The following is a 71,420-nucleotide window of genomic DNA, read 5'->3' as shown; positions in this document are numbered from 1 at the left end:
TTCTTACTCCCACCACCACTCTCCTCCCATGGAGCCTATTCATTTCCCATCTCACTCTTTCGTTACCGGTTAAGAATTACCACCATCCATCGTTGCTAGTCATGGTCCATGGCCACGACTATAATATAAGGCAAGATACTCATCAAAGCATGGAGTGACTAATATATAGACAATTAATTTCGAGACTGAGAGATTGAGCTAACCATAATCATATTCTTTTTCTGTGCAAATGTAGCTAAGTGTCTTCCTCTATTGGTCATAGTTTCTTACTGTTTCAGCCGATGCTTGTTTCCGCACGAGTGAACTGTGACATCCCCATTTTTACGGACAGAAAAGACCGATTTTGTTTATGATTTATTTGAAAATCAGAGTAACATTTTAAATAAAAATGTTGTGGAATTTGTCCCAAAACAAAATATGATAAAGATTTATCAAAAGTATTTTCATAGAAATGTATTTCATTAAAAAGACTCGGGATGTCATGTTCAATACAGCTCATAAGCATAAACAATACAACATAGGCCTTACTACATTATTCCGTATTTACAGGCCTAAAATCCCTTAATCTCTCATCCCAAGACATCACATATATGTTCATGCGCCACTACCTATAATACAAGAAACTGAGTAGGTCGGACTTGAGAGCCTGGTGAGCACACATAGGGTTTTCAACCCACAATAAATAAGTTTATTAATTTCATCAATCAACAATAACCCGGTTACCCATTCCCGTTATCCTCTCATTACGTCCCTAAACACCTATCATAAGGGACATAGCCTAAGGATCATCATCGGGATAGACACTACTGCTAAGGGGATTCCTCAGCAATAAATGTCCTTAAGGCAACCATATGGGTGATGAAGTACACCTGGTGAGCACACAGTTCAAATAAACACGCAGTTCAAATAAACACCTATAGGTTGCGAGTCTGTTAGCGTTCCACTGGACTCTCTAGAATAGTCTGTGGTCGTCATCTATACTCTGTCAGATGTCTGGATCATCAATAACATCTATAATGAGGCCTCTCATTATTTTATTTTGCCACACAACAACTATTACATCTACCCATGTTTTACCCAACACATTTTGTAGATATAAAATACATATACAATTTGGTTTTAGGGTTTAGTGGGAATGGAGGTTGGATGAGAGGATGTCCAAGGGGGCATAATGTAATTAAATATGGGCAACAACCCTAAAATTTAGGGTTTAGGAACTGTACGAGTATGCCTGGCGTAATCACATGTACACCCAACGTACTCCTTCCTCCACCCTGTCTCATTCGATGACTTACGTCCGACGTACAAGGCTAGTACGCCCAAAGTAAGTGGCCAAACCGCAATTAAAACAACATTCAGGGATGAAAAAAAGTACCTGACAACGGGTGTTACACTCATTTTCCTCACCTTAATTTAATACTAGGAGGTAATATGAATCGACTCTCAGGTTAGAAAGATATTATTTTGAAAGCGATGGCTAAACTTTCCAAATACAAAGTTAAAACCCTTCATGTGACTGGTAGATTGATTTTGATTAAGTTAGTGTTGGGTTCTCTTCCTACTTTTTCTATGTGTTTATATAATGCTCTTATTAGTATCTTAAACACTTATGCGTAACAAATTCTTCCTTGGTGTTGAGTTGGAAGAATAAAATATGGATTGGACTAGTTGGAAAAATTTCTTAGCTTAGAAAAAACATAGAGGTTTGGGTGTTAGTAATATTTTTGTTTTAAATAGAGATCTTCTGTTCATGTGGGTTTGGCGGCTTTTACTAATCCTTTTTCTCTTTGGGCAGAAGTTGTTAAGCCTATTAATGGTGATAAGGCGTATATTGATAGTCTTTTGCCCTCGAGGAGGAGTTATATTTGGATTGATATTTTGAGATCTGTGTTTCGGTTGAGAGATAAAGGCTTTAATTTGTTATAGTTTTGTAATAAGAAGATTGGAAATGGCTCCTTAACTTCTTTATGGGACGACATTTTGGATATGATGGTCTTCTTTAAAAAGTCAATTCCCAAGACTTTTTAATCTACAGTTGGACAGACAGGTGGCAATTCAAGCTAACATGGAGCAAGGGTCTTTGCTTGATTCTTTTTCATGAGTCTCTTTGGTGTAATGCTAGGCCTAAAAAAGCTGGATTGAGTGATTTTAAAACCTCTTAGATATTATTTGATGTCTATTTGTTTTGGCTAGTTTCTTGCTATTCTTCTTCTTCTTCTTCTTCTTCTTCTTTTTCTTCTTCTTCTTCTTCTTATTATTATTATTAGGGATAATAGTTATAATACACTCAAAGGATAACATAGTTTAGATTGTGTACATATATAGTCATTTATGTTTATTTTTGTATATATTTAGTCATTTATGTTTTTATATATGTTTAGCCACTTGTATTTTTTATCTTTGTACACATATGATCATCAAACTTAATGCTCATATATGTACAAAATAAAAAACATAAGTGATTAAATGTGTATACAATTTAAACTATGTTACCATTGGACTGCATTATCCATTTTTAATAAAAAATTATCATTCAAAAAAAAAAAAAAGACAATAACTAATGATCAATAGAAATAATTCAAATACTTTGAAATTATCTATAAAAAATATATATTTAATAATGCAAGTTGAATTCAAGCTCCATCAACAGATGCATGTATAGTGTTTGAAAAAAAGAATAAGAATCCAAGGCAGCTTTTTTTAAGTTAGAACTCGATTCGATTCATTACAGGTTTCTCATATTTGTACACAAACTCAAACTTAATAATTAAGATAAAAAATTAATTACTCGATTACAGTTGGGACTCCGACTAGAGCTCAAAAAGGAAAGTAATGTTATATAATTATATTATCTAAATTTAATTAAGAATATCGATAGGCCATTTAATTTTCAAAACCATAATATAAGTTTTTAAAGGTAGATTTGTTTTCGTTATGATAAATATTCATTTTACTTAGCCCTAAAAAGGCTAAAATTAATGTCTCTTTATCATTATTATTTTTGTTTCTCATATGCATGGAAATGGACGGCGACTATTGACTCCAAAATAATCCACTAGTCAAGCTATGCTATGGGTCCTTTCTCTACAAATACGAATGCTGTGTTAGTTAGTTGTTAGCTCTATCGTCAATGGCGACCATGATCGGCAATCTCAGTCCCTCCGCCGGCAGATCGCCGATCTTCATCGACGCACCGACAATCCGGTCAGTTCTCCCCTACCGATCCCTAATTAACCACCTCCAAACATCTCTCGCTGCTGCCTCCTCCGTAATCCAATCCCCGATTCGCCATTCGCACCAAACGTCCTCGTCATCCACCCTCCTCCTCATGCCCTCATGGTCTCTCTCCTCAACGACCCTCCCTTACATCGGCGTCAAACTCGTCACAACCCATCCCAACAACTCCGCCCTAAACCTACCTGGAGTCCATGCCAGTTACGTCCTCTTCAACTCTGTCACCGGCGAAACCCTAGCATCAATGGACGGAACCGAACTCACTCTCCGCCGTACAGCATGTGTCTCCGCCGTCGCCTCACACTATCTCTCCAACAAAAACTCTCGAGTTTTGCTATCAGTCGGCGCCGGATCGTTAGCTCCGCACTTGATCAAAGCTCACCTAACAACGCGCCCGAGCATCAATCATGTCATGATCTGGAACCGAACTTCACAAAAATCAAAAAAACTGGCGGAAGAAATCGGGAATGAAAGCGGAATGGAAGGCGTACGGTTTGAAGTTTGTGAAGATATAGCTCCGGCGGCGGCAATGGCGGATATAGTGAGCTGTGCGACGAATTCCGAGACGCCGCTGGTTTTGGGGAAGTGGTTGAAGGCGGGGGCGCATTTGGATCTGGTTGGGTCGTATAAGCCGTCGATGATGGAATGTGATGATGTAGCCGTGAAGAGAAGTAGGGTTTTTGTGGACAATGAAGCGGCGTTGGTGGAGGCCGGAGAGTTGGTGGGGGCGTTTGAGAGAGGCGTGATGAAGGAAGATGAAGTTGCAGGTGATCTGGTAGGGTTGATCAAAGGGGAGAAGTTTGGGAGAAAAGAGGAAAACGAGAATACTGTGTTTGTATCAGTTGGGTCAGCCGTTGTAGATCTGTTGAGTGCTCAATTAGTATACGAGACCATAACAACCAAATAAATTATGACATGATACAACAACAACAATGCAATAAAATTAGATGATTGTTAAAGTGTTGGCTTACAATCTAATCTTGTAGATTATAAAGAATGATGAAAACAAGCAGCAAAAAATGGCTTGCTATGTACACAATAAGCACAAAGGTTTGCCTACAATTTTTATTAGAGTTCTGTTTGATGTGCTTCTTTCTGCTTCTGTTGCTTGCCTGGGATTCTTGGAAATAGTAGATTATTCAACTGTCTCTCTGCACTGTACTCCGAAGAGGCCTACATAACCCAAAAAGTGATGTTGTTACATGTCTTCACCAATAATAGCAATGAATTTTTTTGCAACATATATTTAGAAAACATTTAGTTCTATTTTATAACTTAAATTTAGGAGAAGTTGGTAATTTACCTTCTTTTTAAATGCAAAGCGCAATGTTTGAACTTGTCTTCCAGAACAAACTCTTACATCGAATCCCAAACTGTCAACGCCAATAACAGCTACCTCCTGTCATTAGTTGCAATATAACTCACATTATCATCTTCCTCACACACAACAATGGAGTATAATAAAGAATCTTCTAGAATGTTTAAAGATGAAGCAAGTATGCGTTACCTCCACTTGAATACCCTTACATCGCCAACACAACGATTTAAGGGCTATTGTTGTCTTTTCTCCACCAGATTTGAGACGAGATATGATTTTTGCAGCTGAATGCGCAATAGCATCCGGTCGAGCCCTTCTAAAATCTTCCACTTCAACAAAAGTCTGTGAAACATATTTTATATTAAATGTATATATCAATATTATGTACATTTTTGGCTCTAAGTATAGCTGGTTTTTGCAGTTTTGGTCCTTATTGAGGTTCTCTTATAATGTTTTTGGTCACTGTTTCAAGTTATTTGGAGATTTTTGGTCACCGAATTTTTGCAGATTGTCATCTTACTTGGAATAGGGACTAAAAATGTCATAAAAACCTCAAATAAGGACCAACATTGCAAGACAACTTTAAGTGACGAAAACTGAAAAATAAAAACATCCATACTCAAGGACCAAATATGTAATATCAATATCCCAAAATACCTGATTCCCATGTGCTGAGATCAAATGGATTTTGACCATCTCTAGCTTATAGTATGAAGTCCCATTTCCTGAGACTTGATCTTTCTGTAATTCCTCTTCTGCATTCAAATCATCTTGAGATGAATGCCTATGGCCATTCACAACACCTAAATCATCATCATCATCATCTTCTTCTTCTTCTTCTTCTTCTTCTGAGATTTGATTTTCTTCTTCATTGTTAGATTGGTCATCAAAAATCTGTTTGTTGATGACAGAATTATCTTCAACAAATGCAGATCTTAGAAGGCCTTGAATCGCAAGACCAGCTGGAGGCTGGTCCATGTAGTCAACCGGATCATCGGATACAAACTGCGAAAGGAATTTCCCCCAAAACATCAAATTTTGTTAAATATAACTGTTCAGATTAAGTGCTTAACCCATAAAGCCTTTTAAAGTACAAACAAAACAACTCCTTCTTACCTCTGCCATCTGTTTGGCAAAATGCATAGGATGGGAAGACCGCATGGTTTCCAATTTTGCCCAGTCACCAAGGGATCCATCAGAATCCTCATCATCTTCCTCATCTTCTAGAAGCGAAACCCATTCCTATGAAATGTAGGCATGATAAATAACGATTATAGTAACCGTTTTTTATGTGAGAGAAAAACAAATAAAGAAATGAAACCATCACATTTTCATATCCACCACTGTCATCGTCTTCATCCTCATCATTGTCATCATCATCATCATCATCAGATCCACTATCTTCATCATCAATTTCCTCCATATCGAAATCAGACTCTAATTGACCTATCAACTCCATCTCACTCACCATTTCAGTTGTATCTAAGCCTATTATGACTTGCTGCATTGAGTTTGATTCGTTAATTAACTTGAAATTGGATTCAATTCTACGGTCTTAACTGAAATCTAAACCCTTAAATTCAAGTTCCTTACTACAAGGGTATCCTCGGAAGTAAGAGTTTGAAGAATGTCTTCATCATTTTTCACTCGGAAATATATATCTGAGAGGCATTTATAACAGGTAATTTAGTACAAAGATGGTTTAACACTTGACATTATCAAGTATGATAGGGGGATATTGACAGTGTAACTTACTCCCATGTTCATCAGTTACATAAGGCAAATCTGGCCAGAAGATATTCTCATGGCCTCCATCACCTATCAGACCTGAGAACATAAGCATTGCTTTGCTGTTTACCTGACAAAATGACATGTTTGCAATCAATATCATACGTTCATATGTGATGGGATATCTTCAGTGCAGGGAATGGGATGATCAAAAAAATGTTCTATTTTACAAGTTACCACACATGTTTCTAGATGGAGGCGGATGGGATTTTTGATCCTAACATTTGAGTTTCTCTAATAAAGATCTAACTACAATGAGATACATATGCTTCCAAATTAAGCTGCTTTTCAAATTTCAACAAAATATTGGTAGAATTACCTCAATAACAGTCCTGCTAGTTTCAGCAGGTCCAAGTATGGCGTCTCCATTCTCATCCGATTCTTCAGAATCCGAAATGTCCTCAGACGGATGGTACCGTTGTGGCTTCGCTTGTTTCACTGGACCTGAAAGCTCCTCCGCCGAAGCTCTAATTATGTTCTTTGTAAAATTGTTCCTTCTCGTAATCTTGTTGCTGACAAAAAAACCAATGCAAAACACACTTTTCAATACTGTTATCCCCAAAATCCTCTAGCTTTCGTTAATTTAGTAAGCTCGTTCATTTATGAGCTCAAGCTAAGCTCATGTTCAACATTTACCAGCTGATAACAGAAATCAGATAGATTTAAAAGCTTATAAGAGACAATAAAATAATTTACTTCCAGCAAAAGATAAAGCGAAAAAACTTAATTTGTACGAAATCGATACCAAGGAATGACGAAGCTGCGGGAGTGAGAGAGGAGGCGGCAATCACGAGCAAAACGGCCGGCAGGGATACGGAAGGAGATTGCCGGTTCAATTGCCAGCATTTCCGTGTTCGATTGGAGATCGGTGAAAGAAAGATTCCGTAATCGTCGTTGTCGACGAGAGAGTTCTTTTATTGTGGTTCAGTTTTATCCGATTATATATAAAAAAGAGTTCTTTTTCCGTAAGGAGGATGGGTGTCTTTTGTTTACGAATATTCTATTTGGGGATGCAAAAAGACCATAAAACCTACCGCGACACAGGAAGAATGGAAATTTAAAAAGGAAGCGCAAAAATCAAATAATTTCTAAAAGCTAATGGTTTGAAATTTTATACAACTTCTTAATTATAACTTTTGAATTTTGTGAGAGTATATATTTCTAACAATTATGATTATATCTACCGACTTCTCATTTGATTTTATAACGGCTATAAGACACAACCTTAATCACATTCTTAAATCTAAACATTTGTCCACAATCCTTATCATTTTCTTAAATCTAAACATCTGTCCATCATAGGAGTTTCACCTCCGCCTTTTTGGTTTAACAACACTTTTCTAATAGATCTGATACTACTATGCCAAAAACTTCATCTACATTGAACCCTTAATCATCACAAACAAAAGCTAAATCTCATAGATTTCCGATCCATCATGTTCAATTCTCCATTTTACTCTTCCAACTCATTGTCTTAGTTGCATGTCTTTAATTATGGATTGCCTGCATCGATCAATCAATCGGCTGACGACTCAACGATTTCAGCTTCAACTTGTGGTTTCTTTGCTAGAACTAAGAGGGTGTTTGGATAAATTAGTTTATAGTTTATTTAGCTTATCCCCACAACAATAAGCTGATTTTTAATGTTTCCTATCAAATCACTTACACTTAACTTATAGTAGTAGGGATAAACAATAAACTATAAACTCTTTTTTTTTCTATCCAAACAAGCTCTAAATAAAAGTTTTTGTAGGCTTTGCCTTTACCTCATTTTTTTTTTTGCTAGTATGAACTTGAAGTTCTTTTTATATTTAAAAAACTCATAATCTTTACTATATTATTAAGGATATTGCCCATTTCTTGAAAAATAAGAGGTACAACATATATTACCTCATGTACAATAATATTAAGCATATAAACGACATACGAATTATAGTACACGGATGATATACATATTATAGTACAAGACCTTACCTAATCTCCTAAACAACTGCCATCTAACCTAACTCACATTGACACCACCAAAGACTTCCCCTTTCCAACTTCATCCGATGCTTCGAGGGAAACCTCTGCTTTGGTGAATGCTCGTGTGGAGTGGAAAGAAACCCCAGAGGCTCACGTAGATCAGGGCAAGATTTTTTAGATCTGTAACGGAGCCCGGAGGCGCACATAGATCAGGGCAAGATTTTTTAGATCTGTAACGGAGGCGGTGATGAACCGATCTGTGCGTCAGGCGAATTTTAGATTGATGGAGACAATGATTGATTATCTGTCGACGAAGATCAGAAAGTACAAGCACAATCAATCCCTCTTCTTTCCGTCTCCATCCTAATCACCTCCACCGTCGGTGACACGTTGTCCATTCACCTGCCAAGCTTGCTTTCCGCCTGATTTCTCTGGAATCGAAGATGTTTCGTTGATTTCCATCAGAGAGATTTATGCAGCAAAATGGACCTTGCGATCGGCTCAAGATCTGTTTCAACAGTTGAAGAAGATTTCTCTCCAATCGGAAAGGTATACTATACACCTTTAAAGCTTGATTCTATTTTGTATTCTACAGATCGTCATGTCAGTTTTACAATGTTTGCAACTAATAACACTGGGTCGGTTTTTGATTTCAACTAATAACACTAGGTCGGCATTTGATTCCCGAACCAAGTCCTTGTTTACATTTGCCCTAAATCACAAAGAGAATCGTAAAATACTAGTCGTTGCAGGAGGATTTGGATGCTCCTACTGGGCAACGTTATAAAATGAAAGTTGTCCCCTTTAGTAAGAATCAAGAGGCTCACCATTGGATGCTCCTCCTGGGCAGAGTTGTTTTGTAGGAACTTCAATTGTTGGTGTTTGTTTTTCACTCTGGGACAGCCTCTGAGATGGAATCTTTTCAATCAAATCAGATGTATTTAGCTTCGGTGTTGTTATGTTAGAGATTGTGAGTGGGAAGAAAAACTGACGATTCTTTCATAAAGAATACACCCACAATCTTATCAGATATGTTAGTTTTTGTTTCAACTTTCAATTGAATTAACCACTGTTCGTCATCTTCAATGTGTTATGGGTTTTTTTCAGGCATGGGGATTACATAAAGAAGGGAAATCTTTGGAACTGGTTGAAGAATGTATTAATATTAAATCGATGAATTTATCAGAAGTGATGAGATCAATCCATGTGTGGTTGTTGTGTGTGCAACAGAGACCTGAAGACAGAATTTGCACTTAATTACTATTTAACCATTTGTTCTTTTGTTGTTCGATTTGCTCTAATCATAATCGGTTTTGCATTGTTCTTGATGAAAAGAGGAGGACAAGATTTGTATGATGAATCGATCTTCATTCTCGAGATTATAGATACTTTTTTACTTGATTTCGTTCTTTCTTAATAAAATCCAAGGTATTATGTTTAAATTCTATAAATTTCAAGGGTATTATGTTTAAGTTCTGTAAATTTTAATTTTTTTTTTATGTTGAATCTAATTGGGTTTCATCAAAATTTGATTAATTAATGTTTTTTTGGTTTAATTTTACTTTTGATGTTCAGGTCGGTATCACCCCCGTGCACCCTTTACCTAATTTTTGGTCTACAACAGATTTCAGGAGAAACATCTCATAAAAGTGATGAAATTTTGGATTCACAGTAGCTACACTAACACACTAACAAAAATAACCCATTTGTTTGTTTATTTTACCAGTTCTTTGTTTTCTCTCTTTCCATGTAAGTCTAAAGTTGGTTTAGAAAGGTAAAGTGATTATTTTGAGATGAAAAAAGGCTTTTGGAGGTTAAATCAAATGTACATGTCAAGGATATATGTTATAGGGAGAATGGACTATTTTACCCTTGGTTCTATTCTTATCTCTTTGTGCTTAATTTATGTTTGAAATATTCGTAATGTGATTTTTCTCTTCTTGACTGATTTATATGGAGTGCTTGAGTATACTGACCTAATATTTGGAAAATGACCAATTTTGTAGCACCTGGTTTCCGGTATGTGAATTTTATTTGAGCATTGCCCTAATTTAACCTTGGACTCGGCGAGTCATAGGGTCCGACTCGCCGAGTAGAGACGAGACTCAGGACACGTTTTAAGTAGGCGGCTCGGCGAGTCCACATCCTGGACTCGGCGAGTCACCGCTGCTGGATGAAACCCTAAGTTTCAAGGGTTTGCACCCTATTTAAACTCTCATTCCGCCCCAACTCGTCCCCATTCACCCCCGGAACTCCCCCTACATCGTTTTCCCTTGTTTCCTTGAGAGTTTGAGGTGTTCTTGGTGTGTTCTTGAAGGTTTTGAGGAGTAGATCAAGAAGAGGAGAAGGAGATCAGCCATCTTTGTGTTATTTCAACATTTCCTTTGAGGTATAACCCGTTTTCCCCTTGATTCTATGCTTAAAACTTCATTTGGGTCCTTCTTGGTCAATTCCCCAAGCTAGTATGTGCATTATATGTCGTAATAAGGCGTTTGGCCTTTGGATCTATACAAGATTGAGCTCCAGGAGCTCAGATCTGTTAGCTTTTTGGCCCCATGAGGCTTGTTAGCCCTAGATCTACCCTTTTGAGACATTTTGAGCCCTATAATCCATTTTGGTGAATATCCACACGTAAAGTTGGAAACTTTACGTGTGATTCGTGTCCTAGAAGTCCAGATCTATGAATGGCATGGACTGGAATCGAGCAAATCGGTATATTTAAGGAGTGCATGGCGACGACTCGGCGAGTCGCATAGGTGACTCGGCGAGTCTGGTCGCGAGTCACCGATTTGGTCCTTTCTTCATGTGTCGAGTTGAGCCATGAGTCACAGGGGGTGACTCGGTGAGTTGGGAGCTGAACTCACCCATGTTAGGACTCGGCGAGTCAATGCCCTGACTCGGCGAGTCCAAGGCAATCTTCATAGATCAAGAACAGACTCGGCGAGTTGTTCATACAACTCGGCGAGTCTTAGCATAAAGTGTTCATCGGATGAAGATGAACTCGACGAGTTGTTCATACAACTCGGCGAGTAGGATGAAGGAGTTTTATGACAGTTAGAAGGTGAACTCGTCGAGTCATAGCCTGACTCGACGAGTAGAACCAGGGACCCAGGACATTGGTTTGCTAGGGACTCGGCGAGTGGTGATCCACTCGGCGAGTCGGGTCAACTGAAAGTTGACCCTAGCATTGGCTTAGGGCTAAACCAGGGGTAAAATGGTCATTTTACCTAAAGGACAGTTAGCAGTGTTTGATTGAGTATGTTGTGGGAATTGCAGCCGGAGGACTCCCGGAGCAGCAGCAGTCAGTTAGTTCCCGATCAGTTCAGCAGCTACTTTGAGGTGAGTTACCTTCCAGTAGCAGTGGGTCTAAGGCCACAATGCCGACCCACCAGTAGGGGATGTATGATAGATGATTGTCTTTGTGATATCATCTAAGTTTGCTATTACCTGACATGTTATATGCTAGCATGATATGCTGTATGTGATAGTAGTAGAGTTTGGTTGTTAGGACCGAAGGGTAGTCAGACACCCCAGATACGTCTGACAGTACGTGATGATATGTATGCATGCTGGCTTGTTATGTTATATGTGATCGTAGTAGTAGGGGGTGAAATAGTCCCCGAGGATCGGTTGTTAGGACCGATGGGTAGTCAGCACCCCAGAATGGCTTGACACGGGTAAGACGGCACCCCAGAATGGCCGTATGGGTAGGTCGGCACCCCAGAATGGCCGTACCGGGTAGTCAGGCACCCCAGAATAGCCTGGCAGTACGTATGTTATGTGTTTGTATGGTATGCGGTACGTTGGGGGAACTCACTAAGCTTTGTGCTTACGTTTACAGTTTTGTTTTCAGGTACCTCTGCACCGAAGGGGAAGGAGCCGGCGCGGTAGCGGCACGTCATACACACACTCTTCGGTTTCCGCATTTATGAGATTTACTGGGATTGTACTCTGATATTTTGATGGGATGTATGGTTTGACTTTTTAGAACATGGTTGCGATGTGTTATGGTGTGAACAAACAATGTTTTTATTTATTAACGTTTTCTAAAGTAATACCTTAAAAATGAAATTTTCGGACGTAAAAAAAATTGGGTCGTTACAAGTTGGTATCAGAGCCCTGGTTTGAGGGATTCGGACACGCCTTCGGGAGTGTTTGGACTCAAATCGAGGGATTGAAAGATTTTTCCAAGAGAAATTGTTCTTTAAAACCCGGAAAAGAGTCACAAGGAAGAGTAAAGTGTGTGATGTGCGCGACCGGCCGAGCTCAAGTAAGTATTCCCCATAGTACCCATACAAGTTTATGTTATGATTATCAGCTTTATGAATATTGCATGCTAGAATAGGCTAAGGATCTAGGAGTGATGCCTTATGTGCCTGTTTATTTGCTACAACTTATAGAATATTGCATGCTAGAATTGAGTAGACAGCAGTAGGATAGCCTGTTTAGGTTATGCCTGATAGTATGAGCTTAGCATCCTATGTTAAGTGTCGTTTCTTGTTCTAAGAACAGTTTTGGCTTGAGTCTGTTTTTCCTTATCTGAATGCTGCTTGCTTCGTGCTTGGTGGGATTCTGAGTAATGGGAGTGAGCCACTAGGTAAACACGTCACACCACATGTAATCAGGGTTGAATAATCCCAAAGTGTTGGAACTGGCCCTATTGCGCAGCTCTTGTTTGAGTCCAACCGTCGTAGGGACGGATCTTTTACTTGAAGGATTATCTAATCCTCATCACATGTGATGGTGTTTAGGTGGTGGCTAACTGGCATTATGAGGAGACCTACAGCAGCTGAGGACCAGTTGTGTTGAACTTGAGTTTTCCCTAGGGCAAGCCTAGGATGAGAATAACAGAGAGTAGCAGTAGTAGAGGGGAGTTGGTGGAGTCGAGGAATCCCTCGGAGAAGGTACGGATAGATGTGGAAGGTAGTATGGGCCCGTACTACTGAAAGCAGAGGATCCGTACCCGAGCCGAGGAAGGCCAAGACGAGACCAAGGAACCTGTAAGTAGTTGAGATCCCTCAGAAAGTAGCAGTACCACTAATGATTATTATGATGTTTTGCAGAATGGTGGTACTTCGACCGAGACCGACAGATGGCGGGTCAGGAGAGGGGTCAGGTTCGGGATCTGGCACCGAGCCGATTGAGGAGAGGCTACGTGAGTTCATCACGTCGGAGATCACTAGGGGCATCCTTGAGTCGACCCCCATCATCTTATGGTCGATCAAGGAAGGGATCATGGAGTTGATGGAGGATCGCCTACGGGCATTCAGGAGCGACTTGGCCTCTAGCCAGTCAGGATCTCGCACACTGTCCTTCAAGGACTTCAGGGGCAGTGGTGCGCCGGATTTCCATGGGGTGAAGGACCCCATTGTCGCCAGGCGGTGGATTGCGGATATTGAGTCCGCCCAGTTGACTAGCTTCTGCCCCGAGGGGTCGAAGGTGAGGTACGCAGCAGGGTGTTTGCGGGACCGGGCCCGAGATTGGTGGGAGTCAGTGGGTGACTCGTTGGGAGCCTCGGCTATCGAGGCAATGACCTGGTCGAACTTTGTGGCTAGGTTCAGGGCAGAGTTTGCGCCAGCAGTCGAGCTTCAGCAGCTGGCCAGGGAGTTTCTAGACTTGAGGCAGACGACAGAGACCGTGGCGGAGATCACCGCCAAGTTTTGGGAGAGGGCTTTATTGGTGCCCCAGTATGCAGGCGACGAGGATATGAGGAGGACTCGTTACCATGATATGCTACGAGTTGATATTCGGGAGCATGTCAGCTTTTCGGCTAGCCCTACCCTGGACTCCATGATTGCCAGGGCTAGGGAGAGAGAGATAGATTTGGATCACATCCGGAAACGGAAACTTGAGGATGGTCAGGCATCAGGGGCTTCGGGGAAGAAGCCCAAGGGATCAGATGGGAGGCCAAAAGGCCAGTCGGGACCGAGCCGCTGCAGGAGGTGCGGCAGGCCGCACGAGGGGGCGTGCAGGATGGGATCGTCAGGCTGCTACAAGTGCGGCAAGTTTGGGCATATCAGCAGGGATTGCACTGCTCCTGCGACAGTTATTCAGACATCGGAGTTGTTGTGTTTCCACTGCAACCAGAGGGGCCACAAGAAGGCCAATTGCCCCATGTTGACAGCTTCAGCGCCAGTGAAGGCGCCAGCTCCAGCGACCCTGCGGATCACGGATGGCCGTCAGGGCAAGGCAGAGGCTCCAGTGGTGAGGAGTCGGGCATTTCAGTTGACTGCCGAGGAGGCACGCACCGCGCCCGATGTGGTGACGGGTATGATTCCTTCCTTCTATCTTTTATTTTACGTTGTTATGATATTGATATGTGCTCCGTGTGTATACATGTGTATTAGGATCGTTCCATGTGAACGGCATCCCGGTTCAGGTATTGTTCGACTCGGGTGCATCCCGATCGTTCGTTTCTCTTGCTCTTAGCAAGAGATTTCATGAGACTTCTGCGACAGTTATTCAGACATCGGAGTTGTTGTGTTTCCACTGCAACCAGAGGGGCCACAAGAAGGCCAATTGCCCCATGTTGACAGCTTCAGTGCCAGTGAAGGCGCCAGCTCCAGCGACCCTGCGGATCACGGATGGCCGTCAGGGCAAGGCAGAGGCTCCAGTGGTGAGGAGTAGGGCATTTCAGTTGACTGCCGAGGAGGCACGCGCCGCGCCCGATGTGGTGACGGGTACGATTCCTTCCTTCTATCTTTTATTTTACGTTGTTATGATATTGATATGTGCTCCGTGTATATACATGTGTATTAGGATCGTTCCATGTGAACGGCATCCCGGTTCAGGTATTGTTCGACTCGGGTGCATCCCGATCGTTCGTTTCTCTTGCTCTTAGCAAGAGATTTCATGAGACTTCAGGCGAGTTAGATTGCCCGTTAGAGGTAGAGATTGCTGACGATCGATCGGTGCGAGCATCGATGGTGTTTCGAGATTGTGTTCTGCGACTGTTTGAGGAGTGTTACCTGGTAGACTTGGTTCCCATTCCATTGCGTGGGAACAAGGTGATTATTGGTATGGATTGGTTGAGCCCTAATGGGGCAGTGATAGATTGCGCACAGCAGCTAGTGCGAGTCAGGACCCCAAGCGGGGGAGAGTTAGTGATTCACGGAGAGCGGCCGCAGTGTGGACCCACTGTATGTTCAGCAGCGAGGGCTAGGCGCTACCTTCAGCAGGGATGCGCGGGTTATGTCGCGTATGTGATGGATACCCGAAAGGCGGGTAATGCATCGATGAGCGAGGTTCCGGTGGTTCGGGACTTTGTAGACGTCTTCCCAGAGGAGCTTCCTGGGATACCTCCGGAGCGACAGGTGGAGTTCAGGGTCGACCTTGTTCCTGGTGCGGCCCCGATAGCCAAGGCGCCGTATCGGTTGGCTCCTCCCGAGATGCAGGAGTTGTCTACGCAGCTGCAGGAGCTGCTAGACAAGGGGTTCATTCGTCCGAGCAGTTCGCCCTGGGGAGCCCCGATTCTGTTTGTGAAGAAGAAGGATGGGTCGCATCGGATGTGTATAGATTATCGGGAGCTGAACAAGGTAACGGTGAAGAACCGTTACCCGCTTCCGAAGATTGATGACCTCTTTGACCAGCTTCAGGGCGCATCTTGGTTCTCCAAGATTGATTTGCGTTCGGGTTATCATCAGATGAGGGTCAGGGAGGAGGATATGCAGAAGACCGCGTTTCGGACGCGCTATGGCCATTACGAGTTCGTGGTGATGCCGTTTGGGCTCACCAATGCTCCTGCCGCGTTCATGGACCTCATGAACCGTGTATGCAGACCGATGCTGGACCGGTCTGTGATAGTCTTTATCGATGATATCTTGGTTTATTCCAAGACCCGGGAGGAACATGAGGAGCATTTGAGAGAGGTGTTAGAGACCCTGAGGAGGGAGAGCTTGTATGCCAAGTTCTCCAAGTGTGAGTTTTGGTTGCGCGATGTGCAATTTCTGGGACACCTCGTCAACCAGAACGGGATTCTGTTCGATCCGGCCAAGGTCGAGGCCGTGATGAGATGGGAGGTTCCGAAGTCTCCATCTGAGATTCGGAGCTTCCTAGGATTGGCAGGCTACTATCGGAGATTTATCCAGGATTTCTCCAAGATAGCCGTGCCCCTGACGCGGCTGACGAAGAAAGCCGTGGTCTTTCGGTGGGGACCCGAGCAGCAGGCTGCATTTGAGACGCTGAGACAGAGATTGTGTGAGGCGCCGATCTTAGCCCTGCCAGAGGGCGTAGAGGATTTCGTGGTTTATTGTGATGCGTCCATTTCTGGGTTGGGCGCGGTGCTGATGCAAAGGGGGCATGTCATTGCTTACGCTTCGAGGCAGCTCAAGCCTCACGAGGCGAACTACCCGACGCACGATTTGGAGTTGGGGGCGGTGGTATTTGACCTCAAGATTTGGCGACATTACCTCTATGGGGTTCGGTGTACCATCTACACGGACCACAAGAGCTTGAGGTACCTCATGGATCAGCCGAATCTGAACATGAGGTAGCGTCGGTGGTTGGATGTGGTGAAGGATTATGATTGCGAGATCCTTTACCACCCGGGGAAGGCCAATGTGGTGGCCGATGCGCTTAGCCGCAAGACGGCGCCGATCAGGGGACGCCTGTTTGAGGATGACTGTGGTGACTCCCCTGTTGGAGCAGATTCGGGAGGCTCAACAGGAGGCTATCAAGGAGGAGCATCGGAAAAGCGAGCGTGTAGTAGGTCAGGTTTCCTCCTTCGATTATGATAGCCGAGGGTTATTGACACTACACCATAGGGTGTGGGTGCCGTATCACGGAGGCGTGCGCCAGATTTTGATGGAGGAGGCGCACAAGTCCCGATTCTCTATTCATCCCGGGGCGACGAAGATGTATAGGGATCTTCGTCTAGACTATTGGTGGCCCTGCATGAAGCGGGATGTGGCATGGTATGTCGAGCGATGTTTGACCTGCAGGAAGGTCAAGGCCGAACATCAGAGACCGCATGGCAAGATGCAGCCGTTGGATATTCCACTGTGGAAATGGGAAGATATCACGATGGATTTTATCACGAAGCTTCCCAGGACCGCACGTGGAGTGGATTCGATTTGGGTCATCGTGGATAGATTGACCAAGAGTGCTCACTTTATTCCGATTCAGGAGAGAATATCGGCCGAGAAATTGGCCGACATCTATATCAGGGAGATTGTGGCCCGGCATGGGGTGCCGGTATCGGTGATCTCGGACAGGGATGTGCGTTTTACTTCCAGGTTTTGGAAGAGATTCCATGACGAGTTAGGCACTCGTCTGCATTTCAGCACCGCCTTTCACCCGCAGACAGATGGTCAGAGTGAGCGGACCATCCAGACTTTGGAGGACATGTTGCGGGCGTGTGTTCTGGATTTCGGTGGTAGTTGGGATACCTATCTTCCTTTGGCTGAGTTCTCCTACAACAACAGCTATCACGCGAGTATCGACCGCCCTCCCTTCGAGATGTTGTACGGACGGAGGTGTAGGACCCCGATATGCTGGGGTGAGGTTGGCCAGAGAGTCATGGGAAGCACCGAAGTGGTGCTCAAGACGACTAAGAGGATCCAGCAGGTCCGGAGCAGGCTTCAGACTGCTCAGAGTCGGCAGAAAAGTTATGCCGACAAGCGTCGATCCGATTTAGAGTTCCAGGTCGGGGATATGGTCCTCCTGAAGGTGTCGCCGTGGAAAGGCGTCATCCGATTCAGGAAGCGGGGCAAGTTGGGCCCGCGATTCATCGGACCGTTCAGGGTCTTAGCCCGGGTGGGCAAGGTAGCATATAGGCTGGATCTGCCAGCCGAGCTTAGCCAGATCCACAGCACTTTCCATGTTTCGCAGTTGCGGAAGTGCCTAGTGGACGATTCTGCAGTAGTACCTTTGGAGGATATTCAGGTTGATGACAGCCTGAACTTCATTGAGCGCCCAGTCGCAATCCTCGACAGGAAGTCGAAGGATTTAAGGAACAAGAGGGTGGAGCTAGTGAAGGTGCAATGGCAGCACCGCAAGGGTTCAGAGTGGACTTGGGAGCCGGTAGACGAGATGATGGAGCACTACCCCGAGCTGTTTTAGGACCAGGCAGCAGACTTCGAGGACGAAGTCTAAGATAAGTGGGGGAGATTTGTAGCACCTGGTTTCCGGTATGTGAATTTTATTTGAGCATTGCCCTAATTTAACCTTGGACTCGGCGAGTCATAGGGTCCGACTCGCCGAGTAGAGACGAGACTCAGGACACGTTTTAAGTAGGCGACTCGGCGAGTCACCGCTGCTGGATGAAACCCTAAGTTTCAAGGGTTTGCACCCTATTTAAACTCTCATTCCGCCCCAACTCGTCCCCATTCACCCCCAGAACTCCCCCTACATCGTTTTCCCTTGTTTCCTTGAGAGTTTGAGGTGTTCTTGGTGTGTTCTTGAAGGTTTTGAGGAGTAAGAGGAGTAGATCAAGAAGAGGAGAAGGAGATCAGCCATCTTTGTGTTATTTCAACATTTCCTTTGAGGTATAACCCGTTTTCCCCTTGATTCTATGCTTAAAACTTCATTTGGGTCCTTCTTGGTCAATTCCCCAAGCTAGTATGTGCATTATATGTCGTAATAAGGCGTTTGGCCTTTGGATCTATACAAGATTGAGCTCCAGGAGCTCAGATCTGTTAGCTTTTTGGCCCCATGAGGCTTGTTAGCCCTAGATCTACCCTTTTGAGACATTTTGAGCCCTATAATCCATTTTGGTGAATATCCACACGTAAAGTTGGAAACTTTACGTGTGATTCGTGTCCTAAAAGTCCAGATCTATGAATGGCATGGACTGGAATCGAGCAAATCGGTATATTTAAGGAGTGCATGGCAACGACTCGGTGAGTCGCATAGGTGACTCGGCGAGTCTGGTCGCGAGTCACCGATTTGGTCCTTTCTTCATGTGTCGAGTTGAGCCATGAGTCACAGGGGGTGACTCGGTGAGTTGGGAGCTGAACTCACCCATGTTAGGACTCGGCGAGTCAATGCCCTGACTCGGCGAGTCCAAGGCAATCTTCATAGATCAAGAACAGACTCGGCGAGTTGTTCATACAACTCGGCGAGTCTTAGCATAAAGTGTTCATCGGATGAAGATGAACTCGACGAGTTGTTCATACAACTCGGCGAGTAGGATGAAGGAGTTGTATGACAGTTAGAAGGTGAACTCGTCGAGTCATAGCCCGCCTCGACGAGTAGAACCAGGGACCCAGGACATTGGTTTGCTAGGGACTCGGCGAGTGGTGATCCACTCGGCGAGTCGGGTCAACTGAAAGTTGACCCTAGCATTGGCTTAGGGCTAAACCAGGGGTAAAATGGTCATTTTACCTAAAGGACAGTTAGCAGTGTTTGATTGAGTATGTTGTGGGAATTGCAGCCGGAGGACTCCCGGAGCAGCAGCAGTCAGTTAGTTCCCGATCAGTTCAGCAGCTACTTTGAGGTGAGTTACCTTCCAGTAGCAGTGGGTCTAAGGCCACAATGCCGACCCACCAGGAGGGGATGTATGATAGATGATTGTCTTTGTGATATCATCTAAGTTTGCTATTACCTGACATGTTATATGCTAGCATGATATGTTGTATGTGATAGTAGTAGAGTTTGGTTGTTAGGACCGAAGGGTAGTCAGACACCCCAGATACGTCTGACAGTACGTGATGATATGTATGCATGCTGGCTTGTTATGTTATATGTGATCGTAGTAGTAGGGGGTGAAATAGTCCCCGAGGATCGGTTGTTAGGACCGATGGGTAGTCAGCACCCTAGAATGGCTTGACATGGGTAGTCAGCACCCCAGAATGGCTTGACACGGGTAAGACGGCACCCCAGAATGGCCGTATGGGTAGGTCGGCACCCCAGAATGGCCGTACCGGGTAGTCAGGCACCCCAGAATAGCCTGACAGTACGTATGTTATGTGTTTGTATGGTATGCGGTACGTTGGGGGAACTCACTAAGCTTTGTGCTTACGTTTACAGTTTTGTTTTCAGGTACCTCTGCACAGAAGGGGAAGGAGCCGGCGCGGTAGCGGCACGTCATACACACACTCTTCGGTTTCCGCATTTATGAGATTTACTGGGATTGTACTCTGATATTTTGATGGGATGTATGGTTTGACTTTTTAGAACATGGTTGCGATGTGTTATGGTGTGAACAAACAATGTTTTTATTTATTAACGTTTTCTAAAGTAATACCTTAAAAATGAAATTTTCGGACGTAAAAAAAATTGGGTCGTTACAAATTTAGAGATTTACATTAACAAAATTCCCACATTTGGATTGGCAAGGCTTCTTTCTTGAGTTTCTTTTCTTAGGTGGAGCTTATGGTTGTCAATTGGAAGCTTTTAACCAAGAGTATAAGTAGTATGTTTTTTTATACTTTTTGTTAGTACCCTTGATCTATCTTTCTCTGTTACGAAAAATGTCTACACAGGTTCCATAGCTGAGGGAAAATTGGTAAACACATGGGATTAAAGGGGAAAACCATCATTTTGGAAATGCCTCTATACAGGTTTCATAATTGAGAGATAAAATGTGGTCACAGTTTTTATTATCTTTCTCTTTCTTAACTCAATGAGGTAACACTCCCATGTTACTCTCCCTCTCCCCCTTACACATACTATATATATGTATGTGTGTTTTTTGGTTCATTGAGTTGCAAACATGATTTCTAACCTAGAAATCTTGAATTGCATTTAGGTTTGTGCCATTTGTGGCTGTTGTTATCTATAATGCATATCAACAAGAGAATTACATTAGTAGTGAATGGTGGAATTAGTTAATCTCACAAATTCATATAACAAAATTGCAGATAAAGTCCAGGAGACTTAAGGTGTGAATTGTCAAAAATTGATGTTGCTTTAATGGTATATTAGAGGCTCTGGTGTCAAGATGTTGTATGTATGGTGTGGCGTGGTGTTTGTGTCTAAGAATAGATAAATTTTAAAGTACATGGTTGAAGATTCAAAATTATTATAGAAAAAAATGAATTTAAGCTCGTGTGTATAGTATAAGTGGCTTTGTGCAAATGGAGAGTTTAGGGTTAGGGTTAAATGCAAGAAATAGTAGTCCGCTTTTAATTCTTTGTTTTAATTATTTTAGCACTTAGATGATTATGTTTAAACCAAGCTTGGATGTTCTTTTAGGCGATGAAAACGGCTTTTTGCAGTCCAACAGTTCTGAGACACCCTAGAATCTTTACAGTAGTGGTAGGTCATTCTTTGTATTTGTGGGACTTGACATGCTTTCATTTGTTGTTGATTTCTGGAAATGGTGGCATACTTGCTTCACTCACTAAACTTTGCAGGTCTTTATTATCATACAAATGATCTCTTTTTAAAGAAGCAATTTCTAGCTTTGAGGATGTCATTGCAGGTAAGAATAACCTTTAAATTGTGTGTATCTAAGTTTACTTGTGTGCATTTGTGTCTTCGTATATATTTGTGTGTATTTGTATGTGTAGGTGTGTGCATATGTGTGTGTTTGAGTGTATCTGTATGCATCTGTAGGTAGATGAAGGTCTACATGTGTGTGTATCTAATATCTATGAGTTTTTGTATGTGTGCATACAACTGTAATTGTGTGTATGTATGTGTATTTGTTTATATGTGTAAGTAGAGTTAAAACTACTTTCTAAACATGTCATTTTGCACGTGCTGACACAACTCTCTAAGCTAGGAATATGTAAAAGAAATAGATAGATTAGGTTATTTATACAAGTGAAGTATGCTCTTGTGATTTGGAAGTCTCTATTATTGATGTCAATATAAAAGAATACAGTAAATCATATGCATAGCTCGTACATATGATGTTTTCATAGCCTCATAAGATTTGGTAAAACCATGGTTTTATGGCACGAAGACTTTTTCATTCAAGTCTTATCGGTTGTCATTTGAATCTTAACCATTTTTTTTTTCTAATTTCTTAATTATTATGTTCTTTTAGTGTGTGGTTGTTGGTTTAGATTACTTTTTATTTAGTTATTTGAGTTTCGATAATTGATTAGTTTGGCTTAAGGAGCTAAGTTATGTTGAATATAATATTTGATTACCACTAAACATATATCAAAACACGAATATATACATTCGAATATATTTTGGTTGTTAAGTAAATCAACTCATGTAAATGAAAAAAAAAAAATTAAAATATAAATACATGTGAGTTAAAATCTAATTTAAATTTATATTTGTAGTGAGGTTTATATCTTTTACTCACACACTTAGCATTCTAAGTTTAAGTTGTTTTATTTCCTTTATATTTGAAGTCGTTTGCTTACTTTTTTTTTTTTTTTTTTTGCAATCGGATTTGAAAATATTGTTAAAAATAAAATTAAAAAATGGGAGAAAATCAAATTAGGACAAAATGGTCATCATAGTAAGGAAAATAGAGTTGTATGGTTAGATCTAATCAGATCCAAATGCAAAATACTATATCAAATATGAAAAAAAAAATGACACTCGATTGATATGTAAATGTTTTCAGCATAATTCCATTGATGTCGAAATATCTCTTGCTCAACATGTTGGAAATAGTGTATTTTGCCAAGGATTCCTCTATCTCTATCTAAAGATGACAGGTTTTCCTTCGAGCTTAGAGAAAATAATTTCCAATTAAATTATGTTTCATGATTACAATCAGTAAAGATTAGGAACAAACGACTTCAAATTTATGCATTTATCGTCTAAAATCGGTTTTCTCGCATGACGAACTTTATGTGGCATTATCCAGAGAGATGAACGTGTCAATACAAAAGTATCAGTGAACCATGACGATCAATTAAACGACAGTGAAGTCTATACATCATGTGTGGTGTATAAAAAAGTGTTGAACAATTAATAACATACAGTCAATCATATGTTCATATATATTTGTAAAGAAGCCAAACTTTTCGTTTTTAGTTCTTATTGATATCATTTTTTCTAGCATGATTTTTTATTGATGTAAACTATTTGTGCAAAAGAATTAATCGTATCTAGAAATTAAAATCTGAATAAACTATTCACACCCGTGGCTTGGCGCGCGTAAACAGCTAGTCATAAAACTAAACTATTTTAAGTGACTTTTGGAAACTTTTATTAAGTATATATTTCAAAATATACAATTACTTTTTCCTGAATAATTTCATAAAAAAAAAATTACAATTTCTAACTTATTGGTACGTGCTAGTTTTGATAAATATGGTTACCATTTATACATAAATAAATTTCTATCCTTGGCGATTTGCCTATAATCTAACACCCTACCCAAAAAGAAAATAACTTCCCAATTCCAAGGAACCCTATACAATCTCCAGCGAAACCAGGGGAAATCTTAGCTTTCTTTCTTTCTCGCGCGCGCGTTCGCCGTTTATCCTCTAAAATATACGACTACAGAACTCATCAACCACATCGCAATTGAATCTGTTCTGGTCACTACTTCAATGCTTGCCTTGTGAAACTCTGCCTCCCACCGTTCTGAGGTATATCTACGTACAATTCGAGTACTTGCAGTATTCTAGGATTTTAGGACTCAGTTTGAGTCTTCGCCTGATAACAGAGTATTAGAGCGTCTGATGTGCTTTATATATGTATGCACATAAGGTGTTTGGTATTTTGCCTATGAGTTTACTCTCAATGTTTCTCTATAATTTTTTTAGAACTGAACTCAGGAATCTAAATTATGCATATCCTTGCTTTCAACTTTGCCAGGATATGGAGTTGTAATTACTTTTTCTTTCAGTTTTCTTGATAGGATGCTTATGTTGAGGTATTATTCTCCACCGGATTTCATCGGAAGATTGCCATTCCTTAAATTCCCAAAGAAAGTTAGCAACTGTGTGGTAAGCCTCATTCCTAACCATTACTTTGGCATGGAATTGCAGGGCTATTTGGACGTGCGTTCTAGAATTGATCATTGTGATGCTTAAAATCAAAATCAGTGACTAGATAGAACAAAGATAATACAAAGGGATTAGAAGTTAGGTTGCTAATTTTATCTTTACCCTAAAATTAGGCTTTTATATACAGCAATTTAACTTCATCTCAAGATTGATTATTTTGGCCATGAAAACATGAAACCAGAATGAGAATTGATTTTATGAACACCTCTGCAACCCTAATCTGTATTACGTTCTCTAAATACCTCAAAATATGCAGTCTCTCTTTATGAATTGCCATCGATTCTCTGTTTTCAATGTTAAATCAATTTGAATTGAGTTAGAATTTTTACAGGAAAATAACCAGTTGGTATTTTAACCACTTCGTTCTCTTGCCTCCATTAATTTTCACATCATTTGTCACAATTTTCAGGTATGTGCTGCTAAAGGCCCTCGACCAAGATATCCACGAGTCTGGAAAGTCAAACCAAAAATAGGAACTGTTTCCAAATCATTGAAACTTGTTGAATGTGTAACTTATTTTTCTCAATCTGATTATTAGTTTAACAATAAATACTTGTATAATATCAACACCTATTATTCACCATTGTGTACCAGATAAAGGAATTATCAAATGTCAAAGAGGAAGTCTATGGGGCTCTTGATTCTTTCATTGCATGGGATTTGGAATTTCCTTTAATCACTGTGAAAAAGGCTTTAAAAACACTCGAACGCGAGAAGGAATGGAAAAGAATAATTCAGGTACAAAGCTATCACTTCAAAAAAAAAAAAAAAAAAAAAAAGATTTTGTTGTTTCCTTTTAAGTAATTTGTTAAATCCTTTCCTTGGGTTAAAGGTGACCAAGTGGATGCTGAGTAAAGGTCAAGGAAGAACAATGGGAAGCTATTATTTGTTACTATATGCTTTAGCAGAAGATGGAAGAATCGATGAAGCTGAAGAGCTATGGACAAGATTATTTTCTGATAATTTAGAAAGTATGCCTCGAATATTCTTTGATAGAATGATCTCTATTTATTTTCGGCGGGAATTGCATGACAAGATGTTTGAGGTAATTTTGTTCTCTCTCTCTCTCTCTACTACTACCGATCTAGTTGTAATCATTAATTTAGTTTCAACTATGAATAAAGCATATGACTATTTTGTTTTTACATTAATTTGGCATTAGGTTTTTGCTGACATGGAAGAGCTTGGAATCCGACCAACTGTATCGATAGTTAATATGGTGGGAGAGGTGTTCCAAAAATTAGGGATGATGGACAAGTACCAAAAGCTGAAGAAGAAATACCCGCCACCAAAATGGGAGTACAGATATATTAAAGGAAAACGTGTTAAAATCCGGTCACAAAATCTTAGAGAACCCCCCGAGAATTATAAGAAAGAGGTGAACGAAACTACAGAGTCAAATTCAGATGAATCTCAAGTGGATGCAAATGAGGTCTCAGAAGTTGATGATGATGAACTTGATGAATCAGAAATATCTCCTTCAGAATCGTGATTAAAGATGATATTTTGGTACTCTTTTAACTCTGGTGTGGTTTGTTTGAAGAGAGTAGGGGCATACAGTTGTTGTATCATGTGATGTTTGGTAATAGAACTTCAAAATATGTTAGTAAATAGTTGTGTGATTGTCTCTCGTGCTCATAACTGATCATATATATTACACTTGACACTAACACGACATGAATAAGTACATGTTTGTAACTATATTATATGAAAAAACAAATTTACGTGAGTTTATATTAAAGTATAGTACATGAAGTGAAAACTAACATGTTAAAAGATATTAATTCGTATCTTTTACGGTTTATACGGGTTGTGTGTCTGACAAATTTTATCTATGTCTTGTATGTATTTAAACAGGTAAATTTGTGTTTGACTGTGTAAGATATGAAACATGAATCTGAAATAGGTGTAGACAGGAATAAACACAGAACATAAGTTTTCAAAACTCCTATATGACAAAATGTGTTGGTGTATTGAATTGTCAGTGTCTAACAAATACTCATTTCAATTTGGACATGAACAAAAGCTGCAGCAAAATATTGCCAAAATGATTCTTCTGCAAAAATAAAACTAGTTGATCCAATATAGAAAAAACATTAAACAGGGACCTATAATTTAATGTAAGAATAAAAGTATATTTTATTTTATGTCTAAGTATGTTGCATATTGTTTTTATTTATAATGAGCATATCATATATTGAAAATTTTCTCAGGCTATATTAGGGGTGGGCAAGGTGCAGTTCGGTGCGGTTTTTGGCCAAAACTGAACCGAAAACCGCAACTTTGTTTTTTTGAAGTTTAGAAACCGTACCATTCGGTTTTTATGCGGTTCAGTTTCTGCTGTTTTTTTTTTCGGTTTTTTGCGGTTCGGTTTTTTCTTGCGGTTTTTTGTCAGTTTTTTTTATTTGGTTTTTATTTTGCCTTTTTATTAAAACTCAGGTAACTAAACGAGTTACTTTAACTCGGATGAGAATTGTTAATCATTTTTTGAGAAACTTTATATAGAAATGAGGAGCACCAAAATTTTCACCACCACCTCCGATCCATTCAAATCCGACCACCATCGTAGATTTGTCATTGATAGTTGCCCATCACCATCACTGCACCTCCAATCGGCGAACCTGGAAGGAAAAAGAAGTACACATTATATGGGTTGATGGACGTTATGGGTAGTGGTTTCGAGATTCATGGCGTCGAATTTCAGATCGAGGATTTCCGATGGATGGAGGTAGTTTCCGGCATTCAGATTAGAGAGGAGGAAGGTTTTCGATGCTTAGATTATTTTTCTGTACCTTTCCGACATCACCAAGAACACACCATCACTAAACATTTTCTCTATATCTTTCTCCCTCCCTCTTTTTTTCATTGCGCCTAAACCCTAACCAGAATTATCGTCGATGCTCCACCACTACATCATCGATGCTTCGCACGTATTGAAGACACTGTCTGCCGCCGTCCCCCTCTTTCTCCCGTACTCCCAACAACAACCCAAAATCCTAGCTAACCAGCGCCTCCTTCGCCATTCTTTTCCATTTCCTCCGAAATCCAAACCCTAGCTCAGCGTTGGTGATCTAAGCAACCCCATCAGGGTAGACAACACCGCCCACCTGCCTCCCTAACGCTAGAAACAGTCGTAGCACCACCGTCACCCTCCTGCTCATCACGATCTAACAACATAATAGATACTCCATAGTGTAACGCCTGTTCCAGGTATCATTTAATTTTCTAAGTTTTTAGGGTTTTGTGCAAGGACTCGACGAGTTGGGGAGCTCCTACTCGTCGAGTAGAGATCATTTATGAGGACACGAGAGTTAGATCCTACTCGACGAGTCGGAAGGCCCCGAATCGACGAGTAGGCGCTGTAAAGGAAAACCCTAATTTTTACGGTTTGCACCCTATATAAAGGACTTAATCCGCATCCTTTGGCCTCCCTTACCACCTCATTACCCAGAGAATGAAACCCTAGCCGTTCTTTGCTGCTTCTTTGTGCTTATGAGGCTAAGAGATGTTTTTGGTGCATTTGTTGAAGAAGTTTGAAGGTTGAGAAGCTTGGAACGAGAAGGAGCTTGTAGATCCAACATCTACATCGTTTTGGCTTCCATTTGAAGTTAACAAGATGCTACCTTGATCATTCTAGCATTATATCTCCTTATTCATGGGTTTAAGGCCATTTTTTAGTATCTTTGTGGATTGTTTCGGGTATTGAGCATGATCTAAAGTTGTAACTTCATATTTGGACTCCTCTAAGTCCTTGGAGTTATAAAGTTACTGAATTTATCAAGCTTTGGCCCTTATCTTTGCCTTAAAACCCTCCCTTAGCTTGGTTTTGGCGTTTTAAGATCTTCCATGCATGTAAAGTTTGCAACTTTACGTGGAAACCATGCCATAGGAGGCTAGATCTGTAGCTTTAAGGTAGTTTAAAAACACCTGAACACAAAAATGATTGAAGGGACTCGACGAGTTCCTTAGCCAACTCGACGAGTCGGGTAGGGTTTACCCGTTTTCGAGATTCTGAATGATTTCGGTGAAGTATTAGAGTTTTCAGTCTACATGAGTTTTCAGTCTTCTGGATATTAATGAACTCGGCGAGATACTCAGGTAACTCGACGAGTTACTGGATACACTTGACAAGTTGGGGTTAACATGGACTGTTGACTTGGACTTTGACCAGGGTTGATTAGGGTTAACTTTGAGGGTATTTATGGTGTTTTTGGATTATGACAAGTTAATCACATGATGATTATAAGCAGTTGAGTTGGAGCTGTGGGTGGGACTTATCTGAGCTTATCTTTTCAATTCAGCATTCACGAGAGGTGAGTCTCCTCACCATACCAATGGGTCGAAGGCACCAAGACCGGCCCATTATTATTATGAGTTATGATTAGTTGGTTATGGGATATGTGGTATGCTAGTTAATTGTGATACTCGCATGAAAGACCTCGGGGGTTCCCGAGGCACTTATGTGTAAGACCTTGGAGGGTTTCCATGGCATTCTAGTATATTTGCATGTTTGGTTTGTATGTTATTTCTTGGTAGTAAAGACCGTGTGGGGGTTCCCACAGCAGGAAGAATATATGGGGCTTCCCACGACATGAAGACCATGTGGGGGTTCCCACGGCAGGAAGACCATGTGGGGGTTCCCATAGTAGTTAGCTAGGACCACGTGGGGGCTCTAATGGCACTAGGTGTAAGACTCTGGAGGGTTTCTATAGCTTCCTTATATGTTTGTATGCATGGATTATGTTCTCACACCCCAATCCATAAAATAAATGGCAGAAACGTCCGGGGGTGGAGGACGTCATATATAGTATCACAACAATTGCATCATAGTAATCAAAGTAAACACAACCATTACATTAAGATATGAATATTTACATTTGTTTAGTATGAAGTTGTTTATATATATCAAAAGTAGCAAAATATAAAGACGAGACTCCGAATGCTCCTTCTTCTCAAAAGCTGACAAGAGTACCTGGCTAATATTGTCCTGAGAATACAAGCGATTTTAAAAAGTATCAGCATAGAGCTGGTGAGTTCATAAACATGTTTTTGTAATGAAAACCTATGAAGAAATCTGTAAAAAGTATGTATGTTTTCCAAGAAAATCCAATATTTTCTAATATGTGTACTCGTTAATGTTGGTATTGTATGCATTGTCTGAAAACCCTGGCTACCGCCAGTATGCAATGTATGTTCTTGTTTGTTCTGTATGAAAACCTTTGTATGAAATCCTTAGCTATCACTAGTAATGTAAACAATGTATAAAACGTTACTCTGATTGTTTGTAAAGTACTGAAGTATAACTGGGAAAATCCTATATTTTCACTTGAGGTGTGTTGTTGCTTTAATGGTTCTGAACTGTAAGGCATAAGTATTTCCACACTTATGTTATTAAAGAAATTGTTCATGAGAAGTATATTATTAAGTAAATATGTCGTTATTATCTACTGGCGAGTTTTATGACCATACTAAACTTGATACGACGTGAATTGGACGCCAATATCCTTTATGACTTTGTCACCCGTAGACCTGCCGATCCTACTGTAGCTAGCAGCAAGGTGCGGGGTAGTCACTCCTGTATAGATCTATACACAAAAATCACGTTCTCTCTCTAGGAGATTCTGGTTCATAAGGGTAGTCCTCCACTTAGTTATGCTTGTAAGCGCCCAAGGACTTGTCTCCCAACTAGATTACGACTTTACAAGTAATAATATGAGAAACATAATGTTCATTCGTACTTGAATTCGATGTATGTCTTGTAGAGTAAAAATAATTATACTTAAATAATTATTAACTGTTGTACTCTTGTAGTAATGTATGTAATAAACCAAAATCTGTCATAGTTTATATATTCAATCGTGTAAGTAGTTTGCATATGTAAAACTAGTAATGAAATTCCCAAACTATACCCATTATAGTTTGACTGAAATGTTATGCTCGTGAAATGTTCTGAAAACTATGCAATTAATTTCAGTAAATGTCTCTTATGCTCCGCATAATACAAAAGGGATAAAGTATCTAAATGCTTTATGAAATGCGTTGGTTTGTATCAATTGCATAAGTTTTAACTCATCGACAATATTTTTGTTTTAGTTCACAAAAATCCTTTGTATTTGGCTTGTATTCCCCCTGAAAACGTTTAAAAACTATAAAAGCGTAGGGGTATGAACTCACCGTTTGTTGTGTGGAAACCTCGACCAGAAATGAAGATCCTCGAGTTGTTGTATGTGGCACTTAACATAATCCTAATATCAATTAAACACATATATGTGTATAAATTAACGATTTCGTTAGATAAAGTGTTAGAAGAACACTTGCTTTTGGTTAAGGAATGTTACCGGAACTTGGTTGAATCGAGGAAACGAGTTTTTCACCGCTAAAGAGGCGTGTACGGCCTTGAACGGGGGTTTACGGCCGTGAACTGTCTTTCGAAGGGTTTACGGCCTTTGAAGATTTGAAGGGTGTACAACCGTAAATTTAAGAACAAGGGTGTTTGATTTTGATAAAAACGTGTTCCAGGCGCTCCGAATCGAATCCAAATGACGATTTTTGATGTTTTTCGGAAGAAAAAAAGGTGTTTTTGGGAGTTTATGGTCAAGAGTCTAGAGAGATAAAGGGAGGGTGTTCAACCAGAAAAGTATAAATGAGGGGGTAGGGTCTCATATTTATAGGGGTTTTCGTGGTCGGTGGTGGGGCCCACCTGGCATTGACCACAAACGAGTTTACGGTCGTAAACAGGTTTACGACCGTGAACTCCTGTCAGGCCGTGAACTGCTAATTTTCGAGAAAAATGTGGGTTTTTCGCGCGACTTTTGGTTCCGACTCGTATAAATGTATAACATTTTAATTATATAAATCGCAATAATTTTTCCAAACCAAAGAATTTGACAGAAGTTTCAGGTTGTCACATATGTGGTTTATGTAGCTCTTATAGCTAATATGATTATGTGGATATGTGTGTTGTGTGGGGTATACTCTAGGGAACTCACTAAGCATTAACTTACAGTTTGTGGATTTGTTTCAGGTACATCTGAACCTAAGAGCAATGTCAAGGCTTGATGATACGACATGTACTCTCTCTCAGACGTTTTTTATGGGAACTGATGTTTAGAATAATATTGTTGATGATATGAATTTGAAACAAATGTACTTAAGATTTTATGGCATATTGGAAGTTGTTTTTGACTAATTAAAAATGAAAATTTTCGTTTGAAAATTGGGTCATTATACATAGCTCTCCATCTTTCGTTCTCAGGCGAGACTAACCACCGTCGTGGCCACCATACATCGTCATCAAACTCCCACCGGAGCACCACCTACTTCTGGACACCGATGAAATCAAAAATTGTTGAACTCCTTTTTGGCGGGATTTATACAAATGAAAGAAGAGGGAAAGGGGTAAAGTCGGAGATGTATGTTTACGTTGCAAAAGAAGTATCAACAACTAATTCAAGTGCCATTTTTTTAAACTTATAACTAACAAAAAAATATAGATAAATTGTAAACAAGTTAAAACTAAATGAAAAATAAATAGAAAATGGTAATATAGTCATTTTATATCTGATAGGGACGAGACGGGAAATTTTTAACGATATAAGGGATGATCCTAGTTATTTTTTTTAAATATGGACTAGACGTGCAATTTGACACTTGAACGATGCACGAATCTTATTATTATTATTATTATTATTATTATTATTATTATTATTATTATTATTATCATTATTATTATTATTTTGACATGAAAATTAACTTGTCTTTTTCCTTTGTAAATATAACAAATATTTGTTAGACGGACCTAGATTCAATTTTGGTTGAATAGGTAAATATGTAATTATATTTAAATTGATTATAATTTAGTCAATATTATGTAGTAGCTTTTAAAATGAATAAGAACTTAGAAGTTAAATAATGCACATATTGTGTGGTTTGGAGGATGGTCAACTTACCGGTTTGATATATGTGCGAATTCTTCACTTTTAATTAGTTCTTTGAAGTTTTGTGCTTTCTTAGATGAACAAGTATTGTATGGATTATGATAATCTGAATTTGTCTATAGATCAACGTTTTTTTTAGGAGGATGATACAAGGAGACGAAACTGAGCATGATCTACTTTGGTGTTTGTAATCCAAGGTTTTGTTCCCATGGATTCTGATAACCATTTGAGGCAATCTTTTACGGTTTTTCTTGCGAGGAGTTTCTTGGATAGTGTCACTTTGTCCATTAGTGGGTTTCTACGAGATGGAATAATCATGTTCCCACCGAGTTGAGTATATTGATTTGGAGGATTGCGTTTTGGATCCCAACAAAGGTTATGCTCAATGAGAGAGTTATTGACTTATATTTTCATTTTCGCCCTTTGTCTTAGTATTGAGGATACCATGCACCATTTATTCATCTTTTGACCGTATAAGATGGTGAACAAAGAAGTTTATTAGTGTTTGTGGGATCTTTTTGCCCAACTACTTACTTTATTGATAGTATGTAGCTTTGATCGATAATTCTAACTTCAATACTAGGAAAAGGAAGTGCTTTAATGCGGTGATCATTACTGGTTTTTACGTATTATGGAGGTTTCACAACAATACTTTTCTTAGAACGCTCAAGCCGAAGAAAACATATAGTTTTGATGACATTGTTTCCCATTATTTCTTTAGATTTTTAATAGGCGTAAGAATGACAAAAGAAGTTTATTAGTGTTTGTAGGATCTTCTTTGCCCCACTACTTACTCTATTGATAGTATTTAGCTTTGATCGATAATTCTAACTTGAATGCTAGGAAAAGGAAGTGCTTTAATGTGGTGATCATTACTGGTTTTTACGTATTATGGAAGTTTCACAACAACACTTTTCTTAGAACACTCAAGCCGAAGAAAACATATAGTTTTGACGATATTGTTTCCCATTTTTTCTTTAGATTTTGAATAGGCATAAGAATGACAAGATGAACTGAGTTAGTTAGTTACACAACCCTTCTTTGCTTTCTGTTTCTTTATAAGCCGTTTTGTTGCTAGCTTCTTGCTCGTTGTGGTTTAATATAATCATGTTGTTCCAATAAATGTTTTTTTAAAACAACATGAAGAGTGGGTTGATCTTACTTCTTTGTTGTATTTTTTTTGTCTCTAACCAATAAGATATGTATACTTCGGGTTTAGATTCGTATGGTGATTATTCGATGCCTAATGTGCCACCGTTTTTAGATGACGCCACATTGATCACATGTTATACCACGACATGATGGAACAACGTAGTTTTGATATCATGTCTTGAAGGATGGAGTTAAATTGGACACCACGAGAGCAAACTTGATGGATAATAAAAGGGTTGACATTTAGTGTTTTGTATGTTTGGTAGTTCCCATGTGAAAATCTCGACCGTCTTATTTTCTAATATTTTCTTACCAAGTCATTATAGTTACATATTAATAGATGGTGAGATGTTCCGAATCCTTTTGGTAACTCCATAGAATACTTGCTCAAGTGACATGACCACTTAAACTACAATGCCATTTCAACATAAGGGTTTTGAATTTTGATGTAGTTGGTACTACAAATGTTTGGAATATTGGTCCTTTTTTGAATAACTCGATTTTTGGTACTTCAAAACCTAAGAAATCGGAGACTTAGATAAGATTGCCACCTAATCTCATTTCTTGATTGTCAATATGATAAAAAAAATGTAACCGGATAGGTTGGTTGCAAAATATGTATATTTCTATTACATTTGTAACTAGTTGTGAGATCCATGTATTTCATGGATTAATTTTAAAGAAAAAGTTAAATATAAATATTAAAATATTTGAGAACCTTGAATTTATAAGAAAATAAGAAAAATAATAAATTATTATAATGAAAATATTTTTTATCGTTTAAATGTAAGCATATAATTTAAATAAATAAAAGAAACTAATGGGTTTTAATTTTTGGAATTTTGAAATTAAAAGATAAGTTTACTAATGAAATAAATATCAATTTATTATTACATTTAATCCAATCATTCCATTAAAATGTTACGTGAAATTTAATAAAATAGCATGTGGAAAAAAATTTAGTCAAAATAACAAAAAAAAAACATTTAGCAAATTGAATGAAAATGTGACAAGTAGCAAAAAAATAACATTAGAGAGGATATTTTCATATGCTAACTCATTGTTAGTATTTTCTTACTAAAATTATGGTGTTTAAAAAAAAATCAATAGAGTTAATCTTAGCAACACATCCGACACTTGATGAAGATTTAGTACCACGATAGAAGAAAATCAACATATGTTTATCTATTTTATATAAATATAATATACACAACTTAAAATGACAATTACTATCGAATAAAATCTTATTGTACTTATGTAACTTATTAATTTAAAGGGATACTTTTGATGATATTTATTGATTTACTTTATAGTTTTGTTATAACATATTAAAAATTGTTTGATTGGTACCTTTTTATAATTAGGTAGAAGAATATGGTGTCGATGATTATCCCAAACCTATATTTTATTTGAATGGGGAAAGATTTGGTTTTTTTCTCTTTCTTTAAGTGGAGTATAGAATTTCAAGAAAAGGAATGTGAAGATTGATAAGTAGTTTATGGGTTAAAAGTGCATATTACTATTAGTAACATATTTTCGATTACTTACTATTTTTTGTAACATAATAAGATAATATAGCTGTGCCAAATTTTAGTATATCCATTACAATTATTATATTTTTTGTAAAAGAATTACATGTACATCTTTTGGGGGTGATCCTTAGCATGCTACAACCATACCGGGCAGAATTAGAAAAAAAAAAAAAATTAAAAAATTTAGTATGCAAGCATGTTTTATATTGTTTATATAGAAGTTTATTTTTTTATGTCTTATAAAATAAATTAACTAAATCATATCTTTGTATTTCTCATTAATATTTTACAATTTATTTATTTGAAGGCAAGTGCCCATGATGTGGTCTCAAACCCAACCCAACCCCATTACCACAAAACGTGGCCCAACCCAACCCCATCTTATCCCACCAATGTTTCACAACACTAATAACCTTTGAGACTAAAGAGTCAACCAAGTTGTGTAACCTCATTTGCGACATTCATGTATTCTATTTTTTCTATTTATTTATTATATTTGAAGAGTTACTACACTTTTTCTATTCTTATTTTAGATATTTTTCGACGTTTTTTTTTCCTGTTACAATTTTCTATTATTATTTTGGAGGGCCATTCGCTTCAATTTAATTTCGGTTGTTTCTTTCTTTTTCGTATTTTCGTGAAACGGAAAGAAAAGGTTTAAAAACGTATTTAATTCATAGATTTATGCATGTGTTATTAAGAGAAAGGAAAGGAAATGATTCCCGAAAATGGGGTGGGATTCACTTCCGGAAAAATCTATAAAAGTTGGGAGCACCTACAAAGTGGGACCATTACACAGAAAATCCTACTGGGCCATTCACAAAAGTAATGAAAAGCTTGTTTAATGTTTATACAAAAAGATAGAGTTTAAATATGCAAAATTTTAAGATTAAACTTTAAAAATGCTTTTGTGTATCTTGTTATATTTGGTTTTTTTTTTCAGAAAATATTAATAGTTTCTTTTTGAACGGCTGAATATTATACAAATTAGCAGAAGTTAGTAAAAAGACAATATATTCCTAAGTGATAGTCAAGATACGTCATTGCAAATGCTCAATTCAATTAACTTTAAGTATACTAAATCTTTAAACTAACAAATTTAAAAGAAAAAAAAAGACAGTTCTATCAAATATCATGTTTTTATGAACTTTAAACACTTCTCTCGTTTGCAACTTTTGATGATCACGGCCGCACTTGTACCTGTAACAAATCTTCCACCTCGTCTTCAGTGTTGTGCCAAGCATTTGAAACTAAAATCAATATGTTTATTCTTTTGTGAATTTGTCTTGTAAAATGACGTAATTTGTTCGCAATTTCATGATTTCCATACTTCCTTTGTAACGTTGATTAGCATTTCTGAAAATGATTAGAAAATTCATGAATTATCGAGATGATACGATTAAAATTAAATACTTAAATCTAGGCTCATGTCATTTGAATATGGTGGTGGTGCATGGCAGTTTTAGATGGTGGTGTTGAAAGATGGTTTGAGGTGGTGGTGCGTGTGAGAAAAGAATATAAACTAATAAGTTAAATAAAAAACAAAATACAAATATATAAATAACAAAAAAGGATAAAATATCATTTTATCAATTACTTAACGATAACCGTCTAGCAAAGTTAGTACTACTGTCGGAAGTTAATGGATTTTAAAATCATAATATCAAGTTTTTATTTATTTATTAATAAATTTATGTGATTAGGACCATTAGGTCCATAAATAAGCTTTTAGAAAATCTCATAATATGTTTGTTACATATTTAGGTTTGTAGATTGTGTACGAGGTGGCAACAACAAGGTTATTGAAAAAGCTCATTCCTTATTGATGCTAATAATTAAATCACTAATAACTTTATAACATTCATATCTATTGTTCACATGATGACACGAATCAACTAAATACATGTACTCACAAATCAGGCTCTCCTTATTTATTAGGTTAATGGTGTAATTGGTGGGATATGGTCCAGACCCACCAACACATACATACAAATACAATCAATTCGCATTGTTGGCTTGGTGAAAGCAAAGCAGAAAGCGGCCCCTCTTTTGACTTTTTTTTTTCTTCTATTATATAAAAAAGTCAACCCTAAATCAGCATAAACTGTTACACTGTGATTCCATTAGTCCCGACACACCACCATACGTCTCTCTATATATATAACCCATATACAAATTAACTCATACACCGTCACCCATCCTTTCTCTCTCTACAAATTAAGTCAGCGCCACCACCGGCCGGTGGACTCTCTCCTCCTTTTCCGGAGAAAGTGTTGTATTATTATATATGTACGTGAGTTGAATAACTAGTTCTAGTTGTTAATTCTCATTTCTATTATTTCTTGTTAATATGGATGGCGAGTGGGATTTGCATGCGGTGGTGAGGAGCTGCGCCACCACAACCACGGCAGACGTGAAGAATACCACCGTCGAGGATTACGATGATGGTTCTTATAACTTGGAAAGTTTAGCTTCTGGGAACGAGGAGAGAAACACTTTTGTATATCCGAGTTTTGCTAACGTTTCCGGAGGATTGGAGGATGTTTACAAGGCAGGGTGTGGTCAGCCGGCCGGCGCAAAACCGGCGACCTCCGCAGCCATTGATCTCGATATTGTAGAAGGATTTGTTCACGAACAACTCCCGATGTTGACAGATTCTCATTCCTTTTCCATGCACACCATGAGTTCTCAGTCCACGCGCACCCGAAAAAGGTAGTTATTTACATACTGAAAATGATCACTCTAATTATTCCATTTTTATTATATTCTACTTGTATTCCTTATTTACATCCTTTTTATTGTAAATTAGGTTTTCACTTAATTTTAACCATGATATTAGTTATTTTTAGAGGTGGTAATTATTAAATCACAAGGTGTAATTTACATCTAGCATAATAAGGAGACTGATGCTCGATTTATAACATGAGATCGATGTCATATATATGACGACAATTAGTATTAAATCTATAATTTATATATTATTTAGTTAAACAATGGGATATATTTTTGTAATTAAATGTTGCAACAAAATTTACGTTTGTAGGAAGAACCAGGAGAAGAGGGTGTTTCAATTGACGCAAGAGGAGTTGAGCAATGATGTGTGGGCTTGGAGGAAATATGGTCAAAAACCCATCAAAGGCTCCCCCTTTCCCAGGTTCTCTTCATCTATTACACCCCGTTCCCGAGTTCAATTTAAAGAGAGAAAAGAAAGGAAATGGGTGGAAGTGGGAGGAAAGTAAGAGAAATTGGTGTTCCCGAGTTTCATTAAAGGAGGGAAGTGGAAGGAAATGGAGGGATCACTTTCCCTCATAACTTTCCTTCCGATTTGGAAGGATTTGGAGAGAAAAAACAAAATGTTTAACTTTCCTTCCATTTCTCTCCAACTGGGGAACACAAAACACAAATTTCTTTTCCTTTCTCTTCTCTTCTTTTCTCTCCTTACTTTCTTTTCTCTACTAGAACTCGGGAACGGGGTGTTACTATTTCCGTTATTGGTTTTTTAATGTTCCATTTATACGAATAAATACACAATTTCGATGGATTTTTATTAATTGTTTAATTTGTGTTTTGGAAAATAAAGAAATTATTACAGGTGTAGCACAACGAAAGCCTGTGGGGCAAAGAAACAAGTGGAGCGGAGCCCTGTGGACGCAACCATCTTCATAGTTTCATACTCCGGCGAACACATTCACCCTAGACCCACTCACCGGAGTTCTCTCGCCGGCAGTACCAGGAGCAACAAATTCAATACAGACAAACCGCCTGTCTCTGGCAACACTTCCTCAGCTGTTCTTGAACACCCTCCCTCCTCTTCCCCTTCTCCGGCGTATGCTTCAAACTTTTCTCCTACAACGTCTTCTAAGGAAGACGAATGTGAAATCAACGAGGAAGACGAATACGACGAAGACATCCTCGTTCCGAATACTGTTATGAATGACGAAATATTAAAAAGGTTCCGAGATCTGAGCGGTGGCGGCGGTAGCAGTGGAGGCGGTGCTAACTTTTAATCTAATCCTTTACCACCAGGTTCGATCGATGGAGGAGAGTGACGACTGCTCAATTGGAAAAATTGACTTTCAACTTAAAAAGGTCCTATTAAATAATAGCTTACTTTTATCATATTTAAAAAATAACTTTTGAAGAGATTTTATTTTCATACAAACAATAAGGATTTTAGAAAGGGTTAAACGCAAATTTCTTTATTCATATTTCACCTTTTTCAATTTATGCAATGAATTATTATTTTTCACCGACTCTCAACATTCTGTAACATTATAATGTTATCTACTTATATGTAACGTCCTCTTGGGAATTTTGTAGTCTAAATATATATGTAAAATATTAGTAAGGTTAAGTAATCACAATTAGATCGTCACTGTTGTATGAGAATCTCTGGCACTCTTGATATATGAAACTATGCTCAATAGTATTATTAACGTGCTTAATTAATAACATCATTCCCCAATAGAAGCCGATAAACATCATCATTGATTCACTGAGTATAGAAGGGTGATAGTGAAACATCCATAAAAATACAAGCCAAAAATTTCGTTTGAAAATATTACTAAAACTATAACATCCAAATATCATATAAGAAAGCCATAAGTCGTGTGTCACAAAATGTCATAAAATATGTTTCATATCAAAACTGATGTCAAGATTATGTCAAAAATATCAGAGTCTAACTCCCAGACTAAAACTGTGGTGTGTGTCATGTTATCGTCATGAGATCTTCCGTTTGCTAGCTGAAGTACCTGAAACCAAAATTGAAACTGTAAGCACTAAGCTTCGTGAGCTCCTCCAAACTACCACATACCATGCAATAACATATAAATCACATATTGGGCCTTGCCCACTGAATCAGACCGAAGCTCGGAACTAACTAGGGCCTTGCCTACTGCATCGGACCGTAGTCCGGACCTAACTAGGGTCTCGCCCTCTGCATCGGACCGGAATCCAGAACTGACTAAGGCCTTGCCTACTATATCGGACCGAAGTCTGGAACTAACTAGGGCCTTGCCCACTGCATCAGACTGGAGTCTGGAACTAACTAAACATAGCATAACATAATCATAACATATAACAATAACACATATACTGCATACTACATCGGACCGCAACCCGGAAGACATAACACATAGACATACCTGAATCACAAAGACATCAACCATACTGAACTACTGCTATCTAAACGGGCCAGCATTATGGCTGTAGACCCGTTCCTACTGGAAGGAAACTCACCTCGAAGAACTGACTGAGCAGTTTAGGCTGCTCCCCCGACTATCATGACCAAATAAAACACTTAGTCAGAAAAAGGATCCTTCTATGGGTAAAATGATTATTTTACCCCTGTTATGGTGTGGGTCATAACCAAGGCCCAAACCATTTAATTCTTTCTAAGTCCACTAATGGCCCAATTTTCTACATTGGGTCCCAAATTCATTTATTAGGCCTTACCCTAAGCCCATTTATTAGGCCTTACCCTAAGCCCAATTCTGAGTCAGACGCTACAAACTCAGATCCAAGTGTTATTCCATGTCTTAAACCATAAAGTTGCTTACTTGATGGCTTGCATGACTCACATAAGCTTAAACTCTAAAAACAATAATCTATCTCCATGGAAATGGCTAGGTCTCATGCATGGCTTCATGAAAGCCTTAAAGATTGAAACTTTATTGCTAAAAAAGAGTTTTGAGCCTCAAGGATGGCAATCCAAGCTTAAGAACGGGTTTACATGATCAAGATCCAACCTTTGGACCTAAAGAGGTCCAAAACTCCCATAACCCTAGATCTAGAATGTGAGGAAGAGAGTTAAGTGCTTTATACCTTCTTCTTATGACAAAGGGTGAGTTTAGTCCAGATCCTTGAGCTCAAGCTTCTTCTCCAACCTTTCCTTTCCTTCTTCACCACCTTCTTTCACTAAATACACTCATAAAAAGCAATTTCACACAATAAAGAGGGTAAGAACGTATTAGGGTTTTCTTGTGGGTGAGGAGGCCGATAAGAAACCAGGGGGGCCTATAATGGGGTTTATATACCTCTTAAACCCTGAAATTAGGGTTTGGTGTCTGCTCGCGTACGCTTCTCATGTCCCGCGCACCTAAAGTCACTAGGCCCCGCGTACGCCGGGTTACGCCCCGCATACGACTTATGGGCAGCCTACATCTCGGCCCAAGATTCCTAAAGTCCAATTCAAAATGCCAAGTCCAACTATAGTCCTATATCTTTTTAAGTTGCATAATTGATTAATTAATACGTTGAGAGACGGATGTTACAGATAGGATAACACCAATATTTGTTAGATAACACATAATATAACAATACCAACTATCAAGTAGTCTAACTTGGAGTTTCTAACCATGTTGTTCTGTGTTCAATTCCAGACATATACTAACTCGCTGTTCAAAAAAAGAAAAAAAAAACTAACATTTTTTCGTTCGTAATCATTAGATTTTCCTAAGTTAATCCCTAGTGTATGAAACCAGGTATGGACCCTACCTGGTTATGTGATTGAAATTAAGTCATGAAAGTGACTATACTATGGGGGTAATGATATGATTTCATCCCAAGATGTTAGAATTGAGAGCAATTAGCCGGTGAGTGTTGTGCCCTAAGTTATCCCATATATATATATGACATAATGAGTTTTAGACAAAATGACATTATTTAAGCAGTTGATCAACAAAGTTCCTTGCCTTTTGATGAATGTTTTTTCATAAAAACGAGGAAATAAATTGAATGAACTTACAATAAACCGTTAATGACTTGTAAGGGTAATAAACTTTTCATTATATACATATTTATACTAATATGACTGGACATTTTAAGTTAATGCTTATTTGGTTGGCATTTAAGTTGGCATCTCCGACTATCGTTGATATCTCTATCAAGAATCTAGTAATCTTCTTGGTGTGTTCAAGAATAAACCAAAATTTATGGTGGGTTTTGTTAAGAACTCAAAAAGAATTGAGGTTCAAACCTATGTATGTTTTTTAAATCTCAAATCTCATAAGTTTTCTTATGAACTCAAGAAAACTTCAGTACCTAAGATCTTGAGCATATGGACCGGGGAACCGGCCGGAACTAGTACTGGAACCGAAACCCGATGGAACCGATCGGGCTGGGATCGGGATGTTATTTTTGTGGATTTTTGGAACCGGAAACCGGTAGGAACTGGAACTGATATAACCGAAACCGGTAGAATCGACAAAAACCGGTAGAACCGGTAAAAACCGGAACTGTATGATGCTATTTTTCGAGGATTGATTCCAACATTTGAAGACACGATAAGAACCGGAACCGATAGAACCGTCGGACCGGTTCGGTTCTTAATTTTGGCCGAAGCCGGTTCCCGGTTCCGACCGATTCGATCCTTTTGCTCATCCCTAGATATATGGGTTCCAATCATATTTGTGTTCTTGGTGAAACCCTCTTCACACACTTAATGACAACACACACATCATATTTTCTGGCTTCTAATCATAATTTTGTTTTTGAGTGAAACCACACGTACGCACACACACATCATATTTCTAGGTTCCAATCAAATTTACATTCTTGAGTGAAACCTTCTTCATACACATATGAACCTAAACAGTCCATCTTCACACGGTATTCATGTTCATGTGTTGGGAGAAAGAGGGATATGGAGAAAGAATCGAGATTTGTGGTATTGAGAATGAAGAAGACAACATGTATATATATATATATATATATATATATATATATATATATATATATATATATATATATATATATATATACATACACACACAGAGAGAGAGTCGTTAGAAAATTTATGTTGACAAAAAAATGCCATAGTCCTATAATACTTGATCAAAATGATGTTTCATAAATAAAATTGACTGTTTAATGGTAAAAGTATCTGAAAAAACTTAAATAGCTGAATATAGACAAAAAAAAAAAAAAAAAAAAAATCCTTACAATTCATTAACCATACATTTAAATAAGTGAAAACAAATGGGGTTAAAACTAAATTTAAATATTTGACATAATTAATCGGGCTTGATTTGGGCTTGCAACATCTATAGATTATTGAACTGACTTAACGGCAACGGGTTTCAGAGAAGAGACTACTCCCAGTCCCACATATACCAAACGGAAGTGATCGGAGAGAGCGCCGGGGAGAGAGAGGGAGAGATGTTTCTTCGGAGGTTTGCACGGCCGTCGTCACTGATGATGATGGCCAAAGTGAAGGAAACAACGGGGATCGTCGGTCTCGAGGTGGTCCCGAACGCTAGGGAGGTACTAATCGGTCTGTATGATAAAACCCTAAAGGAGATTCAGCGTGTACCTGAAGACGAAGGTTACCGCAAAGCCGTCGAGAGTTTCACGCGCCACCGTCTCAAGGTCTGCAAAAAGGAAGAAGATTGGGAGGCTATCGAGAAACGACTCGGTTGTGGTCAAGTTGAAGAACTTATAGAAGAGGCTCAGGATGAGCTGAAACTCATCGACAAAATGATCGGTTCGTCCCATCTCTTACTCTCTCTTCCGTTTTTGTTGTCAATCTGGATCTTTCAGTCACATATTAGCTTGGATGAGTTGGAATTGAAATAATTCGGTTGGTCATTTCGGATTTTTTAAAGGTATAAAGTATAAACACATCAAGTGTAACACTTCCACTTACAGATTCACCTCCCGAACTCGGAAGAACTATTAAACCGAGATTACAAATCCCCTAGCATCAAGTGAGTGAGGGGTAGTGTTTGGATCATAAAATTTACGGTTTCGAAGTGAAATTGAAGCTTTTTTAGTTCAATATATTGACTCGATTTCCTTCAATTCTGTTATACAGAGTACATCAAGTGATTGGTTGTTGGATAATCAGGGATTAGAAGTATGTGTCTATGTATTAAAAATGGATGCAAGTTCTAGTTTTGTATATTTTGTGAGATCTTTCAAACAAATTTACCAATTTGAGATGTTTGTTTGTTTGTGTTGGATTTTAGAGTGGGACCCATGGGGCGTACCTGATGAGTATGAATGTGAAGTAGTGGAAAACGATGCCCCGGTTCCAAAACACGTGCCATTACACCGGCCTGGTCCTCTTCCTGAAGAGTTCTACAAGACGCTTGAAGCTGCCATGGCTGGAACTCCTAAAAAAGATGAACCTGCAATCCCCTCCTCAGGTTCACAATCACACCATGTACTATGAATAATCAATATATATATATATATATATATATATATATATATATATATATATATATATATATATATATATATATATATATATATATATATATATATATTTTTTGACATTTGCATGATATTATCTGCCAATTACACACTCGTTAAAATAAGCCTAACATTCATTCTGGCTTTCCAGCGATTTGGCTTATTGTTATTTGTTCATGGGCTCAAAATCATCTTCACGTTGGCTATTTTCTTGTGTTTGTTGTAGCAAATAAAAATGTGGAACATAGTTTGACCCTGTTGACTGAACAAATGGATTTACTAATTGCTAGAATACAATTTACTTTGAAACATTGTTGATGATAGGATTATTTTATTTATATCCTGAAAACCCAAAATTCTATTAACGCAAAAAATATATAAATAAAGTAACCTAGAGCTTCTCTTTACAGTAATGATCAACGAAAATTAAGTAAGGCATATTTACCTTTGTAGAATAGTCTTGCATTTGTTTTGTTGATTTGCTTGTAGAAGTCACAAACTAGGCTGTGTTTGAGAGATTAACTAGCCATAGATAAAAGCTAGTTGCTAGCGAAATGTACAATAAAAGGAAGAATGATTCAAATATAAGATTAAATGGGTGCTACATTTTATCAAATTAAGTCAATTTTACAATTGGTCTCTTTACAAAAAGTCGTATGATAATGAGTAATGACAAGTTGACAACTATCAAAAATGTTATGCATTTAAGTGATGTTTGTTTTTTATCTGCACATCTGCATGACTTCTTTTATCTGCGCCGCGCAGACCACGCGCAGACATTAGCCTTCACAGACTGTTTGTTTTTTTTTAAGACTGCAGATCTAAAAATGTCTGCGCGTCCTCTTTTTGGCGCAGATATGGACCAGAGTCTTCTAATGATAAACAATTTGAAAAAAAAAAATACAAAAATTAAAAAAAAAAAACGTTCGACGTTACAAACATGATCTTTTTAACAAATTTATAAATAAAAAAATTATTACAATAATAGTCGTTTGAAGTTGTTTATATAAATATGAAAAAAATATCATAATATATTCTTATATTTTTTGCCAGATTTTATAAAACATTATTTAATACAGTATCGTTAATTTCTTGAGAAAATATTTATGGTACGTTTTTAATGGATTTCACTGAAAAAGTTGAAGTTTATTTCCATCCATTTATGTATCAAATTCTTTGATCACTAATTATAATGTTTAGTTATAACGTTGCAAACAAAGTTGTTGCTTTTTATCAAATATATACGTTAATTCATACCATTTTTATTTTTATTTTTTATATAATAATACATAAAAGTTGTTCAAGATTCGTTAATTATTTATAACAAAGTCATAAAAATATTAAAAAATCACTTTGAAGTTTAAAAAAACCAGGTTATTTAAATTTCAGTTAATTTTGGTAACCCGCAGATGTTAAAAAAACAAACAATCTTCTTTTTTCAGACTGTAAACGTTTGATCCACCTCTTCTATTGCAGATATCTACAGATGTGGTCTGCAGATATTTTGCCTTAGAAAAAACAAACATCTTAATCTGTGTTTTAATTTCTTGCATGACGCGTCCTTAATGCATGTAAAATGATTTTTGTATCATTGTTTATTTATTTTATAATTTTTTTATTTAAAAGAAATAAATTAATTAATACATAAATGATAAAACCCACCTACACACCCAAATGTTGAATGATCGATTAGTTCTCTTTAAATTTTGTCATTTTGTTTACTATTTTTTAGAGCTGTCAAAATTAAACTACGGAAAACGAACCAACATGTTACCAACCGAACCAAGAAAGTTGGTAGCCAATATATTTGGTAGTCAACATGTTTGGTTGGTAGTACCGTACAATTGAGAAATATTGATCCTGTAATGGTACTGAAGTTTGAATATCATGGTAATACCGTACCTACCAATTCATATATATATATATATATATATATATATATATATATATATATATATATATATATATATACAAAATTGTATATTTTAATTGTCAATTGTGTTTAGTATTTATAGTGTTAAGAATATTATATAAATCATTTGCTCGCATTATTTAATAGTTAACTTAGCTTTATTTCACTGGAATTTTTTGCAAATTAAAAAAAGTATGTAACTAATTTATTTACTAAAATTACCCGATGTATTTATTTATTTTTAACTCTTACAATAGAAAATTAAAAGAAGTTAGCATATATCATTATCAATTTGTACCAACCAAACTTATTGGTAGCCAAACATATTGGTACCAAATATATTTGGTACGGTATTGGTAACAAAAATTTTATATCAACTATAGTTGGTATGGTACGATTTAGGGAAAAAAAATGGTACCGTACGAATTCCACCCCTATTATTTTTCATCGCTTTTGTGTTTAATTTTTTATAAAGTAATCAATTTTGAAGTAAGGTTACTACATGTTTTTGTTTCAAAATTGGGTATTTGAGTGAGATTGTGTTCTAAAATAAACAACAATTTATTGATGAAAGTGTTTATTAGTTTGCGTAGCAGCAAAACAATTTTTTAGAAAAAAAAATATTTAGATTAGTTTATATGATGACAAAAAAACTAGAAGTGATATTTGTTTGACAAAGCGTTGTAATTAAATAAAAAAGAGGAGGAAAGACAAATTAAGCATAAAATCCATGTATTTATTTATAGTCATTCATCACCCAAAAGGATCATGAATTTATCCATCTTCATGCAACTGAAATTTGGATATAGAGAAAAGTTAAGAGGGAACATGTTGCTGAAACGTTGCAAAACATGATTTTTTTTTTTTTATTTATTTATTTTTTTTTTATTTTTTTTTTTTATTTTATTTTTCTTAATAACTCACATATAGTCTTACATCTGAATTTTTATTTTTTTAATAAATTAAGAGGCTTTTATTTATATGCTACAAAAACCATGTTACAAAACTAGTTAGGCGTTCTCATAGCGGCCAACTGGTGCCTAACAAGTATTTGGTCTAGGCGGGGGAGTATTCTGGGAATACTTGGATTTGATATAATATATTATATGTAACATCCTAAAAATACATGCTAAAAATTTCACTTTTAAATACGTCATTATAAAACCAACAGTGTAATAAAACATTTGTAATGTCATGTCAAAACTAAAGTAGAATTAATTAAACATGTTATCATAAAACAATATCAGAGTGTAATCCCAAAGATCTCATGTGCGGAAAACCATAGTGTTATGAGCTGCGATCAAGCCGGCCCCTTTCCTTTAGACACGAAGTACCTGAAACCAAAACTGAAAACCGTAAGCACAAATCTTAGTGAGTTCCCCCATCATACCACATACCATACAATCATATCACATACATACTATCATACATTTCTGGAGTGCCTGACCTACCCGGTACGGCCATTCTGGGGTGCCGACCTACCCATGCGGTCATTCTGGGGTGCCGTCCTTCCCATGTCAAGCCATTATGGGGCGCTGACCTACCCATGTCGAGCTATTCTGGGGTGCTGACTAACCTTCGGTCCTAACAACCGAACCTCGGGGACTATTTCACCCATACTACTACTATCACATATAACATAACACAAACATAATATCAGACATATCTGGGGTGCCTGAACTACTCTTCGGTCCTAACAACCGAACTCGGGGACTAGTCCCCTCCTACTACCTCTATCACATATAACATAACAAGCTAACATGCTAACATATCATCACATACTGTCAGATGTATCTGGGGTGTCTGACTTCTTTGATCCACTGCTAGTACTAGTACATCTGAGAATTATTAATTGGATAGTTGTAAATAGCCCCAAGGCTATGGAACAAAGGAGTATCCCAGGCCTACACTGAGGTGTTGACGGTGATTTTCAAATCTCCTCAAGTAGGATTCGAACCTACGACCAATCGGTTAACAGCCGACCGCTCTACCACTAAGCTACTGAGGAACAACGCCCTTCGGTCCTAACAACCGAACTCTACTACTATCACATACAACATATCATGCTAGCATATAACATATCAGGTAGCAGCAAACCTAGATGATATCACAAAGACAATCATCTATCATACATCTCCTACTGGTGGGCCGACATTGTGGCCTTAGACCCACCGCTACTGGAAGGTAACTCACCTCACACTGCTGAAGTCCCGAAGACACAATCCTACACTTGTTGAAGTCTTGCAGACTCGACCCCAGCTGCTGGCTGACAGATTCCCGAACTGTCGACACCAAAATAACACCCAATTAATAATTGGGTCCTAAAACATAACCATATGTACATTCTTTGGGTAATTACTATATTACCCCTAGCTTAGCTTATTCAAGCCCAAGGCCAAATCCATAGGCCCAAAGTCGACTAGGAATCGAAACCCAACGCATAGCCCAATTTTCCAAATTGGGCCTAGGCCTATACATGATCTCATTCTAAGGCCCAACCAAAAGTCCAGTCCAACCTTTGATAGTCTAATGGTCCAATATCATATAATCATTAAGGCCCAAGCTATAGCCCATTTATGGCCTAATTTTCCAAATTGGGCCCAACCCCTTACATGGGACCCATTAAATTATTTTAGTCCATATAATTATTCTTGGATGGCCCATTAATAATCCAATCATCAAGGCCCAATAGAAAGGCCCAACAATAAACCCAAGTGAAGTTAGGGTTTTACATAAAATGTCGATTAAGGTTAAGGACTTAATCCATTAAATCCATTCTTCTAAATAAGTCATATGGTGTGATTGGGCTTAATCACACAATTTCATTCCAATGGCCCAAATGTGGATCCTAACAAGTCCAAGCCCATAATCCCAAATTAGAGTTTTCACATGAAATGAAGATTAAGGTTCAATAGAAAGGCCCAACAATAAACCCAAGTGAAGTTCACCCCATGGAAATCCGGCGCACCACTGCCCCTGAAGTCCTTGAAGGACAGTGTGCGAGATCCTGACTGGCTAGAGGCTAAATCGCTCCTGAATGCCCGTAGGCGATCCTCCATCAACTCCAGGATCCCTTCCTTGATCGACCCAAAGAGGATGGGGGTCGACTCAAGGATGCCCCTGGTGATCTCCAACGTGATGAACTCACGTAGCCTCTCATCAATCGGTTCGGTGCCTGATCCCGAACCTGACCCCTCTCCTGAACCGCCATCTGTCGGTCTCGGTCGAAGTACCACCATTCTGCAAAACATCATAATAATCATTAGTGATACTGCTACTTTCTGAGGGATCTCAACTACTTACAGGTTCCTTGGTCTCATCTTGGACTTCCTCGGCTCGGGTACGGATCCTCTGCTTTCAGTAGTACGGGCCCATACTACCTTCCACATCTATCCGTACCTTCTCCGAGGAATTCCTCGACTTCACCAGATCCTCTTTACTACTGCTACTCTCTGCTATTCTCATCCTAGGCTTGCCCTAGGGAAAACTCAAGTTCAACACGATTGGTCCTCAGCTGCTGTAGGTCTCCTCATAATGCCAGTTAGCCACCACCTAAACACCATCACATGTGATGAGGATTAGATAATCCTTCAAGTAAAAGATCCGTCCCTACAACGGTTGGACTCAAACAAGAGCTGCGCAATAGGGCCAGTTCCAGTACTTTGGGATTATTCAAACCTGATTACATGTGGTGTGACGTGTTCACCTAGTGGCTAACTCCTATTACTCAGAACCCCACCAAGCACGAAGCAAGCATCATTCGGATAAGGGGAAACAGACTCAAGCCAAAACTATTCTTATAACAAGAAACGGCACTAGCATAGGATGCTAAGCTCATACTATCAGGCATAACCTAAACAGGCTATCCTACTACTGTCTACTCAATTCTAGCATGCTATACTCATAAAGTTGTAACACATAAGCAGGCACATAAGGCATCACTCCTAGATCCTTAGCCCTATTCTAGCATGCGGTTCTACTAAGCTGATAAACATAACATAGACTTGTATGGGTACTATGGGGAATACTTACTTGAGCTCGGCCGGTCGCGCACGTCACACACTTCGCTCCTTCTTATGACTCTTTTCCGACTTTTAGAGAACATTTTCTTTTGGAAAATCTTTCAATCCCTCGATTTGAGTTCAGACACTCCCGAAGGCGTGTCCGAATCCCTCAAACTAGGGCTCTGATACCAACTTGTAACGACCCAATTTTCATGTCCAAAAATTTCATTTTTAAATATTACTTTAGAAAACATTAATAAATAAAAACATTGTTTGATCACAACATAACACATCGCAAACCATGTTTTAAAAGTCAAACCATACATCCCATCAAATATCAGGGTACAATCCCAGTGAATCTCGTAAATGCGGAAACCGAAGAGTGTGTGTGTGACATGCTGCTACCGCGCCGGCTCCTTTCCCCTGGCTGAGGAGGTACCTGAAACCAAAACTGAAACCGTAAGCACAAAGTTTAGTGAGCTCCCCCATACCATACAAGCATTTAACATATAACATGCAATTAGGAGATACGGGCCTCGCCCACACTCGTGAAGATACGGGCCCCGCCCACACCTCACTTTCTGAGAGATACGGGTCCCGCCCACACTCGTGAAGATACGGGCCCCGCCCACACTTCGCTACCTGGGAGATACGGGCCTAGCCCACACTCCATTCTCGGAGAGATACGGGCCCCGCCCACACTCAACCGCCAACTCATATCATACAAGCATCGCACAGACAACAAGTGTAAACAGTTCTATCATGCTGGTATATAACACAATCAACTCAACTAATAGATACGGGCTCGGCCCACACTATAATACTAACGTTTCATCTATACGGGCCGGCCTTGGTGCCTTAGACCCGTTACTACTGGAAGGAAACTCACCTCGAAATAGCTGCTGGTCTGTGTGGGAATTGATCACCTACTACTGCTGCTGCTGCTCCGGAAACTCCCCGGCTGTAATTCCCACAATATACTTAATCATAAACTGCCAACTGTCCTTTGGGTAAAAAGACCATTTTACCCCTGGTCTAGCCCTAAGTCAAATCGAAGTCAACTTTTAGTTGACCCAACTCGCCGAGTGGATCTCCACTCTCCGAGTCCCTAGCAAACTATTGTCCTAGGTCCCTGATTCTACTCGTCGAGTTGGGCTATGACTCGACGAGTTCATCTTCTAAACTGCCATTCAACTCCTTCATCCTACTCGCCGAGTTGTATGAACAACTCGTCCAGTTCATCTTCATCCGAAGAACACATATGCTAAGACTCGCCGAGTTGTATGAACAACTCGCCGAGTTTGTTCTTGATCTATGAAGATTGCCTTGGACTCGCCGAGTCAGGGCATTGACTCGCCGAGTCCTATCATGAGCGAGTTCAGCTTCCAACTCACCGAGTCACCCCCTGTGACTCACGGCTCAACTCGATACATCTTAAAGGGACCAGTTCAGTGACTCGCGACCAGACTCGTCGAGTCACATATATGACTCGCCGAGTCGCAGCCATGCATCCATCAAATACACCGATTTGCTCGATTCCAGTCCATGCCATTCACAGATCTGGGCTTCTAGGACACAATTCACACGTAAAGTTTCCAACTTTACGTGTAGATATTCACCAATATGGATTTTAAGGCTCAAAGTGCACCAAAAGAGGTAGATCTAGGGCTTTCATGCCATATGACCCCATAAAGGCAATAGATCCAAGCTCCAGGGACTAAATCATGCCTAGATCTAAAGGCTAACAACTTATTATCACCCACAAAGCACAAACAAGCTTGGGGAAGAGCCCAAGAAGGACTCCAATGAAGCAATAAGGGATTACAAGCTTGAAAACAGAGGGGAAACGACCTATACCTCAAGGAATATGTTGAAATGACACAAAGATGCCTGATCTCCTTCTCCTCTTCTTGATCTACACCTCTTTCTCCTTAAAACCTTCAAGAACACACCAAGAGCACTTCAATCTCTCAAGGAAATAAGGGAAAAACGATGTTGGGGAGTTCTGGGGGTGAATGGGGACGAGTTGGGGCGGAATGAGGGTTTAAATAGGGTGCAAACCCTTGAAACTTAGGGTTTCATCCAGCAGCGGTGACTCGCCGAGTCCAGGATATGGACTCGCCGAGTCGCCCACTTAAACGTGTCCTGAGTCTCGTCCCTACTCGGCGAGTCGGACCTTATGACTCGCCGAGTCCAAGGCTAAAATAGGGCAATGCTCAAATAAAATTCACATACCAGAAACCAGGTGCTACAGAAATCAACACACACACACAAAATTAACCCATACATTAGCGAACCCAACTGCTATGGCGGTCCTTGAGGTGGCAGCCATCATGGCCGGCTGCCATGGTGGTTCCTCACAGCACCATTGACCACCGGCTAGCGGCGCCTTCATCTTCAATTGTGGGAGTGCGAGGGGCCGACAATGAAACAGTAGCGAGACATGTCTTCGCCGACGGCAAAGCCACGATGGCTTCTTCGATGGAGAGGCAGCAGGCGACGCCATTCGAGACTCCATCTCATCGTTGTCGGCGGCTAAGGAGCATCGGAAGGAGTTGGCGCCGGAGATGGGAGATATAAGGGTGAGGGGGTGACGGCTGGACATATCTTCTTAGGGTTAGGGTTCAAGAATGGGTGACGGGTTTATATACCCGATCCCCTTAGCTACTTTCCATAATACCATCTTTAGTCCCTCCAATCCCTTTTCTTTCAAAAAAAAACCCCATAGTTACCATTTATTCATTAATTTATTTATTTATTTAATAAATAAATCGGGGTTTTACATTATATTAAACTAATTATAGAACATTATCTTATACTATATTATAAAGCATATTAGAAATATCTTGAATTTAAAAAATATAAATTACAAAACTTTTTGTACAAATCAATTATAAATAAATAATTCATTAATACTTATCAAAAGTTTGAAAACTTGAATTAATAAAAGTAATTAATAAATTCAATTTGGAGCAAAATAAAAAATAAAAAATATTAAATTCATGTATATGCATTTATTTAAAATATATTTTTTAAACTAGACATCAATATTAATTAATTTACATCAATAATATAAACAGAAAATATAAATACAATGTATAAAATTAAATATATTTTTTAAAAAGTGATAATTTTTTATTACATAATAATTAATAATAAACTTTAATGATTATTTTCCCATAAGAAACTATTCGTTAAAAAATCTATATATCGTCGCCGCTTTATGAGGGCAGACAACTAGTATATATAACAAATATAACAAGTTTATTAAATATTATAAAAATAGATGAATATCAATAAAAAATTTAGATTTTTTTTTAAATCGAAATTTCTGGTTTTTTTTCCGATTCCAATTTTTTCTTGTTTGATGAGTTGGAGCCCATTTTAATCGATTTTGACTGAGTTTGTTCGATTCCAAATTCTTTTAGCCGATTCCGAATTAGGAGGTTCGGTCCCTATCTGATTCCGATTAATCAGTCGTCGATGTCGAGTTTTGCAACATTGTACCAAACACATTAAATCTGAAAAATTAAAAGTATGTCTCTTCATTTTTCAATTAAGAAGCTACCAAACAAATAGTAGCGGCCCCTTGGGGATGGAGTGCTGGTGGTGCGATCGCACGTGGCTTGCATCGTAAAAGGCATCCAATCGAAAAATTCTTTTAATACCATATTACAAAAAAATAAAAGACAAAACGACTAATCTAATTCATGTTTGATTAACAATAAAAATTAATTTGATTACAGAATTTAGATACCATTATAAAGAGATTTTCACATCCATGCCACTATCGAAAACATGAGTTTGAAAAGACTTTAAATTATGCAAAAGCTATATTAAAAAATTGATGTAATATTTGTTTAGGAAAAAAAAAGAACTTTGGAGAAAAAAACATTTTTGTCAAGATTGACATTAAGTTATTGGAATTAGTACAAAAACTTTCACTTCAAGAATAGAGCAATGTTTAATATTTTTGATAAAACTAGTGTTTTATTAGAGTGAATGTTTGACTGGACCGTCCGTGTTTCTGGGCTAATCATTAATGCTGATGTAATAGTTTAGGCCAACCATTGTAACTCGTTTTGAAGTAATAAAAATGAATTATTTGAATATTATGTGAATTATGTGAATTTATGTGTTTTATACTTAATTATGATGATATAATAAATTAAGGGTAAAAATAGGTGTCAAAATAAACTGTTAGATAAACCCGATATCTATGAAGAAAGTTGTAGTTGTCGTAACAAGGATTTCAGATATAAAGAACGCTGAAATCCGAGTTATAACGAATAAGTTATGGCTTGTCGAAGTTTCGCGTCGGAACCGGCACAACGCTGTGGGACGTAAAAAGTGAGCTTGTGATAAAGTGTTTTTTAGCCTTAGTGATCTAAATGAAAGTCGTAGTATACGTTAAACCGAGAGCGGACATAAAAAGAACGTTAAAATATGACTTTGTATGAGGAAGTTATGAATTTTTTAAGATTTGGCATAGCAGTGTGTAACCCGAAATTCGAATTATAGATCGAGCTCGTATGCAAAAGTTATGAATTTTTGAAGTTCGAGGCACATACTTCAAAGCTTATCCAAAGGGAACACCCTGCGTGTGAGGGTACGCTAAGTTGTAGCACCCGGTTCCTGGTATGAATTTCATTCAAGTATTATTCATTTTTTTGACCTAGAACTCGGTGAGTTGATGGCCAACTCGACGAGTAGGAGCGACTTGGACTCGGGAGTTTAATGACTTACTCGACGAGTAGGCCCTGACTTGATAAAACCCTAATTTAAGGGATTGTACCCTAGTTAAGCATCTCATTCAACCTCCCTTCGTCCATATTGCTCTCAAGAACTCTCCATATCAAACCCTAATCATTTGTGTAAAGATCTAGGGCCTTTGTGGTGGTTTTTGGTGATTCTGGAACATAAGAAGGAAGAGAAAGGCTTGAGGAATCAATAGGAGGCCAGAGGAGTTCGAGTTTGTGCACCCTCTACGATTTTTTAGAGGTATAAAGCTGATACCTTGCTCTTTCATATTTTAGATCCCTTTTGGGGGTAATTTAGGGCTTTTAGGAGCCATTCTTGGTGACCAATCATGAGTGCAAGCATGGTTGGGGGCTAAGACTTCAGATCCAAGGTCTTTGAGGGGTTACAAGGCAGAAAGGGACTGATTTTGGAGCCTTAAAGAGCCCTATGCATCTTAAGAGTCTCATTTAGGGCCATTTGAGCTCATAGTCCCATGCTTGCATGTAAAGTTTGTAACTTGACGTGATAGATCGATCTTAGAAGCCTAGATCTATCTTTTGGTCAGGTGTTGTACATCGAAAATCAAGAAATGAGACTTGGTTATTCTCAACTCGACGAGTCGTTCTTGGACTTGACGAGTCCATAGCTTGACTTCCCTTTTCTGTTGTGGTTCGAAGGAACCCAATGAGTGTTAGAGTGGTCTTAGAGGGGTCCGGGAGAGTGACTCAACACATTAGACTTCGCCATAGACCTGGAAATCATAAAACTCGACGAGTTGTTAATACAATTTGGCGAGTCAAGGGCAGTCTTGTTTATAGGATGGGGATGAACTCGACGAGTTGTTTATACAACTCGGCGAGCCGGATGAAGGTTCATTCGGGGATGTTTTAGAAGGAGAACTTGTCGAGTCGTTGCTAAAATCGACGAGTAGGGGCGTGAAGAAGGACAGCTGAAGGGATAGGGACTCGACTCGTTGCGGCCCAACTGAACGAGTCAAACTGGAAGTTGAATTTGACTTTGACTTGGTCAGGGGTAAAATAGTCATTTTACCCTAATAGTAGTTATCAATGTCTGATTAAGTGTTTTATGGATTTATAGCCGGAGGATCAACGAAGCAGCAGTCAGACATCTACCGATCAGCTTTTCAGCAGCCAGCCTTACGAGGTGAGTTACCTTCCAGTAGAAGAGGGTCTAAGGCACCAATGTCAGCCCACCAGTAGGAGTCGTATGTTAGATGATATGTTATGTGCTAATATGATATGATGTTATATGCTAGTAGCAGTATGGGAGATAGTCCTCGAGATTTTCGGTCGATAGGGCCGAAGGGGGCAGTCATACCCTGTCATGCTAGATAGAATATGATTATGTGTTACATGTTATGTGGTAGTAGTGGAGGGGTGAAATAGTCCCCAGTATTTGGTCGAGAGGACCGAAGGGGAGGCCAGCACTCGGGTGTGCTAGGCAGTATCCGGTCGAGAGGACCGGAGGGGAGGCCAACACTCAGGTATGCTAGGCAGTATCCGGTCGAGAGGACCGAAAGGGTAGGTCATGCACCCAGATATGCCTGACACTATATGTATATTATGTGATTGTATGGTATGCGGTATAATGCGGGAACTCACTAAGCTTTGTGCTTACAGTTTTCAGTTTTGTTTCAGGTACCTCTTCAGTGAAGGGGAAGGAGCTGGCGTGGTAGTTGCACATCAGCTACTACAACATTATCCATAGATATCAGCTTTATCTAACATTTCATTTTGACGCTTATTTTCATACTTAATTCAATTAAGTCACATGGTTAAGCACAAAACACATGATACTCAAATAATACACTTATGTTATTTTAAAACGAGTTACAAAGGTTAACCTAGACTATTATATCAACATTAATGACAAGCCTAGAAACACAGACGTTACATATCAAGAGCCTGAGGTATCTCATGGACCAACCGAATCTGAATATGAGGCAGCGTCGGTGGCTTGATGTGGTGAAGGATTATGATTGTGAGATCCTCTACCATCCGGGGAAGGCCAATGTTGTGGCCGACGCGCTTAGCCGCAAGGCAGCGCCAATCAGGGATATCTGTATGAGGATGACCGTGGTGGCTCCGCTGTTGGAGCGGATCCGAGAGGCCCAACAGGAGGCGCTGAAGGAGGAACACCGGAAGAGCGAGTGTATTGTAGGTCAGGTTTCCTCCTTCGAATATGGTAGCCGAGGGTTGTTAACCCTTCACCGTAGGGTGTGGTTCCCATATCATGGAGGCGTGCGTCAGATGTTAATGGAGGAGGTGCACAAATCCAGATTTTCTATTCATCCAGGGGCGACGAAGATGTATAGGGATCTTCATCTTGACTATTGGTGGCCCTGCATGAAGCGAGACGTAGCATGGTATATGGAGCGGTGCTTGACCTGCAGGAAGGTCAAGACTGAGCACCAGAGGCCACACGACAAGATACAATCGCGGGATATTCCCATGTCGAAATAAGAAGATATTACCATGGACTTCATCACCAAAATTCCCAGGACCGTGCGGGGAGTGGATTCCATATGGGTCATTGTGGATCGGTTGACCAAGAACGACCATTTTATACCAATCCAGGAGAGTATATCGGTCGAGAAGCTATCTGACAATTACATTCGAGAGGTGGTGGCTCAGCATGGAGTGCCAGTCTCCGTGATTTCCGATAGGGATGTGCGGTTTACTTCCAGGTTCTGGAAGAAGTTCCACAACGAGTTGGGTACTCGTATGCACTTTAGCACCGCATTTCACCCGCAGATGGATGGTCAGAGTGAGCGGACCATCCAAACTTTGGAAGATATGCTGCGGGCGTGTGTGCTAGATTTCGGTGGTAGTTGGGATACTTTCCTCCCATTAGCTGAATTCTCCTACAACAACAGCTACCACGCGAGTATCGATCGTCCTCCCTTTGAGATGTTATACGGGAGGAAGTGCAAGACCCCAATATGTTGGGGTAAGGTTGGCCAGAGGATCATGGGGAGCACCGAAGTGGTGCTCAAGATGACAGAAAGAATTCAGCAAGTCAGGAGCAAGCTTCAGACTGCACAGAGTCGGCATAAAAGCTATGCTGACAAGCGTCGTTCAGACCTGGAGTTTCAGGTCGAGGATATGGTTCCCATGAAGGTGTCGTCTTGGAAAGGCGTCATCCGATTCAGGAAGTGGGGCAAGCTGGGCCCCATGTATATTGGGCCTTTCAGGGTTTTGGCCCGGGTGGGCAAGGTAGCATATTGGCTGGATTTGCCAGCGAAACTCAATCAAATCCATGGCACTTTCCACGTCTCCTAGATGCGAAGGTGACTGGTAGACGACTCGACAGTGGTGCCCCTGGAGGATATATAGGTTGATGGCAGCCTGAACTACTTTGAGGGGTCCGTGACGATCCTCGATCGGAAGTCGAAGGATCTAAGGAACAAGAAGTTCGAGCTGGTAAAGGTGTGATGGCAACACCGGAAGGGCTCAGAGTAGACGTGGGAGCCGATGGACGAGATGATGGAGCATTACCCAGAGCTTTTTCAGGACCGAGTAGCAGACTTCGAGGATGAAGTCTAAGATAAGTGGGGATATTTGTAGCACCCAGTTCCTGGTATGAATTTTATTCAACTATTATTCATTTTTTTTTTTTGGCCTAGAACTCGGCGAGTTGATGGCCAAATCGACGAGTAGGAGAAACTTGGACCCGGGAGTTTAATGACCTACTCGACGAGTCGGCAGCCAGACTCAACGAGTAGGCCCTAACTGGACAAAATCCTAATTTAAGGGATTGCACCCTATTTGAGCATCTCATTCAACCTCCCTTCATCCCTATTGCTCTCAAGAACTCTCCATATCAAAACCTAATCGTTTGTGTAAAGATCTAAGGCCTTTGTGGTGGTTTTTGGTGATTTTGGAACATAAGAAGGAACATAAAGGCTTGAGGAATCAAGAGGAGGCCAGAGGAGTTCGAGTTTGTGCACCCTCTGCAGTTCTTTATAGGTATAAAGTTGATACCTTACTCTTTCATATTTTAGATCCCTTTTTAGGGTAATTTAGGGCTTTTAGGAGCCATTCTTGGTGACCAATCATGTGTGCAAGCATGGTTGGGGGCTAAGACTTCAGATCCAAGGTCTTTGAGGGGTTACAAGGAAGAAAGGGAATGATTTTGGAGCGTTAGAGATCCCTATGCATCTTAAGAGTCTCATTTAGGGCCATTTGAGCTCATAGTCCCATGCATGCACGTAAAGTTTATAACTTTACGTGCTAGATCGATCTTAGAAGCCTAAATCTATCTTTTGGTCAAGTGTTGTACATCAGAGATCGAGAAATGAGACTTGTTCATTCTCAACTTGACGGGTCGTTCTTGGACTCGATGAGTCCACAACTTGACTTACCTTTTCTGTTGTGGTTCGGAGGAACCCAGTGAGTGTTAGAGTGGTCTTAAAGGGGTCCGCGGGAGTGACTCGATGCATTAGACTTCGCCATAGACCTGGAAATCATAGAACTCGACAAGTTGTTCATACAACTTGGCGAGTCAAGGGCAGTCTTCTTCATAGGATGAGGATGAACTCGACAAGTTGTTCATACAACTCGGCGAGTCGGATGAAGGTTCATTTGGGGATGTTTTAGAAGGAGAACTTGTCGATTCGTTGCTAAACTCGACAAGTAGGGGCGTGAAGAAGGACAGATGAAGGGATATGGACTCGACGAGTTGGCAGCCAAACTCGACGAGTCAGGTCAACTGGAAGTTGACAATGACTTTGACTTGGTCAGTGGTAAAATAGTCATTTTACCCTAAGAGTAGTTATTGGCGTCTAATTAAGTGTTTTATGGATTTATAGCCGGAGGATCACCGGAGCAGCAGTCAGACATCTGCCGATCAGCTTTTTAGCAGTCAGCCTTACGCGATGAGTTACCTTCGAGTAGAAGAGGGTCTAAGGCACCAATGTCGGCCCACCAGTAGGAGTCGTATGTTAGATGATTGTCTTTGTGATATTCATCTAGGTTTGCTACTACCTGATATTTTATGTGCTAGTATGACATGATGTTATATGCTAGTAGCAGTAAGGGAGATAGTCCCCGAGATTTCCGGCCGATAGGGCCGAAGGGGGTAGTCATACCCTGTCATGCTAGATAGAATATGATTATCTGTTACATGTTATGTGGTAGTAGTATAGGGGTGAAATAGTCCCCAGTATCCGGTCGAGAGGACCGAAGGGGAGGCCAACTCCCGGGTATGCTAAGCAATATCCGGTTGAGAGGACCGAAGGGGAGGCCAGCACCCAGGTATGCTAGGAAGTATCCGGTCGATTATTATTGTGTTTCACTTTGCACGTTTTGACTTCCAGAATAACTAGTGCATTCTTCCCAAATGACTAAGTTATTCAAATCATCTACAGTTGATAATATGTTGGAAGTAGGTATTAAGGCAAGACTGTCATGAAGTTGGTTTGTAGATGTCTAAGGTATTGTACATAGCGAGAGTTGCTATAACATTCATTAGTACTCATCAGTTCTGAGTATTGGATTCAAACCACGCTCATTTGAATCACTTTATGGATTTTTTCACGAGTGGTCATGAGACGATAATATCTTATATTCTTCAAACCTAGAGATATGAGTTGTTGACTATGAGTTGGTTATACATTGATTGCATGAAAATGCATTGGTAACTCGATGTTATAAAATGTGCCTTTGTGTATGATTCAACAAGTAGTAGAACAAACATATGAGTCGAAGTTTATCCATTCCTTTTACCCTTGAAGGGATAAAAGCGATATATGTAGGCCCTTCGATGATTTAGTGATGACACACCTAAGTGCCTAGCCAAGTCTGGACTGATTTGATTTGTTCAATTAGTCACTCGTCATAAATCGAAAATCGGGCAACAACAAGTGGACAGAGAGAATGATTATAATCCATGTCCCAGTCCATATGATATCAAGAATGGAGGAATATACGATCCCTTATCTAACGGACAAGTCATTGACTAGATCAGAATTCAACAATGGCTTTAAGAGCTACGATTGCTAGTCGTGTCTTTGAGTCATACGCAATAATAGTTTTAGACTTATCCAAGTGGTAGACTGTTGGATTGGTGTCTAAGCCCATAACTATTATTGGTATATATTCAACCCGACTTGGCATGGTCCATTTGGGTTGCATGGCATCGGAACAATTGGATATACAAAATGAGAAAAAAGATACTAGTGATTTATATTAATATATTATGAGTTCTAACATATTAATATGAAATCATATTATTTAATTAGTATTGATCAAGAATCAATTTTGAATTAATTTAGTGATAAAAAAGGAACTAATTAAATATGGACTCTTACATATATATATATATATATATATATATATATATATATATGTGTATATATATATATATATATATATATATATATATATATATATATATATATATTATGGGCCAAGTTCATTTAGGTTGGGCTAAACTTTCATGGATAGTCTATGGTGTGTTTAACCCATGGATCCTATGGAAATGAAAGGTTATGGGTATTAGGGTTTACATGAATGTAACCTTAATCCTCCACACTTTATAAAGAGGTGATTGGTTCATAAAATTGGCACTAGTATGTATATACAAGAGGGAAAAACCGATTTGGTGCAAGTATCTTTATTCTCTAGTTATTCCAAGGGTTCTTGGTGTTGTGTGAACCAGTTGAGGTGCAGCACTTGAGGCACTAGGCTCTTAAAGGTTCAAGACTTCAAGCTCCATCAAAATGTATGTCATTCTACTAGATTCTTATAGTATAGTTGCTTCATATTATGTTAGTTAGGATGAAACCGTGGAATATTGTATATTTGCATGTATAATAGAGAAAAACATAGATCCAAGGTTTATAGGGTTGCAAGTACACCATAGGAGTTTTAGAATGCTCAAAACCCATCAGTTTGCAGCCCGGAATTCGAATTATAGATCGAGCTCGTATACAAAAGTTATGAATTTTTGAAGTTCGAGGCACACACTTCAAAGCTTATCCGAAGGGAACGCCCTATGTGTGAGGGTACGCTAAGTGTACTGAAGTACGCCCTGCGTACGAAGCAAGAAGGCCCAACGGTCTTCCTTTCTTCTGCGATTCCGAAGCAGCCACGAAGCCCCAGCCGACGACCGATGCGTGTCCACTACGCCGCACATAGATCCGAAGTACGCCCAACGTACAATGAGGCTTCGGCCACCTATAAAAAGGGTGCGAGGCTACCTGATTTCTTTTGCCAATTTCAACTCTCTTACATTCTCTACTCTCTCTCTACACACTCTAAACCCCCCGAAGCCTAGGAAACCTTCCTAGCACTAGAATAAAGCCCCAAAGAGCCCGAAGTCTCCAAGAAAAAGAATTTTTTGGTTTGAAACTCTGCCAACGCAGAGCCCGATTTTCGAGCAAATCTCCTGGTTTCATCAAAGAAAATTGTTTTAAGGAACGAAGTGTTGTCCAATCACCACGTTATCATGTGAGCGTATAGTCACTTTCATCTTACACATTGATATGAAGTATTCATATAAATTACATGCTATGTGTATATATATATATATATATATATATATATTGTTTGTTTATTTGAGATTTATGTTGTATGAAAGATTTTAACTTCGTTTTTCAGATCTGAAACTGTATATGTATTTTTATATACAAATATGTTGGGTACAACATGAGTAAATGAAATAGTTGATATGTGATGAAATAAAATGATGAGAGGCCTCGACGTTGACGATGCTACAGTCATCTAGCGGAGTATAGATGACGACCACAAACTTTTCTAGGACATTTATGGCCGAGGAATCCCCTCAACAGTAATGTCTACCCCGATGATGATCCTTAGGCTACGTCCCTTTTATTAGATGCTTTATGGACGTAAAGTGAGGATAACGAGAACGGGTAATCGGGTTTGTTTGGTTTGATGAAATTAATAAACTTATTTATTGTGGGTTAAAAACCTTGTATACTCACCAGGTTCTAAAGCCTGACCCACTTAGTTTCTTGTATTACAGGTAGTGGCAAGGGTATAGTTGGATGATCTGGCAAGAGATTATGGATTTATAGACCAATAAAAAATATATAGAATGTTGTAAAGGCCTATATTGTATTCAAGGTCAATTTTGTCTTATGACTTATGATGTTTTGTTTATGCTTATGATCTTTATCGATGTTGACATCCCAAGTTTGAAATGTAATGAAAATACATTTCTTTAAGGAATGTTTTGATAAATTTTATCGTATTTTGTTTTGGGAACAAATTCCGTAACACTTTTCTTTGAAATATTACTCTGATTTTATTATAAAAGCATGAACGAAATCGGTCTTTTCTAGCCATGAAAATGGGGATGTCACATTGACCAATACAATTAATATGAAGACATTTTTGGATTCTTATTTACAACAGATTAGGTGTTATTTGGTTCGTAGAATGTTGCTGAAGGAATTTGAATTGGAATTGGAAAAGGAATATGTCAGGAATTTAAATCCAATTCCATGTGCTGTTTGGTTAGCAGGAAATGGAATTGGAATTAATTCCAAATTTTGTTTGGTTCATAGGAAATGGAATTGGAATTCATGTAAAATGACATAATTGCCCTTTTGTCTATTACTATACCATTAAACTTACTTTTCATATTTCTTCAACAATTGAAACCCAAATATCAAACGAAATCTTTAGCAACTTCCATTTCATGTTCAAGCTTCTTTTACCTGCTATTTCTTTCATCGTTTCATGTCAATAAACAAAAGCATAATTGTGTTACCAATCTTTCTAAATTCAACAAGAAACTTATAACAAAAAGGAAGTTGAGATTTCACAAACCTTTTATGTTTTCACAAAAAACAATTCACCAACTGTGAAATAAAAAGGAGATTGACAAACATGATAAGAAATCGATTTTAACAATCATTCGGTTAACAAAAACTGACATCAATCCATTCCAGTAACAAAGATTTTAAGAAATCGATGTTAACAAGTATTCAATAAACAATAGCAATGGTTTTAAATAACCATCAATTTTGACAGAATGTAGACAACAACAACGATTTTAACAAGCCTTCAACTAATAGAAATTGGCAAACAGGAAGAGAAATCGATTTTCAGGGGATGAGGTTGAGATAAACAGGAAAAAATCGATAAACAGGAAGATAGATCGATTTTTAGAAACCATCGATTTTGACAGTGATTTAAGAGCGTGAGAGATAGCGAGAGTGAGATCGAGGCAACAAAAATTCACTTACCCGACGGAAGAATCGGAGTTGAGTCTGATTTTGACGAAACGAGGTTTGTTGACTGATTTTGACGAACAAGTTATATATGTGAGATAGGGTTGTATGTGGGTATAATGGTAATTGTAAACTTTCCTTGATAGTAAGAAATTCATTCCATCCTTTAGTTGAAGGAAAGTATTTTCCCTCCTTTGAATGAATGTTTTCTCATTTAGGATTCCTTTTCCCTTTTTAAAGTTGAACCAAACGAAGGAATTCGAGGGAATTTGAATCCTTTTCCCTTGAATTCCATTCCATTCATGCAAACCAAACATGCCGTTAGTTGTAGTTGTTGGACGCTAAATACTAACGAATTAAAGACAAACTACAAAAATCTTTAAGAGAGGTTACAAAATGGTTATATCTTAGACGTTGGTGGTGACAACTTATTCAACCAATTGAATTTGTTATAAAAATTTACCAATCGAAGATAATACAACTAACAGAAAGATAAATTTCATATAAAAGATACAAACTTGTCTACCATAAAAAATTTTGTTGATTGTTCTTGTTACCATTGTTTCAACGGAAAGAAGTATTTCAAAACTGAAACTTTTAAAATCTTATCTGTAATCTACCATACTTTACGATAGATTCAACATTGATTTTAATTTCAATTGAGAAATATATTTTTGAAAATATTTATTATGGAAGTATAGTCAATCAATTTACTTAAAAAAATACTAGGATATCGATGTTTAAGAAATAATAATGCGCTGTTGTTTATCTTCTTTTGTAAAGTTGTTTAGTTGTAGTTTATATTTATTAATTATTATTAATAGTATATGCAATCGTATAAGGCGCGGAAAAAGATAAGGCCCGAGTTTTAGCAAAATTTTATAATATATGTATTAATATAGATCAATATATGCAACTAATTTTGTAAATCTATCTTTGTCCACCACATGCTTTAATTTTTTGCTAATAAGTTTCAATTCTACCTCTTTGTTAGGATCCAATCTTTCTGTGTCCACGATATGCTTTTTTTTTTTTTATTATTTTTTTTTTCCTGTTAATAAGTTTCACTTCTACCTATTTGTTAATTCCATTAACCCAAATCATGTCCCATTAACCATGATGTCTTTTGTTTATTCGCTTTAACATAATTCCCGTTAAACTCATCTATGAGTCCATCAAATTTTTTTTATTTTTTTATTTCTTTTATTTTTTTTAAACCGCAAGTCAAATACAAAAACTTAATTTCTATTTTTTTTTTGTCATCAAGTCCTAAATACAGTTACATATTTTATCTCTAACCTAATTCTTATTTATCGGCTTATCAAAATATTAACAAATTTTTCTTATATACAAAAAAAATTATATCTAGGGTCCATTTTTTAATTGCGTATAGGTCCCTCAAAATCAAAGCGAAGGCCCTATAATTTATTCAACAAGAGTTAAAAAAAAAAAAAAAGAATTATAGGGTTTCGATTTAATTTTCGCAAAAGACCTGATCTCCGAAATATTAGGGGTGGGCTGCAAACAACCCCTAAGACAGCTAAAAGGAATATTTCGATGATGATGATAAAACGAAACTACATAGGGACATGCCATTACCTCAAACTTTTCTTTTTGGTACCTACCTTCTATTGAAAGACAAGTTGCCAACTTGTCTAAAACGGACCAAGTCTTTTTTATGTATCCATCGTTTTCTTTTTGTATTGTTTTAAAAAGGTAAATGTTACTTTGTATTTTGTATTATGGTATGCTTGAAAAAAATAGTTAGTTGTAGATTACATGGAAAATAACCTAAGACCTTTGCAAGCTATTTAAAATAACTTTTTGATTAGAACTACCGGAAAAACCCAGGCTTCGTCCCGGGCTGTTTTTTTGTGTTTTTTTATGAAAAAATGTAAAAGTTTTGACTGTAAGGACTGAAAGTATCAAAATGGTTAAAAAAATTAAATGAGCTCTAATTAGCAAGTTTTTAGAAAGTTGACGAAGGTTGTCAACTCCTTAAAGTTTTGTGGTTAAACTTTAAATATTAAAAGGTTCGTAAAAAATATAATTTTTTTTATTGCAACGACCAAAAGTGTCAAAATATAAAAATTTTGACTGTAAGGACCAAAAGTATCAAAATGACTAAAGAATTAAAGGGATTGGAATTAGCAAATTTTAGAAAATGACAAAAATTGTTAATTTTTTAAAGTTTTGTGGTCAAACTTTGAATATTAAAATATTCTTAAAAAATGAAAAAATGTTAATTGTAATGACTAAAAGTATCAAAATGGTTAAAGTTAAGAGGCAAAGTTGATAAAAAAACATACAAATTTACTATTAACATAGCCAATGCAAAGAAACAAAAGTAAGATATTAAAAGTCTAAAAAAGAAAAAGTTTGGTGGTGAACATCTGAAAAATCCAAAAGTATACTATTCTTAAAAAACTCTTTTTTAGTATAATATATAATAGTTTGGTTTTAAATAAAATATTTAATCTTGTATTTCCAAAACATTTCTTTTATTCAAAATTTTTTTTAAGAATTTCAAAACAAGAAAAAATGATATTGGGACTTAAAATTAATGAGTTTTCCTGTTTTTATCGCTAAACGAACGCACGGCAATTGAATTTGTTTATATTCGTAAGCAAATGTTTTAATACTATGATGATGTTTATAAAAGAAAATATTTAAGTTATAAAATCATTTAAAATTGTAATATATTGTGTGTGTAAACATTAATTAAAAATAAAGATATGGTGTCGTGCTAATTATGAAATCTAAAACATCTAAAATAGTAATAAATTTAGGTGTTTACATTCGCTATTTTAAGTATAAAATCAACTATTATATTTATAAGAAAAAAACAAATTTAGATTAAATTAGAAATTTAAAGTAGATAGTTCTAGAGGTTTGAATTAGGATAATGCAAGTGAAATCAAGATATCACGTTTCCAAAAATGCACAATTAAAAGAAAGCCTATTTCAAATCTAATATATATAAGAGAAATCTGTATAATAATAGATATCGATTTAGATTCTGTTTTGTTTATGGTGAATATTCTTTTGATAATGACCATAACTCATAAGTGATAATTTATAATTTAAGCGTTGACGTAGACTTGGTTATTCTTGTGTGAACGAAGCCATAGATATTTGGATCAAGGCCTCGGGTTCCCTTTTTTCAATAATATAACCCCCCAATCATTCTTTGGTTAACGATTCAAGTCAAGCATCGTTCATTCATTCGCTTTTTGCCCCTACAAACCAGTAACCACCATCTTCCAGAGGCTTCTGCTGCTACTCCGATGGCGTCCGATCTCGCGGCTAAGGCGAAGGAGGCTTTTATCGACGACCATTTCGAACTAGCCGTTGAACTCTATTCTCAAGCCATCCTCATCGATCCTAAGAACTCCGAGCTTTTCTCCGATCGTTCTCAGGCTAATATCAAACTCAAAAACTTCACCGGTATATCTCTACTCTTTTATGATCCTATTGAGGAGAGCACACTGATATCACATGTTACGGATAATTCTAACCTAATCTGAGATTTTCGTAATCGTCTATAGTTTGATTTCTAATTCAGATAATGCCTTTGAATTCCGTTTTTGCTTATCACTTGAGCGTGTGGTTTTGAGTTTCTTCGTGTCTGTGTTTGCTTTATAAGCATGCGAGATAGCAGATTAGGTTCACTTGATGTATTTTGTATGCAGTTCATTACGATATTGGGCGCCCTTTATAGGCACATACCAATATTATTGTGAACCATCATCTTTTGATATGTTGACTTGCTCGGATATGCAATGGATTGGAATATTATATGCAATTGATTGGAATATTGTCTGTAGTTCATTACGATATTGGGCGCCCTTTATAGGCACATACTAATATTATTGTGAAACATTATCTTATATTGACTTACTCGGATATGCAATTGATTGGAATATTATATGGACCATGGGTTGGTTTGCAATAGGTTTAACTTGTATGTACTATCTGCTTACTTCTGTTGAAATTGTTCTTCTCTTTGATGTTAATCTAATAACAAATTACTTTTTTCTTTTTCTTCGAGGGAGCAGAAGCTGTTGCTGATGCAAACAAAGCAATTGAACTGGATTCCTCAAATCCCAAGGCATATTTACGCAAAGGGTGAGTTTGTTTGAACAACTCATATTAATTCCTATCTAGTCTCACAACTCGACATTTATGTTTATTGTATTTTACTTTTGTATTGGTTAAATAGAAGGATTTAACTGCACTCTCCACAATGCTACCCTGCTTCTAACCCATGCAATTTTTGTGAATGTGTTGTTGTTTTTGTATCTTTGAACATGTGGTAACTTTTTATATCCTGTTATACAGGACAGCATGTTTCAGTCTTGAAGAATATCAGACTGCCAAATCAGCCTTTGAAGCTGGCTCTGCATTTGCCCCAGAAGATACAAGATTCACAGATTGGATTAAAAAGTGTGACAAGTGCATTGCAGGTAATTAAATATTCATAGGCATGCTAACATCAATAGAATCTGATTTTCGATATCATCAATAAAAGGGACATTGTTGGTTTACAAGATTACATCTTAACTTATTAAGCTTTAAGTGTACATCTACATTGCCTTTCTGATTTGTGTTTCACCTTTTCAACAGAGGAAAATGGTGAGCTACCAACACAGTCATCAGATGTAAACCCTGTGACTTCTAATTCTCATCAACCAGAAAAAACCGATGCATCTACAAAAGCTGCTGAAGAAGAAAAGAATATATCTAGCCAGGTCATCACAACAACACCACCAAAACCCAAATACAGGTCTGAATCTATTTCTCAAAATCTTCCTCACTTGTTTCAAAACATCCTTGAGTGTTTGTTTTCTTGCAGATTTATATCTGTGCTTCAATTTTCTGCAGGCATGAATTTTATCAGAAGCCAGAGGAGGTTGTTGTGACCATATTTGCCAAGGGAGTTGCAGCTAACCGTGTGTCTATCAATTATGGGGAGCAAATAGTATACTTCTCTTTTTAATTCCTATATATCTGTCATGTTTTTTTTTTTTTTCCTACAACTTTCATAAAGAAAAAAGTGGGTCTGATATTTGACTGAGTTGACTTCCTGCTGCTTTTTCCAGATAAGTGTAACCATTGATGTCCCTGGTGAAGATGCTTACATTTTCCAGCCTCGCTTGTTTGGGAAGGTGATGCACATAAATTAAAAAAAAAAAAAAAAACTGTTTGTTTCTTTTTTCTTAATTATAATAACTAATATGCATATTTTGTTGTGATAATTCACAGATAGTCCCTGCAAGGTGTAGATATGAAGTTCTGTCAACCAAAGTTGAAATCCGGCTTGCAAAAGCTGAACCTATCCATTGGACATCTCTTGAATATGGTAATAACAATGTGGTTGCACAAAGGAGCAATGTCTCTTCAGGTAACCTCACTTTCAATTTTATATATCATCATCAATACTTTTCTCAAGGATAAAAGTGGTGTCTGCATAAATGGTTTTTCAAAAATAATTCCAAGAATCACAGACAACTTGTTTAAATAAAGCTTTGCAACCGGATAACTGAAGAAAACTGGTTGCATAGCATAGTCTACTAGGAATTCAAAAGATTACATTGCATTATTACTTTACATTATAAGACTTATGTACAATTTCTGGAGGTTAATTTTTGTATTGTTTTGTTTAGGTAATCAAAGACCTGCATATCCGTCCTCCAAACCAACCAAAGACTGGGATAAGCTTGAAGCCCAAGTGAAAAAGGAGGTATACAGTACACTTTGTCTTTGATTACACATATACACACACACACACTCAATGCCTCACTTAACTTTTGTGTTTTGTTTTCAGGAAAAAGATGAAAAACTGGATGGGGATGCAGCTCTTAACAAGTTCTTCCGTGATATATACAAAGATGCAGATGATGATACAAGAAGGGCCATGAGAAAATCTTTTGTAAGATTATTTAATTTTTTTTTTTTATCTTTTTAATACAATAATATAGGATAGAAATGAAAATGAAAATGAAAATGAAACAACAGGTTGAGTCGAATGGGACAGTGTTGTCAACAAACTGGAAAGAGGTGGGATCAAAGATGGTGGAAGGAACCCCTCCAGATGGCATGGAATTGAAAAAATGGGAGCATTGATTTGATTTGGTTTCAAGTTGTCTGTCTGTCTGTCTATATATATTTATTATATAGATTATAGAGCGAGTCTTTTTGGCCTTGTCTTTGATTTTTGAGTTATTATTATTATTTTTTTTTACTCTCTCCTCATGTACCATGATATGCTATCTATATTTGCTCTCTCACCTTCCAACTCTGCTTTCACTCCATACTTACTTGCTTGATTGTTTTGGTTTGGTTTTCTTATTTTTCACCAATTCTAGTGGTCCCTATTCGGTCAGATTGTAACAGTCACATGTGTTGCCTACAGTAACATAACTTATATTAAAAAACTTTAACCCATAATAACAATGTACTTATGCTTTTTACTGAAACTCGATGTTTGCACTTTGCATATACAACTTTATTAAAAATGTTTGATTATAATTAGTAAAAATTTCAAGTTACAATGAAAAAAAAAAAAAAAAGATATTATAATATACAAATGTATGAAATTTTAAGGAGTATTATGGTCTTATTGGGGTTAAAAAAAAAAAGGTTAAGTACAATTTTTTAATAAAGCATGAGTTTATATTTAATAAAATATGGAATGAATGTTTTGGTCCTTTGTATTCCTTGTGGCACTTTAATATAAATTGGAGCAGGAAGTTGAGGATTTGATATTTTGGTTATATTTCATAAAAAGATTGGTTAAATTGGTTTATCGAAGGTAGAAGATTTAATAAAAGGAACGACTATTTTGGACAATTGTTGGGAAAAAGTAAAAAAGAAAGAAGATGTTTTACGGTGGGAAATTTCGTAAACAATTGACATTCTTGGTTTTCATAAAAGCATCAAGTTGTTGTTATGGGGGTATTTGCATGAAGGGTATATTTGTCATTTTTAGGAACAAAATACAGTAGTTATTATTCTTTTTTGGTTTTCTTCCTTTGTACTCTCATCATGAGATTACATCAGAATAAAATAAAAGGGTGATTTATTAAAAAGACATGAGATAACTTCTTATCACAAATTAAACTCATAACACATGATTCTAAATAATATTTTTATTAATTAAATAAAATACAATGACCTAAAAAAATTATGACCTGTTGTTTCCTTTTCCTTGGACAAAAATGTGAAACCTCCGTCGCTATCTTCATCAGATTCAATAACAACACTCCATTCTCTCTCCTACACCATATATACAACAATTTTATTACACCAACAATTCAAGAAAGTTGCCACCAAATGAAACATTTTGGAAGAAAGTGAAACAAATCATTATCATGAAACCTTGATTTTAAAATTAAATTCAATATTTTAGCATTATTTGTCCTATAATTGAAAGGACAAGATAGGATATTGTGTTTGGCGTACAGTAAACTGAGACTTGGACCAATGTTAATGGGACAATAATTGCAACTTATTGTATGGGAAAAAGACGTGAATGCCCTCCTTCTCCTC

At 38.0% G+C, this 71,420-nt stretch overlaps 6 protein-coding genes and 1 non-coding gene across 7 annotated transcripts; 5 read left to right on the top strand and 2 right to left on the bottom strand.

Moving 5' to 3' along the window:
• The first annotated feature begins 3,031 nt into the window (after positions 1–3,031).
• On the top strand, positions 3,032–4,324 carry LOC145028557 (NAD(P)-binding Rossmann-fold superfamily protein). The gene has a single exon (XM_078977251.1). The coding sequence runs from the start codon at positions 3,131–3,133 to the stop codon at positions 4,139–4,141; it is 1,011 nt and encodes a 336-aa protein (XP_078833377.1). The 5' UTR covers positions 3,032–3,130; the 3' UTR covers positions 4,142–4,324.
• Positions 4,151–7,298, bottom strand: LOC145028556 (uncharacterized protein At3g49140-like). Its single transcript, XM_078977250.1, has 10 exons — positions 7,086–7,298; positions 6,660–6,852; positions 6,308–6,410; positions 6,146–6,213; positions 5,880–6,053; positions 5,669–5,794; positions 5,210–5,557; positions 4,742–4,894; positions 4,538–4,633; positions 4,151–4,407 (listed from the first exon to the last, which is right to left on the bottom strand). The coding sequence occupies exons 1-10, from the start codon at positions 7,184–7,186 to the stop codon at positions 4,303–4,305; spliced, it is 1,467 nt and encodes a 488-aa protein (XP_078833376.1). The 5' UTR covers positions 7,187–7,298; the 3' UTR covers positions 4,151–4,302.
• A 16,217-nt stretch (positions 7,299–23,515) lies between these two features.
• On the top strand, positions 23,516–25,912 carry EMB1417 (Pentatricopeptide repeat (PPR) superfamily protein). Its single transcript, XM_078977249.1, has 6 exons — positions 23,516–23,751; positions 24,012–24,111; positions 24,581–24,679; positions 24,766–24,909; positions 25,004–25,216; positions 25,334–25,912. Exons 2-6 carry the CDS (start codon positions 24,025–24,027, stop codon positions 25,661–25,663), a joined length of 873 nt encoding a protein of 290 aa, XP_078833375.1. The 5' UTR covers positions 23,516–23,751; positions 24,012–24,024; the 3' UTR covers positions 25,664–25,912.
• Positions 25,913–36,990: 11,078 nt separating this feature from the next.
• LOC145028553 (WRKY transcription factor 22-like) lies at positions 36,991–39,104 on the top strand. The gene is made up of 3 exons (XM_078977248.1): positions 36,991–37,504; positions 37,836–37,946; positions 38,373–39,104. Exons 1-3 carry the CDS (start codon positions 37,143–37,145, stop codon positions 38,797–38,799), a joined length of 900 nt encoding a protein of 299 aa, XP_078833374.1. The 5' UTR covers positions 36,991–37,142; the 3' UTR covers positions 38,800–39,104.
• Positions 39,105–42,836: 3,732 nt separating this feature from the next.
• LOC145028552 (putative NADH dehydrogenase [ubiquinone] 1 alpha subcomplex subunit 5, mitochondrial) lies at positions 42,837–44,009 on the top strand. Its single transcript, XM_078977247.1, has 2 exons — positions 42,837–43,277; positions 43,762–44,009. Exons 1-2 carry the CDS (start codon positions 42,953–42,955, stop codon positions 43,965–43,967), a joined length of 531 nt encoding a protein of 176 aa, XP_078833373.1. The 5' UTR covers positions 42,837–42,952; the 3' UTR covers positions 43,968–44,009.
• A 3,829-nt stretch (positions 44,010–47,838) lies between these two features.
• TRNAN-GUU (transfer RNA asparagine (anticodon GUU)) lies at positions 47,839–47,910 on the bottom strand. The gene has a single exon. It is a non-coding gene; the product is annotated as a tRNA-Asn (tRNA).
• A 19,125-nt stretch (positions 47,911–67,035) lies between these two features.
• LOC145028551 (protein SGT1 homolog B-like) lies at positions 67,036–70,183 on the top strand. The gene is made up of 10 exons (XM_078977246.1): positions 67,036–67,316; positions 67,928–67,997; positions 68,211–68,335; positions 68,496–68,655; positions 68,754–68,850; positions 68,972–69,037; positions 69,135–69,273; positions 69,536–69,612; positions 69,697–69,801; positions 69,888–70,183. Exons 1-10 carry the CDS (start codon positions 67,157–67,159, stop codon positions 69,993–69,995), a joined length of 1,107 nt encoding a protein of 368 aa, XP_078833372.1. The 5' UTR covers positions 67,036–67,156; the 3' UTR covers positions 69,996–70,183.
• Positions 70,184–71,420: the final 1,237 nt, after the last annotated feature.

This window comes from Lactuca saligna, chromosome 2 (genome assembly GCF_052625555.1).
Source record: "Lactuca saligna cultivar CGN05327 chromosome 2, ASM5262555v1, whole genome shotgun sequence".
In the NCBI taxonomy this organism is placed as follows: Eukaryota; Viridiplantae; Streptophyta; class Magnoliopsida; order Asterales; family Asteraceae; genus Lactuca; species Lactuca saligna.
This window is presented reverse-complemented; position numbering and strand designations above follow the sequence as displayed.

What these genes read in the sequence shown, in the direction of transcription:
- LOC145028552 (XM_078977247.1), top strand. Translation starts at nt 42,953, where the DNA reads ATGTTTCTTCGGAGGTTTGCACGGCCGTCGTCACTGATGATGATGGCC. An exon ending in ACTCATCGACAAAATGATCG is followed by an intron (nt 43,278 to 43,761) that starts GTTCGTCCCATC and finishes GTTGGATTTTAG; the next exon opens with AGTGGGACCCATGGGGCGTA.
- LOC145028557 (XM_078977251.1), top strand. Translation starts at nt 3,131, where the DNA reads ATGGCGACCATGATCGGCAATCTCAGTCCCTCCGCCGGCAGATCGCCG.
- LOC145028553 (XM_078977248.1), top strand. Translation starts at nt 37,143, where the DNA reads ATGGATGGCGAGTGGGATTTGCATGCGGTGGTGAGGAGCTGCGCCACC. An exon ending in TCCACGCGCACCCGAAAAAG is followed by an intron (nt 37,505 to 37,835) that starts GTAGTTATTTAC and finishes TTACGTTTGTAG; the next exon opens with GAAGAACCAGGAGAAGAGGG. An exon ending in AAAGGCTCCCCCTTTCCCAG is followed by an intron (nt 37,947 to 38,372) that starts GTTCTCTTCATC and finishes TGGAAAATAAAG; the next exon opens with AAATTATTACAGGTGTAGCA.
- LOC145028556 (XM_078977250.1), bottom strand. Translation starts at nt 7,186, where the DNA reads ATGCTGGCAATTGAACCGGCAATCTCCTTCCGTATCCCTGCCGGCCGT. An exon ending in CTTCCGAGGATACCCTTGTA is followed by an intron (nt 6,054 to 6,145) that starts GTAAGGAACTTG and finishes AACTCAATGCAG; the next exon opens with CAAGTCATAATAGGCTTAGA. An exon ending in GCTTTGCATTTAAAAAGAAG is followed by an intron (nt 4,408 to 4,537) that starts GTAAATTACCAA and finishes TGGGTTATGTAG; the next exon opens with GCCTCTTCGGAGTACAGTGC.
- EMB1417 (XM_078977249.1), top strand. Translation starts at nt 24,025, where the DNA reads ATGCTTATGTTGAGGTATTATTCTCCACCGGATTTCATCGGAAGATTG. An exon ending in AGAAAGTTAGCAACTGTGTG is followed by an intron (nt 24,112 to 24,580) that starts GTAAGCCTCATT and finishes CACAATTTTCAG; the next exon opens with GTATGTGCTGCTAAAGGCCC. An exon ending in TGCATGACAAGATGTTTGAG is followed by an intron (nt 25,217 to 25,333) that starts GTAATTTTGTTC and finishes ATTTGGCATTAG; the next exon opens with GTTTTTGCTGACATGGAAGA.
- LOC145028551 (XM_078977246.1), top strand. Translation starts at nt 67,157, where the DNA reads ATGGCGTCCGATCTCGCGGCTAAGGCGAAGGAGGCTTTTATCGACGAC. An exon ending in GTGTGACAAGTGCATTGCAG is followed by an intron (nt 68,336 to 68,495) that starts GTAATTAAATAT and finishes CCTTTTCAACAG; the next exon opens with AGGAAAATGGTGAGCTACCA. An exon ending in AAGCCCAAGTGAAAAAGGAG is followed by an intron (nt 69,613 to 69,696) that starts GTATACAGTACA and finishes TTTTGTTTTCAG; the next exon opens with GAAAAAGATGAAAAACTGGA.